Genomic DNA, 72,089 nt, shown 5'->3' with positions numbered 1-72,089 from the left:
AACCCCATCATCTCAAAGCATCTATAGAAGAGTGAGTTTGAAGCAGAGACAATAGTAACTGGCACAGCTTTCCTAAGTTATCTTAAAAATTCCTAGGATGCTTGACTTAAAACTTTGAGACCAAGAATATTTGTCAAAGAAATTGTGTAGGAGTGCCTGGTGGCTCAGTTGGAAAAGCATGTTACAGTTGATCTCAAGGTCAAGTCCAAGCCCTACATTAGGTATAGAGATTACTTAATAAAACTTAAAAAAATATGCATGGTACGTTATGGACAGCTGCACACTTAAAAATATAAATTATGTCATAAGCAGTTGATTTACCTATGGACCTTGTAATAATTGGGTGTTTGACCTTACTCATCTTATTATATTGAATTGAAACTTAAAAGCCCCAAGAATGTGTTTAAAGGTATTTCTGCTTAAAAACATTTATTTTACAACAAAAATACATTATTTAATAAGGACATTTAATAAGTTTGACAAAATAAAGTTACGATTTTAACAAATTAAAACAGCACAGACATCTGCTTTGCCTCCAATGGAGCAGGGATTTAGGTGATAAAACCCCAACAGAGCATAGGCAAGAGCAGATAGTAGACTCCTATAGCCCTGAATTCTAAATGAATCAATCCTTTTTAATTAAAAAGGAAAAGTTGGGGCACCTGGGTGGCTCAGTGGGTTAAAGCCTCTGCTTTCTTTCGGCTCAGGTCATGATCCTAGGGTCCTGGGATCGAGCCCCACATCAGGCTCTCTGCTCAGCAGGAAGCCTGCTTTCCTTCCTCTCTCTCTGCCTGCCTCTCTGCCTACTTGTGATCTCTGTCTGTCAAATAAATTTAAAAAAAAAAAAAAACTAAAAAGGAAAAGTTGCCTTCATTTATATCCCATAGTTGGGCCATTTGTCTTTGTTGCCCATTTGATCTACGGGCACATTAGTTCAAGCCTCTTAACTATGAAATCTATCTAAGCTAGGTAAGGCAAGGAGAATGTGTGCATCTGCTGATTAAGTTTCATAGGATGTTAAAGTAGTTTCAACAGATAGTTATAACTGGTGAGGATCTAAGAATCTGGTAAATAATATTAGATAGAAGTAGAGAAAATTGGTCTAACTACATATGTTTTCCTTTGTGACTTCAGGTTTGAATGAGAACAAAACAAACTGCTGTTGGGACACCTGGGTGGCTCAGTCAATTGAATGTCTGCCTTTGGTTCAGTTCATGATCACAGGGTCCTGGGATCGAGTCCTGCATTGGGCTCCCTGCTCATCCAGGTGTCTGCTTCTCCCTGTGCCTGCTGCTCTCTCTCTCTCTCAAATAAATAAAATCTAAAGCAAACAAACAAAAACAAAACTGCCCTCAGACACATCATCAAGGTTTACTTAAAATGGCCATGGAAGATTCTTCCTTGGTAAGAAGTCTAAAGAGACTTATGTACTTAGACCAATACTAAATATTGAAGTCAGCAACCCAAGAGAAGTGTACTTTTAGATTCATGGAAACATTTCACATACCAGTTATACTCATGAATCTTATTCATATGGAAACAATATAAAGTTTGGGGGGAAATCCATAAATTTTTCTTCCTTTTGGTCTACTTACAATTAAAACAATTATTCTATAGACATATAAGATTTGATAATAAGATACTCAGCTGAGAAGCTTATTCTACCAAGGTATATTGGTATATTCTACTGTGAACATAAGCAGGAACTTTTATATGGTTGAAAAAATAAAAGGAGCGCCTGGGTAGCTCAGTGGGTTAAGCCTCTACCTTAGGCTCAGATCATAATCTCAGGGTCCTGGGATCGAGCCCTGCATCAGGCTCTCTGCTCAGAGGGAAGTTGCTTCCCTCTCTCTCTCTCTGCCTGCCTCTCTGCCTACTGGTGCTCTCTCTGTCAAAATAAATAAAATCTTAAAAAGAGAGAGAGAGAAACATGTTTTTTACATGTTAAAAAGAAACCAGCACATAAGAAGGAAGTCTGGTTGGAGTCCTGAGAGCAGGCATGGTGACTGCATTGTGACTGGGAGGAGCTATGTTAGGTAAGACTACTATAATTCTAATTAAATGAGATGACTTGTAGAACAATGTAATGATTGATAAACTGTGGTCAATGGTACTAGAGTAATCCAATGTCTAATAAAAATTGGTGATTTCATGTCCTCAAGTGTTTCACTAACACAACATGAGGCTTCAACCCTAAGATAACTTTCCACCTGTCATTTTTTGCATTAATTGGATCTGGTCATCTTTTAAAACTTATTTTATGGCAGAGGGGGGCAAGATGGTGGAGGAGTAGGGGACCCTATTTCAAGCAGTTGCCTGAATTGAGCTAGATATCAGCCAGACCACTCAACACCCACAAAATCAACCTGAGATATAAGAAGATATATCAGGATCTATACCAACAGAATCTCTCCAGTGGTTGGTTTCAAGGTATGAAGCGGGGAGCGGTAATTCTATGGACAGATATCAGAAGATAAGTGGAAGGGGGAGGGAGCCTCTGGGATCCTGTGCCCCGGGGATCTTATAGCGCCAGATTGCAAAAGCCTCCTGGGCTGGGGCCAGGCACAGACTCGCAGACCAGTAGTGGTGGTGAAAGGACTTCAGGGCAGCCCCCCAGACTGAAACCTGGAGTTGCCAGGGACTTCACTGTGCAAAAGCTTTTTATCTTGATGAAGTCCCTATGGTTCATTTTTGCTTTTGTTTCCCTTGCCATTAGAGATATGTCTTGTAAGAAGTTGCTATGGCCGAGGTTGAAGAGGTTCCTGCCTGTGTTCTCCTCTAGGATTTTGATGGATTTCCGTCTCACATTGAGGTCTTTCATCCTTTTTGAGTTTATCTTTGTGAATGGTGTAAGAAAATGGCTTAGTTTCATTATTCTATATGTGGCTGTCCAATTTTCCCAGCACCATTTATTGAACAGACTGTCCTTTTTCCATCATCAAGACAGTATGGTACTTTGCTGCTATGTTGAGGATTAATTGACCATAGAGTCGAGGGTCCATTTCTGGGTTCTCTATTCTGTTCCACTGATTTATGTGTCTGTTTTTGTGCCAGTACCGTACTGTCTTGATGATTACAGCTTCATAATAAAGCTTGAGGTCCGGTATTGTGATCCCTCCAGCTTTGCTTTATTTTATCAACATTCCTTTGGCTATTTGGGGTTTTTTCTGGTTCCAGCTCTGTGAAAAATGTCAATGGCATTTTGATAGGGATTGCCTTGGGTAATCTGCTCTGGATGCATAGACATTTTCACAATACTTATTCTTCCAATCAATGAACATGGAATGTTTTCCCATTTCTTTGTGTTGTCTTCAGCTTCTTTCATAAGTGTTCTGTAGTTTTTAGAGTACAGACCCTTTACTCCTTTGGTTATGGTTATTCCTAGGTATCTTGTGATTTTTGATGCAGTAGTAAATGGGATAGATTCCTTAATTTCTCTTTCTTCTGTCTCATTGTTAGTGTATAGAAATGCAACTTATTTCTGTGCATTGACTTTATATCCTGCCATGTTACTGAATTGCTGTATGAGTTCTAGTGATTTTGGGGTGGAGTCTTTTGGGTTTTCCACATAAAGTCATGAGAGAGGCTTGTATTGCCATTTCCTTCCCTCATGACAAGTCCACATGTCATCTGCAAAGAGTGAGAGTTTAGCTTCTTTGCCAGCTTGAATGTCTTTTATTTCTTTTTGTTGTCTGATTGCTGAGGCTAGAACTTGAAATACTATGTGGAAGAGCTGTCAGTTTTTCTGCATTGAGAATGATATTTGCTCTGGGCTTTTTGTAGATGGCTCTTGTGATACTGAGGTATGTTCCCTCTATCTGTACACTGTGGAGAGTTTTAATCACTAAAGGATGCTCTATTTGGGCAAATGCTTTTTCTGCATCAATTGAGAGGATCATATGGTTCTTGTATTTTCTTTTATTAATGTGATGTATCATATTGATTGATTTGCAAATGTTGAACCACCCTTGCAGTCCAGGAATAAATCCCTCTTGGTCATGGTGAATAATCCTTTTAAGGTACTTTTGGATCCTATTGGGTAATATCTTGGTGAGAATTTTGGCATCCATGCTCATCAGGGATATTGGTCTATAATATTCCTCTTTTTAAAAAATATTTATTTATTTATTTATTGGAGAGAGAGAGAAAGGGAGAGAGCATGAGAGGGATAAGGGTCAGAGGGAGAAGCAGACTCCCTGCTGAGCAGGAAGCCCGACGTGGGACTCAATCCCTGGACGCCAGGATCGTGACCTGAGCCGAAGGCAGATGCTCAACCAACTGAGCCACCCAGGTGCCCCTATAATATTCCTCTTGAAGGGGTCTTTGGTTTGGGGATCAAGGTAATGCTGGCCTCATAGAATGAGTTTGGAAGTTTTCCTTCCATTTCTAGTATTTGAGACAGGTTCAAAGTATTAGGTTTTCTTTAAATGTTTGGTAGAATTCCCCTGGGAACTCATCTGGTCCTGGACTCTTGTTTGTTGGGAGATTTTTGATTACTGTTTCAATTTCCTTTTTGGTTATGGGTCTGTTCAGGTTTTCTATTTCTTCCTGTTTCAGTTTTGGTAGTTTATAAGTTTCCAGAAATACATCCATTTCTTCCAGATTGCCTAATTTGTTGGCATATAGTTGCTCATAATATGTTCTTAAAGTTGTTTGTATTTCCTTGGTGTTGGTTGTGACCGCTCCTCTTTCATTCATGGTTTTATTAATTTGGGTCCTTTCTCTTTTCTTTTGGATAAGTCTAGCCTGGTGTTTATTGATCTTATTAATTCTTTCAAAGAACAAGCTTCTAATTTCATGGATCTGCTCTACTGTTCTTTTGATTTTCATATCATTGATTTCTGTTCTAATCTTTATTATTTCTCTTCTCCTGCTTGGTTTAGGCTTTATTTGCTGTTCTTTCTCCAGCTCCTTTAGGTATAAGTTTGGCTTGTGTATTTGACACTTTTCCAATTTTTTTGAGAGAGGCTTGTATTGCTATTTCCTTCCCTCTTAGAACTACCTTTGCTGAATCTCAAAGGTTTTAAACAATTGTGTTTTCATGTTCATTATTTCCATGAATTTTTAAAAATTCTTCTTTAATTTCCTGGTTGACCCACTCATTGTTCAGTAGGACGCTCTTTAACCTCCAAGTGTTTGAGTTTCTTCCAAATTTCCTTTTGTGATTGAGTTCAAATTTTAAAGCATTGTGGTCTGAAAATATTCAGGTCATAATTCCAGTCTTTTGGTATCAGTTAAGACCCAATTTGTGACCCAGTATGTGATCTATTCTGGAGAAAGTTCCATGTGCACTTGAGAAGAATCTGTATTCTGTTGCTTTAGGGTGGAATGCTCTGTATTTATTTGTGAAGTTCATCTGGTCCCCCGTGTCATTCAAAAAGCCCTATTTCCTTGTTGATCTTTTGCTTAGATTATCTGTCCATTGCTGTGAGTGGGGTGTAAAGTCTCCAACTATTATTCTATTATTATCAATGTGTTTCTTTATTTTGGTTATTAATTGGTTTATGTAATTGGCTGCTCCCATGTTGAGGACATATTAATACTGATATTAAAAATTGTTAGAGGTAGGCAGGTGGCTCAGTGGGTTGAAGCCTCTACCTTCGGCTCAGGTCATGGTCCCAGGGTCCTGGGATCGAGGCCCACATCAGGCTCTCTGCTCAGCAGGGAGCCTTCTTCCTCCTCTCTCTGCCTGCCTCTCTGCCTACTTGTGGTCTCTCTGTCAAATAAATAAATAAAATCTTTTTTAAAAAATTAAAAAAATTGTTAGAACTTCTTGTTGTATCAGCCCTTTGTTTAAAATGTAATTTGTCTGATATGAGGCTTTCTACCCCAACTTTCTTTTGACATCCATTAGCATAGTAAATTTTTGTCTACCCCCTCACTTTCAGTCCAGAGGTGTCTTTAGGTCTAAAATGAGTTTCTTGCAGACAGCTTATCAATGGGTTTTGCTTCTTTATTCAGTGTCTTTTGATTGCAGCATTTAGTCTACTTACATTCAGACTAAGTATTGAATGATATGAACTTAGTGCCATCGTATTACCTGTAACATCACTCACTGTTTCTGTAGATTGTCTCTGTTCCTTTCTTGTCATTGTTCCTTTTGGGCTCTCTCTTAGCTTACAGGATCTCCTTTAATATTTCTTGCAGGGCTGGTTTAGTAATCAGAAATTCCTTTAGTTTCTGTTTGTCCTGGAAGCTCTTTATCTCTCCTTCCATTCTGAATGACAGCCTTGCAGGATAAAGTATTCTGGGCTGCATGTTTTTCTCATTTAGCACACTGGATATATCATGCTCACCCTTTCTGGCCTGCCAGGTCTCTGTGGATAGGTCTGCTGCCAGTTTAATGTCCCTATCCCTCTAGGTTAAGGAGTTCTTCTCTTGAGCTGCTTTCAGGATTTTCTCTTTATCTCTGAAAATTGAAAGCTTCACTATTATATGTCAGGGTGTTGATCTATTTTTATTGATTTTGAGGGGGGTTCCCTGTGCCTCATGGACTTGATGACTTTTCTTTTCCAAGATTAGGAAAGTTTTCAGGTATAATTTGTTCAAATATACCTTCTGTCCCTCTCTCTTCTTCCTGTAGGACCCCAATAATTCTAATATTGTTTTGCTTTATGGTATTGCTGATTTCTCAAAGTCTCCCCTCATGGTCCATTAGTTGTTTTTCTCTCTTTTCCTCAACTTCCTTCCTTTCCATCATTTTGTCTTTTATGTCACTGACTCTCTCTTCTGCCTCATTTGTCCTATAAGTAAGAGCCTCCATTGTTGATTGCATCTTAGAAATACCCTTTTATCCCTACCAATTTGTCAATTATTTATTGAGCATTCACTATGTACATACTTTGGAAATAAAATGGGTCCAAGAAGCTAAAAAAAAAAAAAAAAAAAGAAATACCCTTTTAGATTTCAACCTGATTAGATCTTAGTTCTTTTGTTTCTTCAGAAAGAGATTCTCTCATGTCTTATGTGCTTTTTTTCAAGCCCAGCTAGTATCTTTACAATTTTTTTAAAAGATTTTATTTATTCATTTGACAGAGACACAGCGAGAGAGGGAACATAAGCAAGGGAAGTGGGAGAGGGAGAAGCCAAGCAGGGAGCCTGATGCAGGGCTCAATCCCAGGACCCTGGGATTATGACCTGAGCTGAAGGCAGACACTTAATGACTGAGCCACCCAAGCACCCAGGTATCTTTACAATTGTTATTCTGAATTCTAGCTCTGACATTTTACCAATATCCATATTAATTAAGTCTCTGGCATAGAGTATTACTTCTGGTTCTTTCTTTTTTTGTGGATTCCTCCTTCTATTCATTTTGTCTAGAGGAGAATGGATGAAGAAGAGGACAAAATCAAAAATATCAACCACAACCCACGTGAAATACACACTACACAAATCCAACGAGGTTAGGCCAAAAAAGAGAACAAAAAGGAAAAAAAAGAAGCGGGGGGAGTGAAAATACAATCTTCCAGCTGGACAAAACAGGGTGATTCATTTGGTCCTGAGTGTCTTTTGGTCTATTTGTTAGAAGACACTAAGTCCCAAAATTGTAAAGAATGCAAAACTTAAATATATACAAAAATAAAATTGAATACAGTGAAAGGAAGCCAAAAATGAAGAATATATGTATAAAATATAAATATAAAAATGAAAGTTAAAGAAAAAGACTTAAAAACAAAGAGTTGATAAAATAAGAAAATTTGTAGTTGTTGAGGGCTGATTTGTGACCCAAGGTGTGATCTATTCTGGAGAATGTTCCCTGTGCAATTGAAAAGAATGTGTAATCTGCTGCATTAGAACGAAATGTTCTGAATATACTATTAAGTCCATCCAGTTTAATGTGTCATTCAAAGCTATCATTTTGGTGTTGATTTTCTGCTTAGATGATCTGTCTGTTGCTGTATGTGAGTGTTGAAGTCCCCTGCTCTTTTTGTATTATTATCAGTGACTTCATGTGTGTTATTAATTGATTTACATATTTGGGTGTTCCCAAGTTGGGAGCATAAATATTTACAATTATTAGATCTTGATGGATAGATCTCTTAATTATGATGTAGATCCTTCTTCATCTCTTATTACAGTCTTTGGCTTAAAATATAGTTTGTCTGATATTAGTATAGCTACTCTGGCTTTCTTTTGACCTCCCTTAGCATGATAGATGGCTCTCCATCTCTTCACTTTCAATCTGCAAGTGTTTTTAGGCCTAAAATGAGTCTCCTGTAGGCAGCATGTAGATGGGTCTTGTTTTGTTTTGTTTTAAAGCCATTCTAATATCCTGTGTCTTTTGATTGGAAATTTAGTCCATTTACATTCAGAGTGATTATCAAAATATATGAATTTAGTGCCTTTGTGTTCCTTGTAAATTTGGTGTTTCTGTTGATGTTCTTTATTCATTTCTAGTCTTTGTTGTTTTTGGTCTTTCTTTCCCACTCAAAGAGTCTGCTTTAATATTTCTTGCAGGGCTGGTTTAGCAGTCACCAACTCTTTCAGGTTTTGTTTGTCTGGGACAAACTTTATCTGTCCTCCTATTCTGAATGGCAGCCTTGATGGATAACATATTCTTGGCTGCATATTTTCCCCACTCAGCACCTGCCACTGTCTTCTGGCCTGTCACAGTGGACAGATCTGCTGTGAATGTGATATGTCTTCCCTTGTAGGTTAAGGACTTTTTTCCCAGATGCTTTCAGGATTCTTTCCTTGTCTGTGTATTTTGTGAATTTGATAACAATATGTCTTGGTGCGGGCCAGATTTTGTTGAATTAGATAGGAGTTCTCTATGCCTCTTCGATTTTGATGTCTATTTCCTTCCCTAGATTGGGGAAGCTTTCAGCTCTAATTTGCTCAAAGTATCCTGCCCCTTTTTCCCTTTCTTCTTCTGGGACTCATATGATACCAATGTTATTATGCTTTAAGGAGTTGCTGAATTTCCTAAGTCTACTTTCATAACACAATATTTTTCTTTCCCTCTTCTTTTCAACTTCTCTATTTTCCATAATTTTATCTTTTGTATTACTGATTTTTTTTTTTTTTTGCTTAATCCATCCTCGTTGTCATTGCCTTCAGTCAGTTTTGCATCTCAGTTTTAGCATTTTTAATTTTGCCTTGACTAGTTTTTAGTTCTTTTATCTCTGCAGTAAGGGGTTCTCTAGTGTCTGCTACGCTTTTCTCAAGCCAAGCTAGTATCCTTATGATTGTTGTTTTAAATTCTAGTTCAGGCATATTACTTGTTTCTGCTTTGATTAGATACCTGGCTGTGGCCTCTTCCTGTTTTTTTTCTTTTGGGGTGAATTCCTCTGTCTTGTCATTTTGTCTAGGTCACTGTTTTTTGTGTAATTTGGGAGAAAGCCTGTTATATTCCTGCTTCTGATAATAATGGTCATATTAAGAAGAGGTCTCATACTGTCTTGGGCCTGGTGCTTCAGGAAGCGTTTCAGAATGTGCACTCTGCTGTTGCATTTCAGCTGCTCCTTCCACCAGGTCAGTCCTCTGCAGCGTTTCTCCTTGCCTACAGTGGGGGGTGTTTGAAATATGCCCACTGTGTGGTAACTTTTCTAGGTGTATTTTTGTCCGTTTGTTAAAAGAAGGTAGATCTTATGTCCCCTAGAGCTAAAGCTTTGCAGTAGTCTGTGATCAGTAGACTTGGTGCATGCAAGACATCTGGGCTGGTCTTCCAGGGCAGCGGCCTGCTATGCTGATCCTCAGGTGGTCTTGCCCTAGTGGATGGATATGCATCTGCAGGGTGCAAGAAGGTGGGGCTTGGTGTAAACAGATCCAGACTCCAGTGGTGGGTGCTGGTGTGGTGCTGCGATGCTTACTGAGGTCAGTGCTGAAGGGTGGGGGGAAATGGCATCATCCTGCTCTTTCATCTCCAGATCTGGGAATTTGCACTTACCACTTTTCAGAAAGCCTTCACAGAAGTGTGAACAATCTTCCCGCTTGTGTCCCTGGCTTCCATGAGATCCTTGCCTTAATCCTGTTGGTTCCAAGCTGTCCGCCTGCCGGGTGGCCCAGTAATCCTATGTTTTATCTCAGGCATGTGACTGGATTTCAAAACTGCAAATTATAGGGACCTACAAGGTGCAGTCCCATGCTGATCATCTTGGGAAGGGTCTTGCCACTCTGTGGCAGGTGCTGGTTTATTCCAGAAAAGCAGTCGCACGACTGCATAGTGATTTAGAGTCCATGGTAAAGCAGAGCAAAAAGCCAAGGTTTGCTGCTGCACAGCTGTCTCCATTCCTATACTAGTGGAAGGGGCAGCATATTGCTCTATTGTCCCTGGCGAGGCTAAGCTACAACTCCCAAATGCGCTCCAGAAAGGGGAACTGTTTCTCCTGGTGAGACCCAGGAGATCCTCACACCACACTGCCTGCTCCCTGGCCTCTGCACTCCTTCTCCGCAGGAGCACTGCTGAGCCTGCCAGGCATGACCCTGATGATGGCCTGGACTTTTACAACTTCAGACTATGAGCTCTGCTGCTTCTAAAAACTTGTGGTGTTCAGCCCCTATCCTTTCCCCAGCCAGTGGTTTTGGCAAGAGCTTTCTTGTGCAATCCCTTGCTCATGCTTTCTCTCTCTCTCTCTCTCTCTCTCTCGCTCACTCGCTCCTCTCCCCCTGATCAGGGCTCCCTCCCCTCCACAGCACCTGCAGTTCTTTTCTGCCCCAAACCAACTCTCTGCAATAACTACCTTCTATGATGTGTCAGTTTTTCTGGCTCTAGATGTGCAGTGTGCTCTCTCAGTCCTTAGATCAATTTCTTGGGTGTTCTTGGCTGTGTTTGAAGGATGAGGCAAGCTAAGAGTCCCCCTACTCCTCTGCCACCTTAACTCCTCCTCCCTGGAAGCTCCTAAATATGCTTTCTAGAGTCCATAAAAAGAAACATAGTTTAATAATGTTTCTTTCTTTTTCTTATGTAAACAATTTTGGCTTTATCTGAAGTAAATAGTCCTAAAGTATTTGTGTAGCAAATTAATACATTTTTTTTATGAATATCTTTGAAATCTTTGAAGTTTCCAAGGGAGGGAAAAAGTGGGATACAAAAAATAAGAGAAAATTGACCCTAGACATCTTATCACTTTTCTTTGTAAGGAGAACAAATAGTTGAGATGTGCACACATACCAAAGAGAGTGTCATATATTAGATTTTGACATAACTTGGGGTCCTTGACAGTTCAAGTCAAGATTTTTAATACTAGCATTTATTAATAAAGGAAGAAATTGATGCCTCCTATACGAAACAAATAATTTCCTCAAGAGACTTCTGTTTTTTGGTATCTAAAGTCTCCTTAAAATATATGGCCAAATATTGACTATATATTTATACAATCAAATGATTTTCCAGTCAACATTTTTATCTACCTAACATATCTATGATTTCTGACTGAAAGCCTTTAACAAACTGTGGAAAGCGCATTGGATATGTCAATATCAGAAGCTAATCCTGATACTGTCTAAAGGTGCTGATGAGGGAGAAGAGTCTCATATTTTACATTAGTTTTAGCTAAAAAAAATATTTTAGGGAGGCAGTTTTTGAGTTTAAATAGTGTTTGGAATCCTCATACCAATTAAAGCAGATCATTGAACAGTCAGAATTTTGTTTGGCTTTTTTTTCCCCAAGATTTTTAAAAAATTGAATTCAATTTAATTAGCATATAGTGTATTATTAGTTTCAGAGGTAGAATTTAGTGATTCATCAGTTGCATAGAACACCCAGTGCTCATCCCAACAAGTGCCCTCTTTAATCCCCATCCCCCTGCCCACCTCCCCTCCAGCAAACCCCAGTCTGTTTCCTATAGTTAAGAGTGTCTTATGGTTTATCTCCCAATCTGTTTTTGTCTACATCTTCAAAGGCAAGGGAGATCATTTCAGCAGTGCTTATGAACCTTCCTGCATTGGAGAGCAGCCCCAGGCAGAAGGGGAGAGAAGAAAAGCCTGTGGGATGACCTCGGCCCATCTAAAAGGACAGCCACTCCATCTCCTATCAGCATGATGGATCAGCACCCTGAAACACCCAGTAGCTTTTCAACCCACCAAGTTGGGTACCCCCACGTCAAGGTCTGTGTGTCCCCAGGTTGGGTTGGCTCCAGGTTGGAGTGGCCCCAGGTCGCGGTAGCCTCAAGTCAGTGGCTGCTTGGTGAGAATTCAAGGTGGGTCTGGGCTGAAACAGAATCTCAGCAGATGGCAACACAAATCTATTCTTAGGTCTATTCTAAGGTCTGTTCTTAGGGAGATGAGGCCATGGAGAGGATGCGAGGTCTAGGGTGAGCCAAACCCAGCTGAAGATAGTGGATCTATGAGAAATTCCTAACCCAAGGACCCCTGGTGTCCACTGTGCTGAAAATGAACTAACTCAGCCAGAGAAGGACATCCCCCTTGTCTCTAAGTTTATGTTCTAGAAAAAATGAACTGTGCTGTGAAGCTATGCAATATGCCTGACAGAAGTCAGGAGCAGTGGATAGGGGAATGGGGGCTGTCAGAGAGCCCTCCAGGTTGGGGATATGGAACACTATGCAAAGCAGAGCGCCAGAGGGTGAAGTGTATGTTTGTGGCTGCATTGATGAGGCCTGGGGTCACCAGCGGAATCTAGGCTGGAATAGGGTGGAAAACACTTCACACAACAAAGACCATGTTGCTAGGAGCCCCCAGTCTTCTAATGCCCCTTCTCTTTTCTGAGGCTCCCTCCACAGACACTTTCACCCCAGAACATTCCCATAGGTGAGCTTCAAATCCTTCATACCTTTCTAGTCCCACAGTTACTGGTCAGGCCCTAGCTGTTCAGTCCACTACTGTGGGAGTCAGTGTGGGATGTGCTGACTTATCCGTGGCCTTGTGGACACCAAGGGAGGGTGGGGGAAATCCTTTCTGCCTATTGACAAATCACAGCTTCCTAGGATGCAGGTGTTAGGACCTTGAAAGATGGTTAACCTGGTTGATATGCTAGGTAATATACCTTGACACTGCTCAGGGGTGGCAGTCATTGACCATTCTAAAGAAGGAGAAGCAATTACCAAGCTTGACAGAAAGAAAGTAGGGACTGGCTAACAGCCAGACTGGGGGACTGGCTAATAGGCCCATGCCAAAGGTAGGCTTACTCTGAGCTCAGGACACCTCAGTTTTGCAGCCCTTCTCTCCCATTGGTCCTAGAAGAGTGTTAACATAATATATGAGTTCCTGTTGCTGTTATAACAAATGACCACATATCCAGCGACTTGGAACAGGAGCCATTTATTATCTCCCACAGCAGCAGATCCCGAGTCTGGTAGGTGTGGCTCGGTACTCTCTCATAAGATCCACATCAAGGTTCTGTCTAGCCTGGCCCCCATCTGGAGGCTCTGAGGGAAAGTCCACTTCCAGGCTCATTCATTTTGTTGACAGAATTTATTTCCTTCTCATGGTTTCCACTTGGCCTACCATCATTAGGCCACCAATGGTGGGTGAATCTTTCTCATACTTAGAATCTCTCTTACTTCTCCTGCTGCATCTCTTGACCCCAGTCTTTCTGCCTTTTTAAGGATCAAGTGATTAGACTGGGGATCCTGAATTATATAGGATAATCCCTAGTTTAAGATTTGTAATTTTAATTACATCTGCAAATTTCCTTTTGCCATGTAGTGAAACAGTTACAAGTTCCAAGGATTAGGGCATAGCCATTTTGGGGGAACCATTCTGCTGACCACACACGGTCATGTTTCTGAAAAATCTGAAGAGTGATTTTTTTGTGTCCTGTTTTGCAGAAGGCGCAGCATTCTCCATTCTCCTCTTAACATAAGACAGTGTTTTTCAAACTATAGTTCATTAATTTTGATTTCTCAAAAAATGAGTTTAAGGAGTAGCAACTAACATTTTTGTAAGAAATATAGAATTGAATTGCGTAGAAAATATCAAGACGGTTATACATAACCATCCAAGTTCTATGAAATTGCTAGTATCCATACATACACATATACACATGTACTTGACTGTACACACGCACGCACACGTGCACACACACACACACACACACATTTCTGAACTATGTCAGGACTTAAAGTATACTCCTCAGTATACTTGGTTAAGACTTAAAAATTTGAAAAGATGTTTTTTTAAAAAGATACTAGAATTCATCTAGAACCTCCAGCAAGGCTTGCTCCTGGTCCTGGGAAGATTTCTGAAGCATCTGGGAAGGCATCTGTCTCCCTGACAGAATGCTGACACAGGCTATCTAGTGCTAGCCCAGACATCGGTTGCTCCCTTTGACCCTGGCTGTGTAGAGGGAGCCCTCTGCCCCCACTGTGGACAACTGAAGATGCATCTGTGTTTTCTCAATATTTTCCTTTGTAGCTATGTCTAAGAATCTGTTTGGACAGGGGAAGAAACCTCTAGATACATTTTTCTGGGTAAACGAGATAACAGGAGAAATCACCTACCCCCCACTGAAGGCAGATGTACCTAAAGCTCCTCCAGCTTCTCTGGAGAATCCTCAAGAGAGGCCCAAATCTCAGCATGGAAGTGTGCAGGGGGCTCCTCTTGGTGCCCAGGGCCTGTCCAGCACAACGGTACAGAAGGCTGCCCTTCTACCTCCTCCTAAGGCTTTACTGAAAGACACTGGATCAAGGTACTGCCTCCCAATAACACCACCCGATGGCCTGGTTAAGGCTGGAGCAAGGAGTGCCCAGACACTCTCAGCAATTCCTGTCACCATCTCACCACCAGGAGGTGCTCTGCCAACATGTGGACCCCTTGGATCAGTCCCTCTGCCCCCAGCCTCTTCCTTTCCTCCCAGCCCTTCGGCCCCCTGGGCCTTCACCTGCAAGCTGAAAAATGTCCTTACTGGGAATAACCGATTTTCCTTTTGAACTTGAAAGTATTTGCGTGACCACAGCTTCCTGAGTGGCCTGCCAGCTGTACACCTTCATGCTCAAGTCGATGCTTCTGCCCTGCCTGGAAGTGCACAGAACTCTGGGGAGTTCTTAGAAGAACACACCAAGTGCTTTCAAGCCCCATATAAATTAAACTTAGATTCTGACACATAATGTTTTCTAGACCTTCTTTTACCTTCCAAGCCACCTTGGTATTTTTCTCCTAAGTTTTTAGAGTTCAAGAATTTGGTTCTGATGTTGGTAGCAGAGCAGTATGTTTGGTTCCCAGCCAGAGCCAGAAGAATATCTCTTTTTGGCTGAGAGAGGAACAAGCCAGGATGAGTGTGACCTCCAGGCCCTGTGTCCTGCACACAGCCCAGGGGGCAGCACTCAGGGCTGTCCTGAGTCCTGAGCACAAGGGGGCTAGAGCCCTCCCAGGAACTCTCTTTGAGGCAACCTGAGGCTGAGAGAGCCTTTGGGCAGAGCACCCCTTCAAGCTCTGCCTGGTAGATAGACTCCGGATGATGCTTTGGTGGGACAATGGGCAGCAGCGCAACCCTCCAGGAATGGAGTGACTGGTCCAGTCATGCTGGGGGAAGAGGCGGTAGGTAGGGGCTTGGAAACACTGTCTCAGCCTGAGGACCCCAGGAAACCCTCCTGAGCCTTGGGAACAAAGGCCTATGGTCCAGCCTTGATTCTGTGGCCAATTTGTCCAACATGACCCAATCAGAACCCTGTCTCTCTTGGCCTCAGTTCTCTGCCCTGCACAATAAAGGGGTGAGCAGGCCTGTCTGCCAGATCTGATCAACTTTACAGTCTGTAACTATGGTACCAGGAACCAGGAATGGGTGAGGCCCTGTGTACATCAGGTGGCAGGAGGCAGGCGCTCGTAGTGTGGAGAGAGCCACAAGGCCCAGCAGGGGGCATGTGTTCTGGGCCTAAGGCTGGAGCAGGTCTCCACCAGATGCCATCACACTTACACTTCTGACCAACTGTGCAGCCTCCAGAACCAGCAGGAGGGGCCCCTGCCTCCTGCAATGCCCCTGTAGTGCACTCTACTAACCAAGTTTACCATGGTGCTCGCTCTGAAGGCGAGAAGCTTAAAGGATTCTGTCTGGTACTGCAGAGCACGTAAGAAGGGTGGGTTGATGCTGAGCAGCAGCAAGTGGGTAACTGGCACAGAAGGCCTACAACACAGCTCTAACTTGGAACCCAGCAGCCCAAGGAAGAAAGAGAAGCATGTACACAGAAAAGCTCACTGCAGCGAATTAGAAAAATGAGAGGCTGGAACCAATTCAAACAATCAGGGAATAGGGTAGGCTAAGTAGAGGCTGCAATCCCAGGAAACTCTAACCTTGGGAAGGTTAGTGGAAATGAAATAATGCTCAGGTAGGAAGAGAGAGTGTGCACCTTACCAGGGTCTCAGGTGGACTTGGCATGTTGCCCACAGATGGTGGGTTCTTCCCCCTGCAACGTTCAAGGGCAGCCTTCAACAAATGGGGTTTGCAGTGGTGACCCCAAGTCACCAGTATGGTGGACTGAATCATGTCCCTAAGGGATATGTCCAAATCATAACCACAAGGACCTGTGAATATGACCTTCTATAGCAACGAATGTGATTAAGTTCTGGGTCTTGAGAGGAGGGTGTCATCCTAAATGATCCAGTAGGCCCTACGCAGATTCACATGCATTTTCAAACAGGGTGAATTTTGAGACAGACACACAGAAGACACAGAGAACGAGACAGTGATGTGACCACAGACGCAGAGATTGGAGTGATGTGGCCACAAGCCAGGAACATGGCAGTGAGCAGAGCCTGGAAGAGGCAAAGAAAAGAATGACGCTTTGGGCTTCTGGAGGGAGCAGGGTCCCACTGACACCTCAATTTTGGACTTTTGGTTTCAAGACTGCGAGGGAATGCATTTGTGTTAAGCCCCCCAGTTTGTAATTTGTGTCAGTCCTAAGAAACATATACCAAAAGCAGGCTCTTGTCTGCTCCGTCCCTGCTGTGTACCCAGTGCCTAGGATAAGGCCTGCATACAGCTGGTGCCTCCTAAGTGTTTGCTCAATGACTAATAAGAAAAAGATCTTGGGAAATCCCTCAGCAAAGGTTTTACTCCAGAGTTTAAAAGCATGCGTTTGGGCGGGGGTGGAAGTGAGGTACAAGACTGCTATCTATAGAGATGGTACTGTCCCTCCACCGATCACACTGCCTGCCCTGCTGACTTGGAAGTCTCTGACTCATGCATGCTGACACCAGGTCTAGGCCAGTGCTGTGGTATTGACAGAGAAAGTGAAAATGGACCGCCTCCAAAAGATTCTGAGGGTGAAATCTGATGGCCTCCTCTAGTGTGGGCCACACCCTGTGCTGAACCGGTTTCCTCCACATTAGCTGCTGTAATGGACTTTGGGGTAGAACTGTGCAAAAATTGCTCCAAGAATGATGCCCAGAGCCCAGGCTGTTGCCAGGCCTCAGGCAGAGCAGGGCTCCCCACCGCCCCTGTTCTACATAAATCTCCTAGGTGCCAAGATGGCCTTGCTGCCCACTGGCCAGCCTGACATGCCATGCCATCCAAGGTCTCTGTCTCTGCTATGCCCCCCACACCTGCTGGGGCAAGGACTTCTCCAAGGGCACATCTGATCTTGACTTATGATCGGCCTATACCCAGCACTACCCACCAGCCCACCTATACCCACCAGTGGTGGGCCCATGTAGAGCTGGGGGTGCTGCTGCCTGCTCAGATTCCTCAAAGCCCTTGGGAAACCTAGATTCTAATACCACTTCTCTTATCGGCAAGAGGCAGAATGGTCTCGGCCAAGTCTCCTCAGTTTGGGGTGTCAGTTTCCCCATGTGCAACATCTGTCACCTTAGGGGGAAAATTCCCATACTGCTATTAGGTATGTCCCTGTGAGGGTAAGGTTTTAAGTGACCAGTAGACTGAGGTTGCAGTAGCAGGGGACTGGGGATTAAAAGAGGGTCCCACTGCACCAACTCAGGTCTGGTTTGTGTGGCCACTGGCTATTCCACCTCCTCCCCCTTGTCCCAACTGCTAAGGAGTGAGGGGTGCCTGAGCTGGCAGCCAAGGACCATCCAAGAGAGGGCTCTGCATTCCTGGGGAGACTCACTGAGTGTGGGAAGAACTTCTAAGAATGCGACCCACCATCTCCTTTTACAGATGGGGACACTGAGGCCAATGGAGGTCTTGTCCCAGGTCACTCAGTGCAGTGAGCCACTAGGAGTTCTACCAAGGTGCCCTGGGATTGTGTCAGTTCTAACTCATGGGATAGGCACCTGGGTGACCCTGCCAGGTCAGAGGGCTTGTGGTTGGGGTCTGTGGTCAGGCAGCACTGGTCAGAGGCACTCTTGAAATAGGGAGGTGCTTTGTGATCAACCAGCTGCCAGGTCTCACCTAATGCATCAGTGGCTTTTGCACCTGGGTCTGAGTGTTAGCCTCCTGGATGTTTGGGCTCCTAGCCCTGGGGTCTGTGGTAGGAGGCTGCCAGGACCATGGCTCCCTGCAGAACAGCCCAGAGCCTTGGAGCCACCCATCTCCACAAGACTGATGTCTTACTGGCTTGCTTGAGGGACGCTCAGGTCCCCCGCCAACGGCAGGTGGGGTGGGGTGGCAAGGCCAGATTAGTCTAAGGGCAGTAGGAACACCAGGGTACTAGGGACAGTGGCCCGAGCTGGAGGGGTTCACTTAGGGATGTACATACAGTTCTTAGAGGTTCCATAGGTGAGCTGACTCCTGACACAGCCCTGACCCCCCTTACTTCACCTATCCATTTCTCAATGCCCTCTCATTTGCTCAGGTAGGCTGCCTGGACCTGGAGGTCTTTAAGAAATAAAAGAGGAAGTGGGGCCTGGGGGACCTGTCCTGAAGACAGATGTGGCTTTGGACCTATGCCTCCCTGACTAGACAGCCTGGGCTCTGGGCCTGCGTCTTCCTTGGGAGAGGTCTGGCCTGGGTCTGGAGCTCAGGTCCCTTTGGAGACTGTTTCTGATCCACGGCTTTGTAGTTGAAGGGGCCTCATTCTGTGCCAGTTTTCAGTGGTGGGACAGAGTTTTCCTTTTTATGTTAGATTGGGAGAGGAGATCAAAGATGTTATCAATGTCTTGTAACTTCCTATTATGTTGCAATAGTTGTAAAACTATTAATAATTGAATAACAAGAAAGACAATCTGATTAGTGTATTATTTATTATATTAATCAGTTCTGAAACAAAGTCCAATTCAAAACATTACTAAGGATACTATTATTACTTGATTTTAGAAATGGCATAATCCAAACTTATATTTCAATAAATTTTCTTATGTAACCTTTAAGGAAGGAATTTTTCATCCCCATCATTTGGCTCTGGAAAATCTTTATAGGCAACAGAAAAACAAAATTCAGTATAGTTGTTACTGAAGGTTCAAAGAGATGATATGCACAAACTATAAAAATTACAAATCACTATTTCTTTTGAACACACATTTGAATTAGAATTTAAACAGCTTAAATAATAGTGTTTTAGATGAATTTGAAATGTACTTAAGAATGGTTGTTAACAGCTCCTTTTCTTTCAGTGGGGAAAAAACTCCTTTCCTATTTCTTCAGCAGCAGGGGCTACAAAATGGTGTCCCAAATTAGGATTTATCTTATCCTCTTGAGAAACGTGCCAAAGAGGTTTTGGACCTGGTGAAATATATTATCTGAAGGGAAACACCTGTGAAGAGAGAAGCCCTGTGTCTCCAAGCAGGTCCCCCGTGTCCCTGGGGGCTAAGCTGTGCTGTGGCCTCAGAGAGCCCACACAACTGTGCACAAGGGGCAGCTCACAGGGGCCTCACCCCACATGTGAAACACTGGTAGGAACAGGAAGCCAGGGTTGAGGGGATGACAGAAATCCTGAATGGCCTGAGCCATTTTACACTCTCTACTTGCTGGAACTCTTGGGGGAATAAGCAAGGTTTTTCCGGATAGTTTGTCCACAAAAATAAATGAGTTATGTCACTGATTCAAAGACATTTACTGTCTGATAGTGTCATGCTAACCAACAGTTATAATATTTTAATAGGTAAGAAAACTTCTGGATTTAAACCTAAATTTTCTGTCACTAAGATGTTTTAACAAACTGGTATCAGACTACTTATGACAATGTGAATACTATACATTGCTTTGTTTTTCCTTCTACTCTTTCTTTCAGGAAAAATCTGGTTATCTAATTTTTGCTACCCATAAGTCTCCTGTTTTAAACAGTAACTGTCCCCTCCTGGCTGCAAAACACACGTTTATGCTGACACACAAGAGGCAACTATCCAGTTGCATGTTGAACGAGTCCCATTACTTGAGAGCTATGCTGAATGAGACCTGTTTACACGTACCCACGTTAAGTCATATAAAAATAGATATCTTGTACACATTGCTAAAAAATGTTCTTTCATTCTGACATCTTTTTACCCAATCTTGCCAATCAGATAAGAAACACCATAAGACTGGGAGATAAAACCTTTTAAAATGAGTTTTATAGCAGAAATTAATTTTTTAAAAAGTTCCACTTTTAGAGCAGCAGTTAGAAACTTCGTTCTTGTAATATGTAAATAATACTGTTATATCAAATTGTGGATTTAAAGAAGTTTAACAATTTCTTATCTCCTCAAAAATAATACAGATTTTCTGTTATTTAATGGCTTCTCCATCCTTCCAATTCCAAGGAATACAAAGGTCTCCATCTTGCATAACAGAATAAAAATGTGAAATGCAGAGGTGCATCCCTTTTAGGTAAGGCAGTGATTGTTCTAGAAGTCTCTTACAACAATCCACCATTTGTTTACTAGAAACGCTGGGCTCCTTATAAAACTTTTCCAGAGAAAATTTCTTCGTTGAAGCCTGTATCAATTCATTTTCAATAACTTTTAACCTGTTATATTGAAAATAAACATAATATTGCCACAAGCGATCACCAAATAAAACAACATAAAGTGTAGATATAATTTTATATATTGGGCCTCTTTCTTTCAAGATTTTATTTAAATTCAAGTTAGATCACATATACTGTAATATTTCAGAGGCAGAATTTAGTGATTCATCAGTTGCATACAATACCCAGTGCTCATTCCATCACATGCCCTCCTTAATAATGCCCATCGCCCAGTGACCCCATCCCCTCACCCACCTCCCCTCCAGCAACCTTCAGTTTATTTCCTAGAGTTAAGAGTCTCTTACGGTTTGTCTCCCTCTCTGATTTCTTATTTTTCCCTCCCTTCCCCTATGTTCATCTGTTTTGTTTCTTAAATTCCACATATGAGTGGGATCATATGATATTTGTCTCTGACTCACTTACTTTACTTAGCATAATACCCTCTAGTTCCATCCATGTCATTGCAAATGACAAGATTTCGTTCTTTCCCATGCCTAAGTAATATTTCATTGTACGTATATACCACATCTTTATCCATCATCTGTCGATGGACATCTAGGCTCTTTCAATATTTTGGCTACTGTGGGCATTGCTACTATAAACACTGGAGTCTAACTTTCTACTCTCAACACTGAAAATGGGTATCCAGCAAGGGTAAATGACATGTTTAGAAGACATGCCAATAGTTCTTATACATGTATCTTTGAAAGTATTTGTTAAATCTTTTAGCAGTAATGGGTAAAAATAATTAAGACATAATTTTAAAAGTTCTTATCCTGCCTCACTGAGTAGCTGTTAGTAAAAGCAGAAAGCGGAGCGTAAAAGCCCTAGTTTTAGACTGTAGGTGAACAGTCTGACCCTAGGGCAGTTTTGACTTCTAGAGACTCCCAAACACCCACCAGGCTCACAATAAGACCAGGCACCTGGGGAAGAGGTACCTCCCCTCCACTCTCTTCTATGCCCATCAGCTCCCTTTCTGTTCCCTCCCCTTGGCCTATGGGCTACGATGCCTCTTTTGCCATCAAGGTCTTGAGTGAAGACCTACAAAGCAGACAACTCAGGGCAGAACTCAGTGTCTTAAATACAGGTGGCCAATGTTTATGGGTATACGTTGATTAACAGATTCAATCCTCCAAATCTTGGGATGTGTGAAAGAGGCCTCCACCTTGTCACACCCTTGAGGGGTGTGCAGACCAGCATGTACATCTCTTGGGAAGCCCGCACAGTAAGGTGAGTAAACCAAAAGTGCCATGGTCAAGGGTTCCTAAAGAAGTTCAAGTATTGCACTAGTTAAAAATACCCAAGTAACCTCTATTTACCCACTCTTAATCTTTGCATAAAGGAAAAAAAGTACCATGAAATATCCAAAAGCTAGGAAAATATTTGAAAACAGAAATAGTCATTGTAGTCAGCGGCAATGAGTAGCAGGGGTCTGTAATTACTGACTCACTCCCTTCAACAACACCCGAACACTTTCTCAGGTGGTGGTAGTTTTTTTTCCTATAAGATGACTCCTTCTAGACAATGCTGCTTAGAGATTCAAGTTGAACAGCAGTTAGGGCTGAGGGGGTTCTCAGAAAGTTCGAGTTGAACCTGTACCTAATCTTTCTAGACAGGAAGAACCATAGGTACCATCAACTGCAGAGATTGACAAACTTTTTCTGTAAAGGACTTTTCTCACTGGCTCAAAAAAAAAAAAAAGATACTAACAATCTGACTTAGAAATAGAGAGCCTGGCATCTGGTCAAGTTACTGTGTAGTTCTCCAATGACACATCTTTATACACATCTCTGGGCAGGACATGCATTCCCTTTCCTTCTCAGAGAAGCCTCTGGCCTCATTCCTAGGTTGCCCCAACCCCTAGGCCACAACCTTTACAACCACGAGGTCCCATCAGTCCTTCTGGGGTGTAATCTCGCAGGAGAATCGAGCCCAGAGAGGGCAGCCTTCACTGGGGCTCTCTCTGGGGCTGGCCCCTCCAATAAGGAGATGGTGGGGAAGAGCCTTTCCCTTCCGGGGTGTCTCTGGAGTCTGAAGCAGACATATTTAAATTATTTTTTGTCTTTCCTTATCATTTCTTTGCTTTATAATATTCATTTCTCAACAACAACAATGATATAGAGGAAAAAGGGAGGCACAGTACAAACAAGAGAAGCATCATGAGATGGTGAGTGTGGCTGGTGGCAAGTTCTCTTCCTTTTCTTCTAATACTAAGAAATGGACCAGACATTTCCTAGGGGGAAATGACCCTTCTTTCCTCTGACAAAATGCTATCTTTTTTTTTTTTTTTTTTTTTTTTTTTTTTTCCCAATAAAGCTCCTTCTGCCTCTGACACTTAGTTCCACAAGGGTATCTGTTCCCACTGTCTGGCCCTGGTGACTACACAGGGCCGGCTAGGCACCAAAGTCCGTGGTAAATATTAGTGGAGTAAGTGAACACTGTTTTAAATGGTTTCTCCTACTCTAGGTGAGTATCAGAATTATTTAAACATTCTTCTATTATTGTACATTTCTACTGTGTCCAGTTTGTCTAAGTGATAATAAAATTTATAGTATGTGATATAGGGGGTAGGAGGAAACATGAGTGAGTTACCACAGAAGAAATGAGTGAGGACAGTTCGTGTAAGAAAAGCTAGGTTATGCCTGCCCTACGGAAGAGCTGTACATGGGTCATTACCAGCCTCCAAAGGAGGGTGGGTATTCCACAATTCACATATTCCCCCAGTAGCCTGGACATGCTCAGAGGTGGGGGCCACAAGTCATGCAGTCTTGAGAAGGCCATGTAGGATCTACTTGGGACCCAGATATTAGCTTAGAATACTGGTTTTAAACTGTCCATCAAGCCGAGGGTTCTGCAGAGGTACCCAGAGACTCCCATGGGTATGAGCAGCTTCTAGTTCCCTTCCTCTTTAGAAAGAACAGCTGCAAGCTTTTATCTCTTTCATAAACTGGGTTTCCGCAATCTAGGAACTAAAGCACAGTCTAAGAACAAACTTCATCTACGGACAGACAATAGTCTTAACCACCCCTTAATGATTACGAGGAAGGCAACCTTAATAGGGTCGGGAGAACAGAAAGAAGGGAGGGAGAAGGCAAAGTGGAGGGAAAACTCTGGGCCTAGAGTCAGAGGTATAAGGAGGGAGGAAGGTGATGAGTAAGAGGGAGGTATATTGGCACCAGTGACAAAGTGGCTTCCTCTCCATGGGGAATGAAACAGGTATGAGGGCTCCAGAGCCACAAAGGTGCTCAGGAAACATGCCAGTTAATGGATTCAGCCAATGGATGCTTCCTGAAGGCCACCTGTGTGCCAGGCACTGATCTTGGGATGGGAGGAAACAAAAGAGACAAAAAAGTCTCTGCCCCTGATGCTTACATTCTGTCTGGTGACGGGAGGGCAAATAAATGAGGGAAAACAGCTTGTAGAGACTAGTGGTGTGGAGTGCGAGGGGAAAAGGCAGACCAGGGGCGGTGGAGGGGTGCCACGGTGGGGGGGGCGGTGGGCACTGTTTCCTGCTGATGTTCAGGGAAGACCTCAGTGAGAAGGTGGACATGGGCTGAGACCTGAGGGAGGTGAAAGGCAAACCAGGAGGACACCAAGAAGAGACGCTCCAGGGTGCTGGAGGAAGATAGAAAGGCCATTAAAAAAAAAAAAAAAAAAAAAAAGGCCATCTGGTTGGAACAAAATGAGTGAGGGGAAAGTCAAGGGGACCCTAGCCTGCAGGCCAGTTCAGTGGAGTGACAGGCCCCAACCCGACTTCTCACAGGGCGACTCACTCTGTGTCACTGTGAGTCACTGTGTTGACCTCACAGGTAGGATGGAACTTTCAAAAAATAACCTATGTGAACTGCATTTCTTTTTATTTTACTTCCTCAAAATCTAGTAGCAGTACACCAAAGCTACAAAATGGAAAATTTTCCATTTTCCATAGCCATGGAAAAACCAGAAGCAGCAACTATAGTATAGCCACTGAAACCATCAGCCCTCACAGTGACAGGTGGGCCAGAGCTGCTTCCAAGGGTTAAAACTGACTTACAATGGTGAGAAATCACATGGCAACATGAAGGCTTACTAACCAGTCAAGAAATGGGACATCCGTGCCACTGGAGCTGGCCAACAGAGCTGTCACCAAGTCCACAAACAAAACAAAGAGACGTAGCTCTTTCACTTATTTTATACACAAAACAATCCTGTTATCTTTTGTCTTCTATGGCTCTCCTCCACCACCACCCTTTCTTTCAGATGAGCAGCTGGTGGTGATGCGGAACCAGGGGCTCCCCAGCACACTGCTGAACAGTTACCTCAGATCCTCTACCTTCCAGGTTCTGGTCTCTGTCCTTCTTACCCTCCTCCCTGGACTTGTGCAGCCACGTTCTCTGGGCCACTGCGTTCCCTTCAGTGCCCCTATGGTCTTCTGGGAGCGCTAGCCTTGGTGCTTCTCACTCGGCCCCTCTCTTGGCCAGCTACCGCAGACGCATGCAGAACCTGCACCTCCTACCAGAAACACAGTCCAGGAGGGCAAGGACCTGGGCCCATCATTCTCTTGGTGGCACCTGTCAGTCTTGGGCACACAACAGTCATGGCAAAAGACTGCTAAATGAATGAACAAGTGAGTAAATTCTCAGTATCCAAACCTCCTTTGCCAATGTCCTTAGAAAAACCTCTTTTGAATGTAATATCCTCCTTTCTTCATAGGAGATACATAAAACATTATCAAGCAGTATCCAATGCCCACAAATCAGGGAACTGTCGGCTACGAGGCTTTCCAAGATACAAACAACAACAGAGACAGGACTGCTTATGAACTGAAACAATTTTTTACTTTAAAACTTCTTCTCATTTACTTAAAATCCATAGTTCTCAAAGTTTTAAACCATCAAGATTCCTGTTATTTAAGCAGTAACTGAATTTTTCCTTGTTGCCACCTTTTTCCATCTGGAGAATTTCTTTCTGATATCCTTACCATTTGTTCTGCCCCTGAGTTGATTTTTATACTAACAAGCTTGCTTCTCAAATGGAGGCACATGGTGGTAATGTCATTGAGGCTGTCATAATCAGAAACACCACATGCAATTCCTGGCAGACCAAGGTGGGGGATAAATAAACGTGGAATATGCACAAATCAGTCCACTTCCTAAGTTTCATGCAGTTCTTATGTCCCATCTTTATGAATTCTGAATACCTGAATTTTGACAGACTGACTGACAGGCAGGACATTACAAAGGGCTCGTGGCACTTACTCTTCTTTTCTTTTCATGTTGTCTCTTGCCTGCTGGGCTTTGGTAAGGATAAACCACTGGAGGTTTGCTGGGTCACAGAGGCTTGGGATGTTAAAGTGCCCGAGTTCATGCAAGCTTGGAGCATATCTGTCACTGGAACAAAACACACGTGAAAGGAAGAATCACTCATCCCTTGTTTCCCATTCCACCCCCAAAGAAAATATTTTAGTAGTCTGATGAGTGATAAAGGAATTCATCAAGAAAATCTACTTTACTTTGAAAGTATATAGCAAAATTAGGCTTTAAGTTTTGCTGTTCCTCAAAGACACACACCCTTGGGATGACCACATTCCTCCTCACCCCGTGGCCACCCTCATCTGTGAGACAGAGGCTATAGCCCACTTCACTCTCAGGTGTGAGGGGAGGTGTGTATTTAGCACCAAGCACAGGTTGTGAAAACTGTATGTGCACAAAAATGTGGGTTACTGATGCAATATTAGTTTAATCCTAGACAGTTTTTCATAGGACTGACTTTGCCCTGTAAGTGGCAATGTATTTCAAGACTGTTTGCAGAGTAAATCCTTCATCCTCTCCAAGTTGGCTTTTTTAATGTGTAAAAAAGAGTGTTGCTAATGAGAGTGACATTCTTTAGTTCCTAAGAAAAACACAAAACAATTTAAACTACTTACACACACAACACATCTAAGTGAAAGAATAAAAGTCATTCTTGTTTTAGATATTTACCTGTTAAGGATCATCTGTAAACCACGCAGACTTCGAGGGTGAAAGGGTATTCTGTTTTTCAACAGTCTATTATAGAACACATCAAGAAGAGAGTAATATTCTTCAAGCGTCAATACTGGTTGCAATTCCTCGATATAAACCACTTGTATGCCTCCGAGAAGGTAGCTTATTTGGTCTTCTAAAAGCATCAGCCTCCTCTGAAGGTCAAAATAACTTGGTAACCTTTCAAAAAGCTACAGAATTTAAAAAAAAAAAAAAGTGAAAGAAATATTTAGTTTTATGTTATTGTAATAGCTCAATTTTAGGATTCCAATAAATGGGATTGAGAAATTTTAACAAGAAAAACTGTTTTCCGAGAAGGAAAGTTCTAATAAGTGAAAGAAAAAGACTTAGTGTAATGCTAGAAACATTAATATTCAAAACAAACCACTATAATCTTAGGGATTTTTGGATAGGACTGAAGTGACTACAGAAAGAAAGAAATAGGTTCCAAATGAAAATAAGTCTTAAGTACTGTTATTTAAATCTCATATTGGTTTAGAATGATTACATGGTCTAATAGAGAAGGGTTTGAGAAATAAAGAACATGGATTTTTTTTTTTTTAAGATTTTATTTATTTGACAGAGATCACAAGTAGGCAGAGAGGCAGGCAGAGACAGAGAGGAAGGGAAGCAGACTCCCTGCTGAGCAGAGAGCCTGATGTGGGGCTCGATCTCAGGACCCTGGGATCATGACCTGAGCTGAAGGCAGAGGCTTTAACCCACTGAGCCACCCAGGCCCCCCAAGTACATGGATTTCAATACCAAGTGTACTTCTTCAGAATTTACTTTAATTCAACAAAACTCAATTCCATGCAATAAACATCACTGAGCACCTACCATATACTTAAGCATGAAATTAAGCACCTGTAGTGTATAGATTATAGGCGCTCGGCCCTGATTCTCAGTCGGGGTGCAAGTGAACAAAACAAGAATTAGGATTCTTTGTACTAAGTGCCACGTCAGCATGAGTGGATACAGAGAAGACATGCAAGTAAAGCTTTCTAAGAAAGTCTAATGTGACCGTCTGAAAAGACTGGATTTTGTGGGAGTTAGATGCACATGGAAGTGTGTCGGGGAAGAGAGACCAGAGTCTGGTCCGCTGAAGTGGGAAGGCCTTGGTGTGCTGTGCTGAGGACTCAGACTTTACCTAGAGAGCTAGGGATGCACAACTTACACAGGCGTGGAAAAGCATCAAAACCTCTGTTCTAATAAAAGAAAAAACAGTATACTAATTCTACAAATTATTTATAATAGACTTCTAACACTCTGAAAATCATTTCCCTACCCACTTACTCCACTTTTCTCTTAATGATTTATCTATGTATAAATGGTAAGTACCTTTAAAAAACTGTTCATTTTCAGATAACTGTAGATTCATACATCTTTCACCCTTTCCCTAACGGTAACGTGTTACAAAACCACAGTATAACATCACAACAGGCAAACTGACATTGATACAATCCACTGGCCTGATTCAGACTTCATCAGTTCTACTTACACTTAGTTATGTGTATGTAAGTGTGTATTTAACTACATGCAGTTTTATCCCATGTGTAGATTCACATCCCATGACCACATGATACAGAACAGTTCCACCATAGGGATCCTGGGTGCTCAGCGATCCCCCATGGACCACGGGGGAGAGCCCCCTACTCCCCAACCCCTGGCAACCACTAATCTGTTTTTTTCCACCATTTTGTTATTTTAAGGATGTTATAAAAGTGGAATTACACAGTATGTAATCTTTTGATACTGACTTTTTGCACTCAGCACAATGCCCTTGAGATCCATCCAGGTTGTTGCTGGTATGAGTAGTTCATCCCTTCTTTCTGTTGGGTAATATTCTGTTGTATGGATGTGCCACAGTTTAATCATTCACAGCCTGAAGGACATTAGAGTTGTTCTACTTGTTGGCTATTATGCACATTCATGTATAGGTTTTTGTGTGGACATAATTTTTCACTTCTTTAGTACAAACGCCCAAGGGCGCAACTACTGGGTCACATAGTAAACATGTTTAGTTTTGTGCTGTCATTTTCTTTTCCAGAGCCCTTGTACCATTCTACCCATTCCTCCCAGTGACAGATGAGTGATCCTGTGTTTCTGCACCCTTACCAGAATTTGGTGTCATTATTTTTCATTTTAGCCTTTCAAAAAATGTGTCATCTGTAGGTCTTCTGTGCTGTAGCTGTTCAAGACTTTTGTTTTTTTGGATGGTTTGGTTTTTTGATTATTGAGTTTTGAGTGTTCTTTTATGCACTCGGTACACGGACTTTGTCACCGTCAGATATGGTTTGCAAGTATCTTCTACTGAATATTTGATTTGAACAGACAGTTCACAAAAGTATATGGACAGCAAATAAGCCCATGAAAAGATACTCTCCATCATCTGGAAATGCAAATTAAATCCAAATGAGATAGCACCACACATCTATTAGAATGGCTAAAATTTTAAAAAACCACCACTGTAAGCATTAGCAGTTTCTCAAAAGGTAAAATACCCTACTTATGATCCGACTATTCCACTTTAGGAGAAAAGGAAATATATGTGCATCTGGACATAATGTTTCTTTCTTTTTTTTTTTTTTTGGACATAATGTTTCTAACAGCTTTATTTCCCATTGCCAAAACTGACATAACTCAACATCCATTAATAGGTAAATGGATAAACAGATAGTATATTTATATGATGGAATACTACATGGAAATAAAAAGGAATTAATTCTTGATACATGCAACAGCAAGGATGAATCTGAAATTATGTCAATGAAAGAAAACAAAACCCCCCCAAAAAGAAGTATATACTTTATGATTCCACTTATATGAAACTCTAGTAATATAAACTGATTTATAGTGACAGAGAGCAGGCCACTGGTTGCTTGGGGAGAGGGTGGCAGATGGAGGAGAGAGTTTACAAGGGGACATGAGCATACGTTTGTGGGTGATGGATATGTTCACTACCTTGATTGTGTTAATGGCTTCATGGGCATTTACACATGCTAAATCTCATCAAATTATACACACTAAATATGTGTAGTTTATTGTATGTCTATTATAACACTGTAAATCTGTTAAAACCAAAACAATAGAATGCAGGCCTTTTAGGCTACGCTTCAGGAAAGACTATAAAATTTCCAAATAAAAACTGACTTAAAAATCAGGCCTCTAAGTATTTTAACTACATGATAATAAACATCTATTCTGAAAATAGCTGAAACTATGATTCGAGATTTTTAGTTCACTGACAAAATAGCATAGTTTAAAACAAAAGTAGGTCTATGATAAGTCAAGATTTTTTGCTTTGAAACTTTTCCTTACTTTTGTCCAGTGATGATGGACATCCATTGTTCCTAGCATCACATGGCCCACTGCACTCATCCCGGATCGGTCTGTAAATATTATTGTACATCCTGATAATAAAACACAAACCCTTTGGTCACCCAGAGATGCTTCATTTTTTTAGCATTATGCAAATAATGACTTAAATTTAGTATACAAATTCAGGGTGAATTTCAGCAGACTCTTAAAGGCTAATTTTTTATTTTTTAAAGATTTTATTTATTTATTTGAAAGAGAGAGAGAGAGCACTAGCAGGGGAACAGCAAGCAGAGGGAGAAGCAGGTTCCCCGCTGGGCAGGGAGCCCCATGCGGGAATTGATCCCAGGACCCCGGGATCTTGATCTGAGCCGAAGGCAGACACTTAACTGACTTAACCATCCAGGTACCCAAGGCTGATTTAAAAAAAAAAATTTTTTAAAGATTTATTTTAGAGAGAGGGAGAGAAAGAGAGAAAGCACGAGCATGCACATCTGAGGGAGGGTGGGGGGGAAGGGCAGAGGAGGTGGAAGAGAATCCCAAGCAGACTGTGCTGAGCTCAGAATCTGCCACCTGGCTTCACCTCAAGACCATGAGGAGATCATGACCTGAGCTGAAATCAAGTCAGTCGCTTAACAGACTGAGCCACCCTGGCATCCCTTAAAGGCTGATTTCATGTCATTGTTTTATTCAAAGGAACAGATTTTAAAATTCAGCTGTGATAAAGTTCCATCTGTAAGGGCTTTTAATACTTTGTTTACTTCCACAATTTACAGATGTGTATAGCAGCTGAGTGATATTTTAAAAGAAAATGGAAATTGTTTACCTTTTGCATTTTTCAGTGTTTCCAAGTTCTGCTGTGCTAAGCGGCCTAAACTATGCAGCTGGCTACAGCGATGGGCGATGCCCCAGCTCCTCTGCCACCTGGTACAACAGAGCACACAGGTGCATTAACACCAGGCAGCCCTGAGGGAGGAGGCCTGCTCTCACCCCCAGCTGCCTGATTCCTGTGAAAACCAGGGAGTTTCTCAAGTAGGCATATGTTTTCCAACTAGCTAATTTTTTTATGAAGCAACCAAATAGAAAATGAATGGTTTGCCAGAGAGTAAAAATATTACTACTATGTTCAGATACCCAAACATTTAAAACAAGCAAATGCACTATGCTGTTATTTTAAAATAAAGGAATGAAATGGGGAACACTTAAGGAAACCTTTCTCATCTCCACATCATTCAGTGATGACGATTTTGTTTTTGATTTAAGTTCTAATTAGGAACTCTAGGTCTAGATCAGATCCTTTTTATCTTATTCTAGAGAAAGTGATTTTTTAAAATGACATGGAATCCACTTATTTTCTAAATGAACACTGAATCTTAGTGACAAAACGGAACCTGACATCCACATGGTGTCACAGAGGCACTGGTGTACAAATGTAAAGACCAACTGATCTTTAGAAGCATCAGAACATCCCTCTTTGAATTCTAATTCTGTGATTTACTGGCTCTGTGACCTTGAATAAGTCCCTTCTAGGCTTCCTGCTGCTTCCATTTCATACATACAAAGTGGGATCACTTCCCCCAGCACAGGCAGCATAAATCTAAGGGATAACATATGTGGAGGAGTAAGGCACCCAAAACAAGCTCTCAAAAAACAGGTTCCTCCTTCATCCTATCACTAATTCTGATGAATGTCATCGCTAGTAAAGTGGATTTTCAATTAACCCACAGATGAAACAGATGTAATTTCAAAGAATTAATACTGTGATAAAGCTATTAAATACAGTTCTTATTAATAACTGGTCTTTCACACAGGTGGCTCAGAGTTAGAAACAATCCTTGGTCACAATGTTTCCATCTTTTGGAGGCGTGGCTGATTTTCCAATAGTGGAAAGCCATCATACCCATGATCCTCAGATGTTTGGTCTCAGAAAGCTTTTGCACTCCTAAAAATGGGGAACCCAAAGAGCTTTTGTTTATATGTTTCATATTTATTGACATTTACTATGGCAAAAATCAAAGCTGAGAAACTTCTACACCATATTGTAATATAATGCTTATTTCTTTTTATGTTAAGAAATCCTTAAAAAAAAATCCTTTAACTTTCCTAATTCCAGTCTCTTTGATAGTTCATTTAGAATTTATACTAGAAAAAGGTACTTTTGTGTACATTAATTTATTTATTTTACAAACTTTTAAAAAGGATCTTGTTGTTAGGTTTTGGTTTAGAGAAGTCCATGCTACTAAACTGGGATTCAAAGAATCTGCATAATCAAAGCAGGGCCAAAAAATACTGACGTGATGATAAAAAAGCAGCCATCAGCACAAATCCAAACATCCCACATACCCCAAGTCTACACAATTCCCTTGAAATCCAAATTATCTTATAAAACTATGATTTAAAAGAAGCCCCCAAAATCCATTATGATTTGAATATACAAGAACAAAACATGTATTATCAGTACTCCATAGGCACTAGAAAAAGGTGTTATTATGATAACCAAATAGTCATTTAGTTCAAAAGAAAGAAAAAAAATCCTGATAGTGAAGGTTGAAAAAAAACAAAACAGGTTACAACAAACAGTAATAGAAACGTTCAAGCACAAAACTGGGCAATAGTTTCTCAGTTCCTGTAACGGGTGGTTCCCCTCATGCCCGAATCACACTAGGGCCCCCTTTTACCTTCCTTACTGTTTTAATAGCTGTTAAATCTGTTTTTATAATAAATGCCTATCATCTTTATATAACTGATTTCCAGGTTAGTGAAAACGTCTTTAAAGTCATGCTATAAAACACAGAACCAAGAATACGACACCCATATTTTCTGTCTCCCTTACTCATTTTAAACTTGAATACTGATCTCACAGGATGGAGGAATAATTACTTTTTATATATTATTGCATATGGAAAAGGATATTTTTCTTATAAACCTTAAAAAATTAAACTCTTGTGCTAAAAACTTCAGTATCTAAACCTTATTTCACAATTGTAAATGAGAGATTGATAGTTTTCTTACATAGATGAACATTTGACTACTTTCAGAAAAAGATAACTGAAGGTTATTTATAGTTATCAGAATAATTACAGTGAAAGATGCAAATATTTGCTGGAATATTTTCTGCTGGAAAGCTTGTGACCTGCAGATAATACATGCTTATTTTAGTCTCTCCATTAGGTTCTGTCAGTGTTACCTGATGTCTGAGAGCTGCAGCTGATGAGACAGATCATCCTTTAAACGGTCTAGCTCTTTTCTAAGGGGCAAACTGTTCTTCAGTTTTTTAACTGCGCTTTTCCCATTGTTATCTAACCAGGATCTAGAGGAAAAAAAAAAAAAGAGAGAGAGAGAGAAAGATACACTTTAAATACTGACTCTAAGGCAAACATTTCTAGTTCTAAAAGATATAGGCACTGCAGTAAAGCAGCTCCAGTGTTAAACTAAGTTTCCAATCAAACCTCTACCAAATTATAGGCAAAACACAAGGTGGGGAGAGTTGAGTAGAGCCTGAAGTAACAGAGTTAACTACCACTGGGTGTGTGGGAGGGAAGCAGTGAGCATTGGGGGAATAAACAGACCTACCTGAAAGGACAGGTGTTTTGGGAGACTCTGTGGTAAAAAGAGACTGGGCTGGTAAGGTCTGGCCACTGGAGGGACTTGCATAGAAATATGGAGGAGTAAGCATGGAAGGCTCAGGGCACTAATGATTAAGATTAAACTAATGGAAGAAATTGGAATCTACCCAGCTAGAACCCCCAAAGTAATCTTTCAAGTTCCTTCATTAGGACATATTCACTGCCCTTTAAGTGTGTCACCAGCACCATTAGATGTCTTTTCAGTTTGACTTTTCATCTTATTAGTTGTACCGTAACATTATTTCCACATTTGTTCTGGTAGAAGTGGTAGTTCCACCTTCCCTGGGGAGAATATGAGTGAATGACGGATGTATATGAGTGAAGATCTAGCACAGCCCACTGAACCCTGTGATACACATAAGGGAGAGGTTTTGGAGTATCTTGAATTTTTAAACCTTTATCCCATCTCTAGAAATCTAAGAACAGGTTTAGCATAGTTAAAATTTAATTTTTTATATATACAAAGGAAGTCATCATAACTAGAATATGACTTAACAGGTGCTGGCAGAATAGACTTTTAAAAAATTATCAAGTTGATAATCTTGAAACCAATAAAATCCTTATGCATCTATCGAATATTTATTTGAAATGCTTGATACTGTGTTGTGTTGGGATGTAAGGAAGATAAAATTGTTCTGCAAAGGAAGACACATCTACTAAGCGATATAGAGATAAGAAATTAGGATAATATGAAGGGCACCTGGGTGGCTCAGTCAATTACACATCTGACTTCAGCTCAAGTCATGAGCCCAGAGTCCTGAATCGAGTCCTACCTTGGGCTCCCTAAAAATTTTGACAGAGAAAGAGAGAGAACTCACAAGCAGGGAGGCCAGCAGGCAGAGGGAGAGGGAGAAGCAAGTTCCCCACTGAGCAGGGAGCCTGATGTGGGACTCCCTCCCAGGACCCTGGGATCACAGCCCAAACTGAAGGCAGACGCTTAACCAACTGAGGCACCCAGGCATTCCTCAATAATATATTTTTAAAAAGAGTAGTAATAGTTTTTTTAAAGCTTTACTGATGCACCCAAAACCATAAGTTACCTAGAAATAAACCTAACCAAAGAGGTGAAAGACCTGTACTCTGAAAATTATAAAACATGGATGAAAGAAATGGAAGATGACACAAAGAAATGGAAAAACATTCCATGCTCATGGATTATAAGAACAAATGTTGTTAAAATGTCTACACAACCCAAAGCAATCTACAGATTTAATGCAATCCCTATCAAAATACCAACAGTGTTTTTCATAGAACTAGAACAAACAATCCTACAATTTGTATGGAACCACAAAAGACCCCAAATATCCAAAGCAATCTGGAAAAAGAAAAACAATGTGGGAGACATCAAAATTCCAGACTTCAAGTTAGATTACAAAGCTGTAGTGATCAAAACAGTATGGTACTGGCACAAAAATAGACATCGCTCAATGGAACATAATGGAAACCCCAAAAATGGACCTACAACTATATGGTCAATTAATCTTGAGTAAAGCAGGAAGGATTGACTATGCAATGGGAAAGAGACGGTCTCTTAAACAAATGGTGTTGGGAAAACTGGACAGCAATATGCACAAGAATGAAATTGGACCACCTTCTTGCATCCTAAACAAATATAAATTCAAAATGGAGAAACCCAAATATGAGACAGGAAACCATTAAAGTCTTAGAGGAGAACACAGGTAACAATCACTCTGACATTGGCCATAGCAAAGTCTTACTAGATAAGTCTTCTGAGGCAAGGGAAACAAAAGCAAAAATGAACTATTGGGACTTCATCAAGATAAAAAGCTTCTGCACAGTGAAGGAATCAATCAACAAAACTAAAAGGCAGCCTACAGAATGGAAGATATTTGCAAATGACATATCTGATAAAGGGTCAGTATCCAAAATACATAAAGAGCTAATCAAATTCAACACCTAAAAAACAAATAATCCAGTTAAAACATGGGCAGAAGACACAAATAGACATTTTTCCAAATAAGACATCCAAATGGCCAATAGACACATGAAAAAATGCTCCACATCACTCATGGTTGGGGAACTGCAAATCAAAACCACAACGAGATATCACCTCACATCTGTCAGAATGGCTAAAACTAACACCACATGAAACAACAGGTGTTGGTGAGGATAGAGAGAAAGGGGAACTCTCTCGTACCATTGGTGGGCATGCACCTGACACAGACACTCTGGAAAAGAGTATGGAGGTGCCTCAAAAAGTTAAAAATAGAATTAACCTATGATTCAGCAATTGCACTACTAGATATTTATCTAAAGGATACAAAAATACTGATCCGAAGGGATACATGCACCCCAATGTTTATAGCAGCATTATCAACGATTGCCAAGTTATAGGACGAGCCCAAATGCCCGTCAACTGATGAATGGATAAAGAAGATGTGGTATATATATTATATACCTGACAATATTATTCAGCCACCAAAAAGGAATGAAATCTTGCCATTTGCAACAACATGGATGGAGCTAGAGAGTTATCATGCTAAGTGAAATAAGTAACTCAGAGAAAGACAAATACCACGTGGTATTATTCAAATGCAGAATGTAAGAAACAAAACAAATGATTATAGGGGAAAAAAGAGAGCAATGAAAACCAAGAAACAGACTCCTAACTACAGAGAACAAACTGATGGTTAAAGAGGGGAGGTGGGTGGGGGGATGGGTGAAATAGGTGATGGGAATTAAGGGGTGCACTTGTGATGAGCACCGGGTGTTGTAAGGAAGTGCTAAATCACCAAATTCTACACCTGAAACTAATATTACACTGTATGTAACTGGAATTTAAATTAAAAATAAATAAAAAGAAAAGCTTTAATGAAATGTAATATATATATACCAAACAAGTCATCTATTGTTAGTATGTTCTCAGTGTTGTGCAATCACCAGCACAATCAATTTTAGGACTCTTGCATCACCCTAATAAGAAATCATGTACCCATGAGCAGTTACTTCAATACTCCCCTCCAGCTCTTAGCAACCACTAATCTACTTCCTGTCTCACAGATTTGCCAACTCTGATTGTAGATGGACTCATGCAATATGTGGTCCGCTGTGGCTGCTTCTTTCTCTTAGCATAATGTTCTCAAAGTGGGGCACCTGGGTGGCTCAGTGTTGGTTAAGCCGCTGCCTTTGGCTCAGGTCATGATCTCAGGGTCCTGGGATCGAGCCCCGCATCAGGCTCTCTGCTCAGCAGGGAACCTGCTTTCCCCTCTCTCTCTGCCTGCCTCTCTGCCTACTTGTGATCTCTGTCAAATAAATAAAAAAACAAAAACAAAAAAAAATAATGTTCTCAAAGTCCATCCATGCTATAGTATGTATAGTACTTCATTTGTATTTATGACCAAATACTACTTCATCCTATAAACAGACCACATTTTGTTTATCCACTCATCAGCTGATAGGACACTTTTGGCTATTATGAGACTGACGTGCTGCCTACTACGCTAAGAAGGTACTACTTTTGGCTATTATGAATAATGCTGCTATGAGCAAGTTTTTATGTAGACATCTGTTTTTCCCACATCTTTCCCAATACTTGCTATTCTCTTTTTGATTATAACCATATTAGGCTATGAAGTGGTTACTTCATGGTGGTTAATTTGTTAGACCTCGCTTTGGTTTCAAAAATGATTTCATTATACCTACAGTGATAAATACAGTACATGTATTTTTTTAGAGCATTTTTTAAAAAGATTTTATTTATTTATTTGAGACAGAGAGAGTGAGCATGAACCAGGACAAGGAGCAGATGGAGATGAAGAAGCAGGCTCCCCACCAAGCCACCCAGGCGTCCTAGTACATGTACTGTTAATAAGAGGCAGGCAAAGAGAAGAAAACAAACAAAAAAAAAGCTGATAATGAAATGAAGTCAAAGCAAAGTGGTATATAAAAATGAATACAGGGGCGCCTGGGTGGCTCAGTGGGTTGGGCCTCTGTCTCCGGCTTGGGTCATGGTTTCAGGATCCTGGGATCAAGCCCCGCATCGGGCTCTCTGCTCAGCAGGGAGCCTGCTTCCCTCTCTGTCTCTGCCTATTTCTCTGCCTGCTTATGATCTCTCTCTCTCTCTCTGTGTCAAATAAATAAATAAAATCTTTTTTTTTTAAATTTTTTAAAAATGAATACAGGAATATCATGTACAAGGTATAAAGTTAGATGCAAATTGAAGACATTTAGTTTAGTTCCTAGGTTCATGATTCTTTTTAGATAAAAATATTTCAATAATGCTGGGGCACCTGGGTGGCTCAGTTGGTTAAGTGTCTGCTTTCAGCTCAGGTCATGAGGGATCAAGCCCCAGGTCGGACTCCCTGCTCAGTGGGGAGTCTGCTGTTCCCTCTCCCTCTCCCTCTGCCTGCTGCTCCCCCTGCTTGTGTTCCCAGTCTCTCTTTCTCTAACTCGCTCTCTCTCAAATAAATACAATCTTAAAAAAAAAAATTTCAGTAACTCCCCAAAAGTTCAGTTTTTCATGGATTTAAAAGGATGAAAAAGAGAGCCATGATCCAAATCACAATAAAATTAAGATGGCATAAATTTCAAACTCCTAGGCTTCAAACTGCGTGGAACAAGTAAGGCATTTACACAAATAGCTTTTCAAACTTCTTGGATGGCAATCCATACAAAGAAATTTTTTTTCACAGTAAGAACATGTATATACACACATGCACACACATATATGTTTCTACATAACTAAAACAAGTATTTTGAGAAACACTACTTAAACTTACTGAAAACATATATTTTTAAAAATGTAAAAAAAGACAAAATCAAAAGCAAAACCACTTTGCTGATCCCAAATCACTAAGTTGCATCATACTTGCAATGTGAAAAACACTGACTTAGCCTACAGAAAAGGAAAGAATAAATAAATGCATGATACCAGTTAAATCATGACTAAAATTTCCAAATGTTCTACAGAAATAGTTCCAAGGTTGTAGTTGTACAATGTGGCATTTTGTGAACACTAAGATTGATTTAGAACTTCTACACTGAAAGTGAAATATAACTCCTTGAACAAAATTCAAATGCAAAAAATGGAAGTCTGACATTTACTGGATTTCAGTGTATGATAGAATAGCATTTCAATGGCCTTTCTATAGTTCCATGACATGTTTTTTCCTTTGGAAAGGTATTTCATATGGGATTATTTGTTTAGACAGAAATGGATCCCACTGGCTCCTTCCAAGCACAAATTAAAATTCATTTTGTTATAATATTATTCAGAAATTAGAGAATATACCCAAAATATGGACATATTAAAACCTACAACATGTCCATGGAGTGGATTTTCCCAATTTTTTTGAGACTGGCAAAATTCTATTACAGTACAGAAAAAAACTCTTGGGGTATTAAAAATTTCATTTTATCCATTTTATATGATTATACAGTAAAGTGATTTTGAATTAAGATAAAGCACAGCTTGCCAAGAAATTCAGAATTACATAGAATGTCCTAAACATGGATTGAAATGTAACTACCACTTTAAAAAAAATGTAATTACCAGATGTAATATGAAAACAGATTGAACGGAGCTTTATAATGTGGTAATTCTTCTATTTTTAAAGAAAATCCTGACTGATTTATTTTCACAATTTCTAGGTTTTATTTCACAACAGTAAGAGACGATTTCAGTTTACACTAAAAAACACTGCTATTATATTATCTTTTTAAAATACTGTATCTTGGGGACGCCTGGGTAGCTCAGCGGGTTAAGCCTCGCCTTCAGCTCAGGTCATGATCTCTGGGTCCTGGGATCCAGCCCCGCATTGGGTTCTCTGCTCAGCAGGGAGCCTGCTTCCCCCTCTCTGCCTACTTGTGATCTCTGTCAAATAAATAAATAAAATCTTTAAAAAAAATTGTATCTTGAAATATTAGAAGAAATTATTAGAAATCCTAGAGGAAAGCTTAACATGCTTTCAAGAATAACTTTTGATCAGGTGAATACAATTTATAAATCCAGTAAAGACCAGTTTGATGTAAATTTGAAGAATTATCATTTTTATGCTCTTTGTGACCATTATAATTATGTGCGCCTTCTGATTCTTCTTCTGCAACCTAAATATACAAGATGAAATTAAACAATACAAGAATCAAAATAAAAACATGAACTGCATATGGCCAAAATGACCATGGTGGCTAACAAGTTTTGGCTGTCACAGGTACCCTAAATCTTACAAGGCAGCATCACTCAATTCATGAGTTGAAAGCTCTCCAATGATTTGATGATTTTATAATTATTTTAAAATAATTACAAATTTAAGAAATTAATAATTGAAACAAGAAATTGATACAGATACCATTCTTTTGTGATAAAAGCTCTTGGAATCCTTACTGGGAAAAACTCACCTAAAACAAACTGTTGAGTAAGTCCTCAGTAGGGTACCTTCAAAGTGGGCAGTATCTGTGTTTGGGAGAAGGTCAAGACTGGCTCGAAAGGGTCTGGAGCTGCTCATACTCACAGCAACCTACTTAACTTCCACTGTAGCCTCTGCATGTAATTACCTTCAATCATCTCTTCTGTTTTTCTAAACCATTTTTTAAAATAATCAATTTCTACCTTATCATGACTATTCCTTTTTTTTATACACATCAATTTCTTTTCTTTTTTTTTTAAGATTTTATTTATTTATTTGACAGACAGAGATCACAAGTAGGCAGAGAGGCAGGCCAAGAGAGAGGGGGGGGGGGGAAGCAGACACCCCGCTGAGCAGAAAGCCCAATGCAGGGCTCGATCCCAGGACTCTGAGATCATGACCCAAACCGAAGGCAGAGGCTTAACCAACTGAGCCACCCAGGTGCCCCTATACATCAATTTCTATCTTCATTACTTCATTACTTCTGGTCTGTCATTATCATTCCCAAAGTCACATTTTCATTCTGGTTTTGTTTACAAAGAGAATTAGAACAATTAAAAATTGAACAATTAAAATCCACATATTTAGGGAGGTGATTTATCCCCTAGTTACACACATACACAGATCAGAGACAGATCATTATAGACATGTACACACATGCCTTCAGACAGGTCATTTGTCTCCCTTTCTGTACTAGACTACTACTTTCTTGTCTCTGCAGCTTTATTTGGGATCTACCTAGATAACAAGGGCAGGGATTCCTGAGTTAGTATAGGTAGTTCACAAAGTAGATGTTCTGCCAGTAGATAATTAAAGATAATTTATGATATAATAAATGAGAATCCTCTGGTAAGCCATGAACTCTTTAGGTACAACTATAGGAACAGAATATGGGTGGTGTTTATGGAGTCCAAAAAGGACTTATTCAAAAAAACATTAATGATGACTTTAAAAACAGGACAAGTAAAAGGGAAATATTTCATACATGGTTTTTATAATTAAAAATTATTCTTTCTCAATATGTTCCAGATGATATTTTTAAATTTAGATATAATTGACATATAACATTAGTTCCATGTATAAAACATAATGATTTAATATTGGTATATATTACAAAATGATCACCATAGTAAGTCTAGCAAACAGCCATCACCATACATGGTAACACATTTTTTTCTTGTGATGAAAACTGAGAAGATCTTTTCTCTCAGCAACTTCCAAATATACAATACAGTATTATTAACCACAGTCCCCACACTATACATTATTATATCGCTAGGACTAATTTATTTTATAGCTGATAGCTTATACTTTATAACCCCCCACATGATATTTTCAAATGTTGTCTCCATGCACTTCTATCATGTATGGATTATTACATTAAAGGACATTACTGCTGAGCTATCCGGACAAACTGGAAATGTTTAACACATGAAAAAAACTAACTTTTTTTTTTATAGTCTTAGGTGTATATCTTTTCTCTGCTTCCCAGGGGTGACTTGAAGAGCAGAATTTTTTTATACTTAAAACAATCCCTGTATGCATGTTTGGTATCAAAAGACTACAAATTAAATATAGTTGGAAGTACTTGGGCAACTTTAAGAAACATGAAATCTTTTTCATAATGGTTACTGGATAACTATATTGATAGAAATTACTTTTCTTGGAAGATTAGACTTTTATTCTAAATATGAACTACAAATAAGTTTAGTAAAATAAGAACTTTTACATACGTTAGGGTTGTTTCCATTCTTGAGACTTGTTCGAGGTCTTCATGAGGGTCCTTAAATCCAGTAAAGTAGTAATAAGATTTGTCCCACTTGATGGGCCTGTCAGACATCCTTTTAGCCTCCTTGAGAGGCTGGGAATGCACATTAGTATTCAAGCTTTGGATATGTTCAACAGATAAACTGCAGGAGTTGAGAATATATAATACTGTGCTTAGCAGATCTCTGGTGTGCAAAGTAAATTTGACTGCTCGAAATCCTAGAGAATATAATTCCGCCAAACAATTAATACAGATGATTATTCACTTATTTAAAAACACCTTTTCAAACAACAAAAATAAAATAAAAATCTTTTAAAAACATTTGATTACTGATTAAAAACTATCCTACTGGCAAATAATCTGTAAACAGAAAACTACTTCCCTTGTCCAAAACTACACTGCAGTATCTTTACCTTCATGAATTCCTCAGTCAGTTCTCTGTCTAGTTTGGCACTAGAGACCTCCAGCCCATGGAGGGGATTCAAAATATTTTCAGTGCTGCCCATAAATTTGGTCTTGACAGTCTAAGAGATGGAAAAGCTCTCTTATGAGCAAGTGTCCATGAAAGACAGTTTCTGGCACTAAGGCAAAGGGGGAGAGGAGGGGATGGGGAGGGTGTACTGTGACAGTGGTTCAGATGGGAGCAGCCAGAGAGTCTAATCTCAGGGGTGACACAAACCCATCTCGAATTTTCTCTGTGATTACAGGAGATTATCTTCACACTTGTCCACACAACTACTTAATAATTCAACATTTTTTGGAAGGGATGTGAAATTCCCTAATTGTTTAAAAGTTAACACTTTACAATCTTAGTTTGATTATGGGTAGTCAGTGGGCTGAGATTAGTAATCTTAACTTGTTACAACCTCAACAGGAAACTGTTTTCTCCTTTTTTTCTCTTCATTACTGGGGGTTAGGCATGATTCTAGCTGAACTTATGTAACTTCTCAACACCCCACCAACCGTGTGATTATTATCTCTCTGCATATGTGAAGAAATAGGAAGAATGCAGAGCAAGAGCTTAAATCTGAGTTGCTCCAAGCCCAGTACTTTCTCCATAACAGCATGCTGATTCTTTCTTCATTTTTAAAAAGTACTTTTAATTGGTTTTGAAAATTATAACATATAAGTACTGTGAAATTAGAGATACATATAATAAAAATAAAAGTCTCCTTTTAAAAAGGATAAAACCTCACATCTTTATTAGATTTATATTTAGAAATATATATATTTAAATATATATAATAGATTTATTAGTCACATCTATAACATACCTGCACTATTTCATATGATAGCTACTAGCCCTATGTGGCAGTTTAGAATTAAATTAATGCAAATTAAACAAAATTAAAATTCAGTTTCTGGTCATGCTAACATTTCAAGTGCTCAACAGTCACATGGCACTTGTGCCCTCTATATTAGTGTGAATGCAGAACATTTATATCATCACAGAAAGTTCTCTTGGACATTCAGATTGCTCTAGACCTTTTCTGTGTGCCTTTGTATGTTCATTACATACAATATATGCTATTCATTTACACAAACACACACCTACAGTTGGGATTGTTTCCTTTTAATATATAAACACTATCACTCTAGACATATTACTTTGAACTTGCTTTTGTTCCTTAAACTTGGTGACTCTTCCATGTCTGTGTGTATGGATCAATCCATTTTTTATTAGCAGTTATATATATCAGTCCACATAATGAAGGAAACGAAGCATAATTTCTTTGACATTTCTGAAACTGATGGACATAAAAGCTTTTATTTTTCACTTTTTATATAAGGCTGAAATGTATTTTCTTTCCTTTTTTTTTTAAGATTTTATTTATTTATTTGACGGACAGAGATCACAAGTAGACAGAGAGGCAGGCAGGGGGTGGGGGAGGCAGGCTCCCCGCTGAGCAGAGAACCCGATGTGGGGCTCGATCTCAGGACCCTGGGATCATGACATGAACTGAAGGCAGAGGCTTTAACCCACTGAGCCAACCCAGGCGTCCCTGAAATGTATTTCCTTATCTTTGGCACTGATGACAGATTTCACAATTTAAATCATTCTCAGGAGATACATATTCTGCTTGCCACACAGAGTTAAGGAATCTAGAACATGCAAACTAAGAAAGCTTTTTTTAGCTGAATTCCTTGAATCATTTTATGGTAAAGTGAGAAATACTAGTAGGGGAGTTGTTCTAGTTGGTGAAAGAAGAAAGTAAAGTCCTAATTCCTGTGTTTGAGGGTAGGAAGAGCTCAGTCAAGGATAAATCTGTTTCTACCTTATCAATCCCATTAATTACTTAATTGAATGTAAGGGCTAAGGAATGTGCATATGCTTTATTGGAAAACAGTACATCATTAGTTTAGTTTGGATTTGATTACTAAAGCTAAACATTTTAATTTTTTTGGCTATTTGTATATATTGTTTCCTGAACTGTCTTGCCATTGTCTTTGCCCATTTTTGTAATGGAGCTACTTTGTGTTTTCCTTTTGGTTTCTAAGAGCTCTTTATACATTATCTTTTTGTCATATATGCTGTATTATCTCCCACTTTGAATTCATTTTTTTCTATAATCCATTTTTGTTTAATGAATATCTCAAAGTTTACCATTAATGAAAGTAGAGGATTTCTGTCTTTATTCAATCACAGCTGCCTACAGTTACTTATTTTAGTATTAATCACAGAAAGCTCCCAGTGAATCTTCTACTTATTTGAAGCAAGTTTATTTTCTCATAGGCCATCAAAAGTGAAGAAGTGATTTAAGCCTTTAATTTTAGTAATGAAAATCAGTAGTAACCATTTTACCTTATTGCCATCTGAATTAGGAATGATCTTAATTTTATAATCAGATCAAGAGGTTAACGACATTAAATACTTGTCAGAGTGCCAATCTCTGTCATACAGGCAAAGGTAAAAATGATTACTAACAATATTTTTAAGGAAGGATAGATGATGTAGCATATAAATCACCTTAGACTAGGATTAAGGAGACATTTGTTCTAGTACCAGCTCTGTCCTTAATTTGCTGTGTGAAACTTCTTAAGTTTCTGAGTTACCCTCTGTTTGCTCCTTCCCTAACAAATAGACCTGGTTTATTCTTTAACTCCACATGTAGTCAACATTCAAGACAAACCCAATAGATGGTGGTCGTGAAAGTGGCAACTGTAGCTACTAGAAATGAGCCTGACTCTCCCAAATACAGACAAATAAAAATAGACTGGTGATAACATTCTTGTTTTAAAAACTGTAAAGGATGTAATTTGCTCTCATACATTCCATCTGTTATGGAGAGAGAAATCATGAGATCTAAGTAGACCACTATGCCTAAGTATATGATATTTTTCAATTCATGGCCTAATCTTGACTGTGTATTTATTAAAGAGTATTTATGAATATTTGGTCTTACACAGCATATTTGTTATTGTTTACAATTTCACATAGAATTATGTCATTTAGAGTGATAAACATAATTACTTATTATTACTACTATCATTTAAGCATTCTTCAGTAGAGCAGTTCCTTCACAACAGGGCTATGGGTTGACTTTTTGTCTTGGATAATGAGAATAGTGTCTATTTTTAATAAAACTCCCAAATCAGAGGTAGATGGAGAACAGTTAAGGAAAGGAATTTCTGATTCCTGAACTCCCACATACAAACATGAGAGAGTAAGAAAACAGAGAAAATGTATTATCAAATGCTCATTCCTAGAGAGACTGGGTGGGAAGTTGTTTTCAACATAAAGATCCTGTTTTAGTACTTTTTAGATCAAGCTCTTCCTTACTCCATGTAAGTACCCAAGAGCCCTGTGAGCCCGAAGTATAGGCAGGGGTCTTCACTGTGAGTGCTTCAGTACTTAACACAGTACTTAACCTCTTCCATGCTTTAGTACTTAAACTTTCTCATTTTAATAATGAAGAACCAGAAGTTAAGCTCTCACAGCTAGTCACTGGCAGAGCTAGAAATAGATTCTAGGTTCCAAAAACCTATCAGATTTTGAGTTGTCTAACAGTTTGCTTCAGAAAAAAATTATAGCGCATTTTGTACTTGTTTTAATCTTAACTCAGAGAAAGCTCTTGGTAAACCTTTAAATTATTTTAAAGTTCATTCTAAAAATAAAGTCATTTCCTCAAGGATCACCAAAAGGATGATCCCTTTATTTAGATATTTAGAGAAATGATAGACCTGTATCTACCTATCTACCCTTAATTTTAAATATTTTTGGATCAGGGCTAAAACAGTAACAAAGGGCCAAAAAGAAGGCTATCTATTAAGACTGACTAAAAAGAGCCTACAGCTGGAGTTGAAAGGCCTGGCTGGGTTCAAGACCCACATTCCATCTCCAGTCCTGGGAAAAATCCCTGCATATAATTTACTTGGGCAAATACTACCTACTTCATGGGGTACTTTGATGGCTAAATAAGGTTATATAGGCTGTACTTTTTAAAAAACGTAAATTGTTATATACATGGTTAACACTTAAAATATGAAATAGGAGGTGAACAAACAGGAACATTCAGTTTTACAGACAAAAAGTTTAAACTCAAAAAAATGGCTTTTTCAAACACAGGTAGCCAGGAACAGAATCTAATTCTGAGAAAACAATCAAATTTTATATACATACATACACACATATATATACACACACATACATACTTATTTATTTATTTATTTATTTACTTATGGCCAAGGCTTCAATCCAAAGGTATTCTGGCAACAGCAGACTTAATAAACATATTTATCACATAGCTTGCAAGGGAAACACTAGAAATAAGAAAACATACCGGAAGTGCTAAAGGGTTCCTGGCCTTCAGAGGAATTTTGCTCTGTTTCTCTTACATAAAATGTAAGCTGAGTTGGTTTCAAAGACCTGAAGCCTGGTTTCTGGAGGTTTTCTAAGTAGACACTTAATCTCTTAAGAGAATTTTCATTGACTTCCTGGAAAAAAAAAATACCAAGGAGCATTTACATACAAAACAGAACAAGAAACAACAGAATTTATATCCTGAACTTTAAACACGTTATTGAGGGTACTAAATAATTTAGTATTAAAAATGTTGGGATCTCATAGCTCTTCGATGAAGAATAAAATTTGATCCACATTCTTACAACATGTAACAGAACAAACTCTTTATGGCTAAGATGTGAAAAAAAGTAACTAAGTACTAGAAGAAAACATGTTGAACTCTTTTATAACTTTGGTGTGGAAAAAGCCTAACTATATTAAATATCTCTAATACATGATTGATAATATGTGATTGATAAGTCCACTTACATAAAGAAACTAAAAACTAAAAAAAGAAAAAAAAAGCACACAAAAAACCACACATACACACACACAATAAGCAGTTTACTGACAAATAAGCTACTGACAGAAAATATCTGCAAGTCATTTCTCTCTATAAAGAGCTCTTAAAATGACCATCCTGAGACTGGTTGAATTATGGTACATTCATTCAATGGAATACTATACAACCAAAAACAAAGGGGAAAAAAGAATGTGATATAGATATCTAGGAACTGACATGGAGTTATTTCCAAGGTTGTTAAGTGAAAAGAAGAAACATCCTTTAGTGAAGGAATAGCTCTAGAGAATGGCATGAATAGTAACCATGTTTCCTATCACTGTAGGTTTCTTTTCAGATACACTGTATGATCTGAAATTAGGAACAATCAGTTTATTTTTGTCTGTTTAACTGATTGTAATATGCTGTTCTTAGCTACCATAGTTCAGTGGGCTGCTGAGGTACCTTTCCTGCTAGTGTTAAGACTAAATCTTTGTAATTCTGTTTTGCTACAAGTTTCTATGTTTACCAAAAAGAAATATGCAGAACCACCCAGAAACCAATAAAAATGGTTATCTCCAGAAGTTATACGAATGGGGTAAAAGAAATGGGGATAGGAGTGAGACTTCTGAGTAAACTTTGTATTTAGTTTTGATTTTTGAAACCTAGAAATGTTTTCTGTATTTTAAAACTGAGTTAAAATGAAGAGGATTAAGAGTAGCTGTGCTTCACTTTGAGACCCTATTCTGTTGCTGCTTAGATAGCACTTTCAGTCTGTTTTTCTAGAAAAGAGACAAGGGTGTTCCATACAAATGCAGAGAAGACTGTACTGAGTGAACATGAGGGGCCAGGAAGGGTGAACTGCCTTCCCAGAGCTTGCATTTTGGTGACAGTATGTCTAATATGGCAGGTAAACAGAAACAGTACCACAGGATATGGGAACAGAGAGTGCTGGGAAAGAAGGCAGGGTGACAGTTTCACATAGGGCAATCTGGGAAAGCCTCATGAATGTGACACTTAAACAAGAAAGGAAAGGACAAACCACATCTACGTGACTGACCCCCCAGGAAAAACCCAGAAACCAAACCAAACAAAGTAGGCACTCAAATACAAGTCAAAAGAGTAAATGAAAATATAGCTGACTCTTCAACAACATGGGTTTGAACTTCATGGGACCACTTATACATGGATTTTTTTTTTATTCATTATGATTTCTTAATAACATTTTATATTCTCTACCTTATTTTACTGTAAGAATATAGAATACAATACACATATCACGCAGAATATGTGTTAACTATATTGTTGGTAAGACTTCTGGTCAATAGTAGGCTATTAGTATTTAAGTTCTGGGAGAAGTCAAAGGTTATATACAGATCTTCAAATGTGCAGGGGGTTAGTGTCCCAACCCCTGCACTATTCAAGGGTCAGCTATATTAATTTACTAGGATAATTACATTTTAGCCATATTGTGTTAAAGCTCTCCATGACCACTCTCAGGTTCAATTTGATAGGGGGATTTACAGAAATCAGAAAAATTGTTACACTCACAGTTATGGTTTATTACAGCAAAAGGATAGAGATTAAAATCAGCAAAGGGATACAGATTAAAATCAGGAAAAGGCATGTAGAATAGAGTCCAGAAGAGGCCAGTTTCAAGGTTCTAGTTGTTCTCTCCCAGTGGATTTGTAGAGCTAGCACTTAATTCCCCAGGAACAATGTGTGACAATGCATGAAAAGTGTTGCCAACTAAGGAAGCTCATTCAAGCCCTGGTGTCCAGCATTTTACTGGGCTCAATCAAGCAGGCATGTAGTGGCCTTGTGACTGACCTTAGCTGTTCAAATAGTCTCCAGCACACCCAGAGGGACCCCAACATATGAAAACAGGCATTCACCAAAAAAAAAAATCACATTTTTAGCGTAAAATATCTGGCATGGCCTGATAGCTCACACATACAAAAGATTCCCATCAGGCAGGATATTCTAAGGGCTCAGAGCTTCTCTCCCAGGAGGCAGTCAAGGGCGAATACCAAAGCCAGGCATTTCTTTGGAATGTAGAGTTTAAGTAACACATGCCTGCTGAGCTCACCTTTTGGAGCACACAGTAGTTTTAATAAAAAAACAAAAGATACACTGGTAGAGGAGGGAAAACATTCACCTACGACTAGGCATAATTTTTCCACATATGTTGGGTTTAAAAACTTTAAATAATTAACATCCTCAAAGTAATGGATATTTTTCTGTTGATTCATTTTACTAATTAAATTTTTTTCCACTGCAAGTAGAAAAAAACTATATAAAAATGTTCTAAATTTTTAAGAGTTCTAAATTCCTTTTAACATTAAACCAGGTGTTAATGTTAAAGAAAATAAAGAGAACAAATGAAATAATATTGACCATCCTCACTAAGTTTATTATAAGTTACTTCTCATCTCCATCTGCATTCCTTGAGCACACAGTAAGTGAGGCTGTAGGGAAGAGAACCAGCAGCATGCAACAGAAGGGAAAACCACTTAGGGCACTGAAAAACTTTCCTTGTAAACATCCTTAAAAAACAGACTGACCATGGTGACAGAAGCCTGAAATTTTCTTTCAAACACTCAATTTTACTCCAAACACTGGTTCAGAAAACATTACTAATACTTAGTAATACTAAGTATTACTTAGTATTACTAATACTAATAGTAAAAAGACTCTCCATGATAGCTTTATTGCCCTCATAAAAAATGACAGCCTTCATATATAGGGAAAAAACCCAGTCTATCTCCTGTGTGCCTTCTGTATATTCACACAAAATACTTGACACACAAAAAACATGACTTCCGACATGTTTGGTCACCAAATGAGTGGAGGTTTTCCCCCACAATAAGCAATTCTCTTTGACACCAGTTGGAAGTCCTACAATTTAACTCAATTCTGACATTATATATCCAGAGACAGCATCAGATCCCACAAGTTAAGGGCTCAGTTCCCCAAGACCGTCCTCTCCCTCTGCCGCCACACCCCCATATACACACTTCAGATGTCTGTCACACCTGTTATCACTTGTGTTTTTGACCAACCAGCAATTTGCAGCAACCCCCTCGTTAGATTCTATTAATTCACTAGAGCAGCTCACAGAACTCAGTGAAAAACTCATGTTTACCATATTACATGATATAATAAAGGACACAGATAAACAATCAGCTGAAGAGAGACACAGGGTCCCAAGTGCAGAAGCTTTTGTCTCCATGGAGTTTGGGAGTACTACCCTCCAGGGTAGATATGTTTGCCCACCTGGAAGCTGTCTGAACCCCATACTACTGGAATTTTATTCCTCATGTAGGCATGATCCTCATGTAGGCATGACCAATTATTATGTCTATTTCCAGCCCTTTTCTCCTCTCTGGAGGTTGACGGTTGGGGCTGAAAATTCCAAGCTTCTAATCATGCCTTGGTCCTTCTGGTGACCAGCTCCCATGTACGAGCCACCCAGGGTCACCACACTGGAACAAAAGGTGCTCCTGGTGCTCCTATCATATAGGGATTTACAAGGCCTTTAGGAGTCAGGTGTCAGGGATGGGGCCAAAGACCAAAGAGCAGAACAAGAGATGCTTCTAGTGCTCTTCTCACTTAGGCAGTTACAAGAGTATCAGGAGCTCTGTGCCAGGAACTGGGAGCAGAGCCCAATGTATGGATTTTCCATTCTCTCAGATTTCATAAAACATCAATAATCAGATTTTCAATTTTCAATATGTATATTTTCAAAGCAAGTCAAAACACTAACTTTATTACTATAACAGAACAATCCAAATTTGTACAACAGTGTATTATATTGTGTCAAAAATTAGCAAAACTTCAAGTTATGAAATGGGGACTAAAGGTTAAATAAATAAATAAATGTTTACCCTTTCTCTGGGGTGCTGTCCAAAGAAATCTGGATGTACTGCAAAGTAGAATGGCCTCAAGGCATTGACGGCTTCAGCTCCTGATAAAGTTCTTGAGGAAAGAAACCAGTGTGGAAATATCTTCTCTAGACATAACCTTTTAAAAAGATGTGGATTTATTATTCACCAAGGCACTGACACACACACAGACACACACACAGATCCCTGATATATAAAGTGACAATAACATTAAAATTATTACATATGGAAACTACCATAGAAACAAGACAGAAATAAAAACTGTGGTTAAGTTGTGGGGATATATGTATAGCATAGGGAATACACTCCATAATATTGTAAAAACTTTGTATGGTGACAGATGGTAACTAAACTTATCATGGATATCTGTTAATAATGTATAAAAATATTGAATCATTATGATGTATACTTGAAACTAATAGGGCACTGTATGTCAATTATACTTCAATTAAAAAGAATTTAACAAATAAATAAGAAATATATTAGAGTTTTAACAAGCAGAGAGTGCCACATGGTTTCTAAAAACAGTGGTTATAAATTCCTCTGATGCAATATGAGAAAATAATATTAATTAATAATAATAAAATTTCCCCTCAAACACTACTTTGAAATGTTAAGTGGCTTTATTGCAGATGGTGACAATTTCCTGTATCATTTTTTTCTTCAGAGAAAAAAACCCTCAATATCCATAGTGTAATCTTTTTTTCTAGTGAAAAATATTTTGAGTACAATGCTTAAAAAGAAATACAAGATGCCCCTTAGTTTACCTCCTCATAGCTGGCATGCTAAAATTATCCTAGTTGGGTAACTCGACACTCTCATTCTTAAATTTTGGCAAAACATACCTAGGAGTATTTTTTAAAGTACAGTTTTAAATCCAGATGAAATTATTTGCAATTTTTGGGAAGCACTTCTGTGACATCTATTTTTGAACATTATAATTTTACCTTTTCCATTCTATAACAGTCTATAAAGAAGTCTAAATATGAGGCACCCTTTTGTCTCATATATGACCTCATACAATACTGAGTAGAAGTGTGTCTCAAACATTATTGAGTGAATGGAAGGCTATTATATTTTTAAAATGATAGAGATTACAGGATCATTTACAGAGATTTTTTGGCAATCTGGAGACCAGCCATATTTTCAGATTACCTCTTTTTTTCCTTTTTTTGGGGGGCACATATTCAAACAGGAGTCTAAACAATAAAGTAAGCAATAAGCCAAGTACTGATGGCCTCAATATCAGGCCATGTAAGCAAACAGTGACAGCTCCACTGATTCCCCGTTTGAGCTTCATTTCTCATTCCCAAATGTCTCACAGACACTTAAGCTATCCTGCCAGCCTCTCAAATTTTATGTGTCTAATAAAAGGAGTAGAGGTCACTGTTTTTCTTCTAATCTCAGCCTGGGTACAGAAAGCAAGGAAGCAGTTCAACCCAAGATTATCTTCCTTATTTCTGTCACTGCGGTACCCCTTTTCTCTGTGTTGCCAGAGTACAAATCCACAGCCAGTACCACTGCTCAATTTTGGGTACTCTGGAAATTGGTTGTTTCTTCTCACTTTACAATGTCCCCGGAAACCATTCCTTCTTTCCATTTCTCTGCCGCCCACTAACACCAAAAAGTTTAAACTGTACAATTCATCTACCCCCTAGTGTCTTTTCCAATTTTCTATACAGGTTAATTTTCCTAAAATCCCACTACCACAGTATTCCCTACTATAACACCTTTGCTGGTGTTTCAACTCCTGCGAATAAAATCCACTTCTTAGTCTGGTATTTCCAATCCTCTGTAATCATTTCCAATCTGTCTTTCTACAGTGATTTCCTACCATTCTTAGACAACTTTGGGCCAAAGTAATCTTTCTCATTCCTCCTTCATTTCTGCATGATTTCTCAGCCCTAAACATGCTCCCAGTGCCCCCGTCCCACCTACCCAAGCTGTTCCCACTCACTGAACAATTACTGTGTAAGTACTATACACCAGGAGACAAGGTGCCCACTTCCCCCACAATCTTCCCTTTTGTATCCTCACTATAGTTCTTTCCCTCTTCTAAACCCTAAAAACAGAAACTGCTTACCCACCATATTTGCAACAATACCATAAAGTATAAATGATGTTTCCATTTGTTTCTCTCTTCCTCTATCCACCCATACACATCAGCTACCATGGGCCCTTGAAGGCAGTAACCATATTACACATACAAGCTGAGGTTGGCTATGTTGGTTGGCAACCGCTGAAAAGCAGAGGTCAAGACACACTTAGATGTGTAGAGAACCGGGAAAGGGAGAAGATGGGGAGATCTTTCAGACCACAATGTAGGTCTGAGAGGGACGGAGGACTGGGTAGGAAGTCTTGGACTGCAGCACAAGTTCCAAGAAGGGTCAGCCAGGCCAATGAGGAGTTGGACCAAAGGCACCCACTGGCAGAGTCCCATGTCTTGCTAGAATGAACCTGACTTCATGTTCCTGCTCTGCTTGGGCACTGACAGCTGGTAAAGTGGGGCTTTGAGGCAAATCCACTGAACCGCAGAGACAAGAGAACTCAGCGGGTACCTTATAGCTGCACAGCGGAGGGTATGGCACAAATATTATTGTTAATGTAGGTTAAATGAATGTCTAGTAGGTATTTAATGAAAGGAAACTTAACAGAATCAAGGAAAATTATATCAAAAGCAATATTATGTTACTTGAAATTGAGCAAATTTAGCACATGGAAATCTGGATTTATAAAACATTAGGAAAGGATTAAATTTTTTGAAAGACGAATCACTAGAAAAGGGATCAGCAAACTTTTTCTAAAAAAGGGTCATAGAGTCAACATTTTAGGCTTTGTGGGCCCCATGGCCTGTGTTACAACTATTCTACTTTGCTGCTGTAGTGGGAAAGCAGCCACAATAAAGCACATGAATGAGTGTGGCTGTGGTCAAACAAAACTGTACTTAAATAAACAGGCAGTGGGGCCATCTGACCATGGACTATACCTTGCTGACTTTTACACTAGAGGATTTAAATATAAGTATCTCAAGTACATTTAAAAATACATGCACAATTTACTTCTAGTTTTTGTAGAACACAGACTACGTAAAGAAGAAATTTGTTAACTCACATGGATTTAAAAAAAAAAAAAAAGAAAGTTATCCTACTGATTAGAGCAAAATTGCCTTGAGTTAAATCAAAAGGAGAGCCATTAACACTTTAGGAGATAGGGAATTTACAGACTAAAGTAACAGAAGGTCACTACTGGTATCTATTTCATACTTAAAGCATATGACTTGATTTCTAATTAACAACTAAGAATTTGCACTGCAATTAGTTTTCATGATCCACAGTGCTATAAAATAAGCTTATGGGGCCATGACTAACATTAAAAAAAGAGAAGACATGCAACAGAAAATATCACTGGATACTGTGTGTGCCAAGGGTAACTATTGTTATGAAACTGGTATTTTATGCATTACAATTAAAATACAGTTTTCTGAAGGCTAGAATAAAACAAGCTGGAAGCATGGCTCTATTATGCAACCACTACTATTCACTGCTTGTCAATGACACAGAGTGAGGAGGCAAGCATTCCTCCAGGCTCCAATGAGCTCTCCTCATATTAGAGAATGAAAATAACAATACATTAGCCTGGTTTTCTGTGGTTGAACAGTATTAGGATATCACAACATGAAGAAGGTCTACACAACTGCAGAACAGTTTTTCAGGGCGCACTCTATCTCAGATTCTTTGTTTCCCTGCCTCTCCCCCTCTTCCCTCCATGTCCTAAGAACTGTGTCATAAATTCAATCAGAGAAAGTCTCCCTTTCTTTGAGAATCCTTGTCATATACAAGTTGGTGGAAAAACTCTGTTTCCCCAAAATAACTCCCTTTTGTCAGTGACTATTTACTTGAACAGGATAGTTATTTTATATTTTGCCAAATATATTTTAGAAGGTTAAAACTTCACATATCATTTTTATGTAATGTTTTATTTAGTTACATATTTGGAGCCAAATGCACTCGACTTTTCCCTTTTTTGGCTTGGCTACCAAGAAGCCAGAACTAAATTTGACGTCTGAGTAATTGTTTAATCAGTTCTGCTTTTTAACACAATAATCTTTTTCTCTACAGGGCTCCTGCAATTATCCTATATATGCCTATTATAAAATGCCAATCAAATTTTATAGCTGAACTCCTTAAATCCTTTCTTGAAGTAGGATTTAGATTATCATAAATAGCAAATACAGTAGTCAAATGACCTTACTATACAATTTAAATGTAAAGTGGTTTTCTACACAATAGCAATAGACTTGAGGGCAACATAACAGAAACTGTGCTAAGGACAAACTTTACCTTTTTTCCTCTTAATGTTTTCACACTGAACTATTCTGGAAGATGGTATTCTATTCACCTGCTGCCCTGAATGAACTCTTGGTGGACCTGGATGGTCACATGAATTTTCTTTTTCTTTTCTTGTTCTTGCCCTCCACTACCATAATATAATTTTAGAATTTGAAAAATAATAATAAATTAAAATTAGTCAAATACATAACAGAATCCCTCCCCATACTAATTACACAATGGGCCACAAAGCTTACCTTCTCACAGGTCTCAGGTGGCAAAACATTTCTGAATGTATATGAACATCAATTCCCAGGCATCCATTAATCACTTAAAAAGTTAAGCAGATACAAGTGATGAACAAGTGGAATTTGAATTAAAAAATTTCCATTTATATTAGCAAATCCCCAAAAATGAAATGTTTACCTATAAATCTAACAAAATATGCACAAAATCTAAATGAGTAAAACTACAAAAATGAAGAATGAAATGAAAGAATTAAATAAATTGAGAGATATCCCATGTCCATGGATAGGAAGACTCAATATTGTCAAGAAGTACTTTCCAATTTAATCTATAGGACAATAGATTGGATCTATAGATTCTGTGCAATCCCAATAAAAACTCCAAAAAGTTATTTTATGGATACTATCTAACTCAGGTAAAAGACTAAGAACAGCCAACTCAATATTGAAGAAGAACAAAGTTGGAAGAATGACATTACCTGACTTTAAGACTTACTATCAAGCTATAACAATCAACTCTGTGGTACTGGTACAAGAACAAACAGATCAATGGAATGGAACAGACAACCCAGAAATAGATCCACATAAGTACAGTCAACTGATCTTTAGAGCAAAGATAGTCTTTTCAACAAATGGTACTAGAACAACTAGACATTGACATGCAAATAAATTAATGTAGTCATAGACTTATACCCTTCACAAAAATTAACTCAAAATCGATCACAGACTTAAATGTAAATCACAAAACTATAAAACTTCTAGAAGATAACACTTGAAAAAACCTAGATGACTTTGGGTATGTTGATGCCTTTTTAGATTCAAGACCAAAGGCATGATCTGTGAAAAAAAGAAATGATAAAGTGAACTTCATTAAAATTAAAATCTTGTGCTCTGCAAAAGACAATGAGAAGACAAACCACACACTGAGAGGAAATATTTGCAAAAAATACACATTACTGAAGAAGGGCTGTTATCCAAAATACACACAAATTTTTTTTTAAAATTCAACAAGAAAATGAACAACCTGATTCAAGAAAGGGCCAAATTAAATGCGTCCTTTGTTATTTTAAATATATCAAGATATTTTAACTAAAAATTTTACCCAACTGAACCAATTTTATATTATTTATACCTATTTTGGTGTTTTGTCTTTATAGTAAACAAGGTTTTTGAACAAAGAAAAAAAAAAAACAACGAACCAAAGACCTGAACAGATACCTTATAAACTAAGATATACAGATGACAAATAATCATATGAAAAGATGTTCAACATGATATATCATTAGCGAACTGCAAATTAAAACAATGAAACACTACTACACATCTATTAGAATGGCCGAAATCCAGAACACTGGCAACCCCAAATGCTGATGAGACTGTGGAACAACAGGAACTCTTACTCACTGCTGGCAGGAATGCCAGGACAGTAGGGCAGTTTCTTACAAAACTAAACATGCTTTTGCCATATGATCCAGCAATCACACTCCTTGGTATTTACCCAAAGGAACTGAAAACTATCCTTATATAAAAAACTGCACACAGATGCTTAGTTTTTTAAATATTTTTTTAAAAATTTTATTTAGTTGTTCAGTAGGGGGTGGGTGGTGCACAAGCAGGGGGAGTGGCAGGCAGAGGAAGAAGCAGATCCCCCCTGAGCAGGGAGCTTGATGCAGAACTTGACCCCAAGACCCCGGGATCATGACCTGAGCTGAAGGCAGAAGCTTGACCAATTTAGCCACATAGACACCCCCACACAGATGTTTATAAAAGCTTTATTCATAATTGCCAAAACTTGGGAGCAACCAAGATGTTCTTCAGTAGATGAATGGATAAACTGTGGTATATCTAAACAATGGATTATTATTTAGGGCTAAAAAACAAAAGAGCCATCAAGCCATGAAAAGACATGGAAGAATCTTCAAAAGCTACAGTAATTAAAACAGTATGATACTGACATAAAAAGAGACATTTGGATTAATGGGACAGAATACAGAGCCCCAAAATAAATCTATGCATGTTATGGTTAATTAATATATGACAAAGGAGTCAAGAATATACCATGGGGAAAAGACAGTCTCTTCAAGAAATAATGCTGGGGGGCGCCTGGGTGGCTCAGTGGGTTAAAGCCTCTGCCTTCAGCTCAGGTCATGATCCCGGGGTCCTGGGTTAGAGCCCCGCATCGGGCTCTCTGCCCAGCAGGGAGCCTGCTTCCTTTCCTCTCTCTCTGCCTGCCTCTCAGCCTACTTGTGATCTGTCTGTCAAATAAATAAATAAAATATTAGAAAAGAAAAAAGAAAGAAAGAATGCTGGGAAGGGGCGCCTGGGTGGATCAGTGGGTTAAAGCCTCTGCCTTCGGCTCAGGTCATGATCTCGGGGTCCTGGGATCGAGTTCCGCATCAGGCTCTCTGCTCGGCAAGAAGCCTGCTTCCTCCTCTCTCTCTCTCTGCCTGCATCTCTGCCTACTTGTGATCTCTCTGTCAAATAAATAAATAAATAAAGATTCTCTCTCCCTCTCCTCTGCCCCTCCTTCCCACTCACTCACACTCTCTCTGTCTCGAAAACAAAAATTTAAAAAAATTAAAAAAAAAAGAAATAATGCTGGGAAAATTGGACAGCCATATACAAAAGAAGTAAACTGGACACAAAAATTAATTCCAAATGGATTACAGACTTCAACATAAGACCTAAAAGCATAAAACTCCTAGAAGAAAACAAAGGTGGCCAGCTCTTTAAAATAGGTCTTGGCAATGGTTTTTTTGAAATCTGATACCAAAAGCAAAAGTAACTAAAGCAAAAATAAACAATTAGGCCTACATCAAACTGAAAAGCTTTTGCACAGCAAAGGAAACCATCAATAAAATGAAAAGGCAACCTACTGAATGGGAGAAAATAATTGCAAATAATTATGTATCCAATAAGGGACTAATATTCAAAATATATAAAGAACTCAACTCAATAGCAAACAAACAAACAATCAGACTACAAAATGGGCAGAAGATCTGAATGGACATATTTCCAAAAAAGACATACAGAATGGCCAAGAGACATATGAAGATGCTCAACCTCACTAACTATCAGGAAAAAAATGAAAACTACAATGAGATATCACTTCATACTCTTTAGAATATTATCAAAAACACAAAAGAAATAACAAGAGTTGGTGAGAATGTGGAGAAAAGGAAACCCTTGTATAGTATTGTGGGAATGTAAGTCAGTGTGACCACTATGGAGTTTCCTCAAAAAATTAAGGATTAAACCATCCTATGACCCAACAATTCCTTCTGGGTATTTATCCAAAGAAAACAAAACCACTAATTCGAAAAGATATATGCGTCCCCATGTTCTTGCATCATTACTTACAATAGCCAAGATATGGACACAACCACATCACACCGGTAGATGAATAGATAAAGATGATGTGGTATATTTATATAATCAAATATTACTCGGTCATAAAAAAGAATGAAATCTTGCCATTTGCAACAACATAGATGGATATCAGGGACAATACGCTAAGTGAAATAAGTTAGGAAAAGGAAGATAAATACTGTATGATCTCTCTTATATGCGGGACCTAAAAAATAAACAAGAACAAAATTAAGAAACCCACCAAGCTCATAAATACAAGAGAACAGATTGGTGGCTGCAAAAGTAGGGGTGGGGGTAGAGGGGAAGAAATGGATGAACTATTTTTTTTTTAAGATTTATTTATTTATTTTTATTTGAGAGGCAGAGAGAGAGAACATGGAGGGAGAGAGTGAAGGAGAAGCAGACTCTCTGCTGAGCAGGGAGCTGAGGCTGGGCTTGATCCCAGAACCCTGAGATCATGATCTGAGCCGAAGGCAGGTACTTAAACGACTGAGCCACCCAGGCGCCCCAAGAACTGTCCTTTTTCAGTTTAATTAAATTCAATGTAAATTTTTAAAAGTTTAAAAATGATAAAGAAATGAGCCTTCAAGCCACAAAAAGACATGGAGTAAACTTAAATGCAAATTACTAAGTGACAAAAGCCAATGTGCAAAGATTATATACTATATGATTCCAACTATATAATATTCTGGAAAAGGCAAATGATAGAGACAGTAAAAAGTTCAGTGGTTGTGAGGGATTGCAGGAAGAGAGAAAAAATAGATGGAGCACAGAGGATTTTTGGAGCCGTGGGTACATATCATTCTACTTTTGTCAAAACCCATGGAACACACACCACCAAGAGTGAACACTAATGTAAGCTATGGACTTTGGGTAATAATGATGTGTCATTGTAAGTTCATGAATTGTAACAAATGTCCCATGCAGATGTGGAAGACTGTGTGTATCAGGGACAGGGAGTATATGAGAATTTTATACTTTATTTTGCTGTGAACCTAAAACCGCTCTAAAAAAGTTTTTGTTTTTTTGTTTTTTGTTTTTTTTAAGTTAGGCAGAGAAAAGAGGGAAGAGATTGTAATTACATGAACTTTTCCAATAATTTTGATTTTAGGAAGGTCTTCTACTACAATATGGTATCCATGTCAACTGACATAGTGATAAAAAAAAAAATATCCTATGAGGAAAAAAAAAACCTAAAAGTATTCCCTAAAAAGTCTCGAAATGCCACATTATTCACACAATAACCACTAGGTAAAACATTATTTTTCCTTCTATTATCAAGCTCTTAGCTTTCTCACTCTCCGTTATTCCACTCTTCTAGAGATCTGTTGAGCAGCATATTCTCTCCAAACAAACCAACTGATGTCTAAAATCATACTCCATCAAATCTTGAGCATTAAGTATGCTTAAAAAATATTCTCATGAGGGGCACCTGAATGGCTCCGATGGTTAATGTCCAGATCGTGATTTCAGCTCAGGTCATGATCTCAGGCTCATGAGATACAGCCCCATGTCAGGCTCCCGCTGGGTGTGGAGCGTGCTTAAGATTCTCTCTCCATCTCCCTCTGTCTGTTCCCTCCTCTCCACCTTCAAAAAAATATATTTTCATGATGTAGTTAATATACCCGAACCAAGATAATGTAACGAAGCATAACTGCCATTAACAGAATGATAGAAATGTGTATTTTAAAGACAAAGAATTACCTTTAAAATTGTACATATTCAAACAACAATGGATTCTTTATATTCTGGCTGACTGGTATGGCAAGTCTCTAGGATATATAATGTGTTTAGAGGTATTCATTTAAATGTTTATAAAAAGGTGATTTTACTTAACCATTTACCTTTATATATTGTTTGAGACGAATACACAGATACAGGAAATACTCCTACCATTTTGAAGATTTCTGAGATCAAGTGGAAATGCAATGAGGAAAGAAAACCATTTGGACTATCTAAAGGTTGAGTGCAATCTGTGATGGACTGAATTCTCACCAAATTTCTTCAAGAAATAACCAGGATAATATAATCTTAGTTAAGATAGCACAGATACAAGGCTCAAAGCTTGCAAAGAAAAGACTAGATGGAAATACATATGCAATTTCTAGCTGGCTATCTCTAGGTAGTAGGATATTAAGTGCTTTAATTTTTTTAATTTCCTAGTTTATTTATAATGAACGTGTGACATGTTTTTAAATTTTTTTAAATCAATGCTTTTAGCATTCAAATTAAATGAAGAAAATGTATATAGTAGGAAAGGGTGTTGTTCACTTGGTATTTAAGACAGGACCCTACCCCTCTGGGAGATCTGTCCAAAGACAGTCTTAGACTGTAGTCCCAATTTAGCTCAAGAAGAAACAGCTCACCACACTCACACATAATGAAATTTCATTTTTTATGTTTTTAAAGGTTTTTTCTCTTTTTTTTTTTTTTTTTGTAATTTCTACACCCAGAGTGGGGCTCACATTTACAACCCTGAGATCAAGAGTCACATACTCTTTTGATTGAGCCAGCCAGGCGCCCCTAATTTTTTATATTATTAAGAAAATTTATGCCATTTAAATGCAAAGATACTAATAAATGAGCTAAAACTGTGGATAAGAAATGAGGAGTAGTACTTGAAAGGCACATGATCATCCAAGAATACAGATGGGAAAGGAATGAAATATGCAGCCATGTTCTAACCAACATCCATTATTCAGCATACACTGATCCTAAAAGCACCCTTGAAAAGGCAGAATTACTGAACAATGCAAGGCAGCTTGGCATACAATACAACAATGCAACCTGTTTTGCCTTTTGCAGCAGTATCTTAGAAAGTCATAAAATCAAAATGTCTCCATCCAATGAGTAAGGTAGGTGGTCCAAACAACATGCTCTACTATACACATTTTCAAAAGCAAGATATCAAAACAAACACAACACTGAAAAGAAACTTATAACTGGTATGAAAAACTTTTGAAGTTTGAAAATTAAATCACACTATAAAGACAAAAATTCTGAAATGAATTCAGGAAAGACTAGCTGCTTCAAATCTGATTCATAAAGAGTTTTCAAGGCAGACAGCCAAGTTACACTAAATACATATCTAAACACTTATGAATAAGATTTGTTAGGAAAAGCAGCTCATTTACCATAGAAAGTAGCTCTACAACTTCTGAGTTAGCTCAGAATTAGTCTCCAAAGAATCACCAACAGCAAAATTGCTAAAATTATAGAGAATGCATCCTTAATGATTTTCAATCATGGAGCACAGCAGTATGTTGTGTAGAGAAATTTTTTTTTGTGCAGACTTTATGTAGCAAGTTTTAGAAGCATTTCTAAAAAAAAAAAAAAAGGCAAAAAAAAAAAAAGCTTTTGTACTAACTTGAATTTAAACAAGTTTTTATACTTCAAGTACTGGTTTTCAGTTGTACAGAAAAACTATACATTCACTGTCCACTTTGTAATCATAGGGTAAAATTACTACTGAGCAATGACTAATAAAGGGCATTGAATACTTAGAAATGGGACCACAGATTCTCCCAATGAAAATAAAATGTTCCTAAATACAAGTCTTAACATTAAATCATGGTTTCTAGATTTAGAGAGAACTTAAAAAGAAAAACGCTACTACAGGTTAAGAGTTAGGTGTTTCCTGCCTGCTTTTTGGATGAGTAGGTGACTTCCTAAAAAGGTGGTGGGCAGTACCTGGGTGGCTAGTGGGTAAAGTGTAGGACTCTTGGTTTAGGCTGAAGTCTTGATCTCGGGGTCCTGGGATCAATCCCAGCATAGGGCTCTATGCTCAGCGCTGAGTCAGCTGGTCCCTCTCTTTCTACTCCTCCTCCAGCTCCCCCTTTCCCTCTCAAATAAATAAAATCTTTAAAAAAAAGTTAAAAAAATGTTCACATGGCAGTAAAAAGAATTAGCATGTAGGCCTATGCCACATGTGACTACTCCAAATTGAGACACATTTTAAGTGTAAAGTATGCATTGGATTTTAAAGATTTGGTACAAAGATAGAATGCAAAGTACCTCATTAATACTTTTCTGTATCGATTAGAAGTTGAAATAATTTATTAAAATTAATCTTATTTTATTTTTTTGCTTTTTAAAAAGTAAAACACAACCTGATTTTGTCTTCGGCAGTTTACTACCAGAAAAATGTAAAATTACATCCGTGGTTCATATTATATTTCTATTGGATTGTGCTGATCTAAGCCAGTGCAAGGCAAAAATGCTTTAGTTAACATGACACTGTCAGAGAAGGCAGTCTGCACAATGGTTAGGAAAGGGAGGATGTCCTGTCTGAAATCTCTATTCAATTCTTGATCTTGATGCTGACTACCTGTGTGAGCATGGGCAAGTTATTTTACCATCCTGAGTCTGTTTTCTCACCTCATAAATAATACGGATGGTTCAAGAGCTGCCTTTTCTATGAAGAAAGTTAAATGTGAATTAGCTTATGTGCAATTGGTGAATAGGGGAAAGATGTTATATCCTATACAGTTTTTTCCCAGAACATTAAAGGTTTGGAGAGATCAGAGGTGATCTTTCTACAATTACAAAGGCTTTAGCCGTAAGTAAAGACCTTAATGACAAAACATGAAAATCCCCCAGGAGTTCCTTTGGTTTAAGAAGCGGATGGTTAGCAGCTTCAAGTCTCCCTGCATTTTTCATCAAGCAACCTGGAAAGCTGTTAGTACAGAAGAAAAAGCTGGAGACTTTCACGTCTTGTTTTGAGTGGTGTGTATTTTTTTCTTTATAAACCCTGTTATTTTAGTGTATTATTCTGTAGAATGTCTGGATTTCCAGGAACGTGTTTACGTCATTACAGCAGAAACACCTGTAAATAAATACTGTCACCCCAAACTGCCCTTTAATTAAAAATTTAAAAATTTTCATGAGCTGAGAGAATACTTGGAGTTAACACTATGCTATAGTCTGCTAGACAGAAGTAGTTTAGTCAGAAACCTTGTTGTAGAAAATGTCAATTCAGTAAGTATTTTATTGACATTTGTCTTTATCAAAAGGGAAGAATTACAATTCTAATACTGGTAATGAAGACTAACAAATTTAATACCAATGAAACAATATAGCTGTTATCATCTGTCTAGTCACTGGACCAAAGTTATCTGCACTGTATGTTTTTGAGAAAATGTTGAAAGATATGTATAAAATGCTGGAAATATTCATTACAGTCTATCTCTAAAAGCTGAAATGTAATCTAAAATATTATTTTTTAGCTCTCTGGATATGGAATCCCACATTAGACTTTTTTCAAAAAATATTTTATTTATTTTAAAGAGAGAGAGAGCACGCCAGCAAGAGCAGGGTGAGGCGCCAAGGGAGAAGGAGACTCCCCAGTGAGCAGTGAGCCCCACATGGGACTCAATTCCAAAACCCCAGGACTCTAGGACCTCAGAACCATAACCTCAGCCCAAGGTAGACACATAACTGAGCCACCCAGGCGCCCCCCACCCCTGCATTAGACTTTTGTACATGTTCTAAGGAGTATATTATGCTTAAAAGTAGGGGCTGTCTCAGTACTTTTGTGAAACTTAAATATAATAATGTGCATAAAGGATTTAGCAACATCTAGCAAATAGAAAATTCATGTAAGTGACAACTATTATTATTACATAATTCAGGGTGAATAAAATTCTGCAGAATTCCTTTTCCTCCTCCTAATAAGGGCTTACATATAGGTAGAACATGTATTTAAACAAAACATTTTATCCAAAAACAAATTTCTTAATTGGAAAACTCAGAATTATCACAATAAGGGTGTGTGAAAGTCTTAAAAAATACAGAGCAAGACTACATACAAGTAAAAAAATTACAAATGTATGATTTAATTTCATAAACTTTAGGGAAAAAACTAAATCTATTTGAACAAATAAATATGACTGCTTATTTTTATTATTCAAAGACAAAGTTAGCACTTGCTAAGTAATAAAAAGTTTCACAGTAGTACTTCTCTTAAAAAAAAAACAAAACCTAACTGGGTGTAATAAAATTGTATTGTGCTATAGGAACTGCCTTTTTAATGAATTAATAAAGCGGTTTTCTCAGCTGGGAGGAAGAGAGACAACATGAGAAGAAATAGAACTTTTACTTTTGCCAACAATCTCCCCTTCCCCCACCAATGATGGCCAACTTATATTTCTATAGGAAAATGACTATATACATAAAAAATATTCATTTAATTCTGATATACACTCAACAAAATTATTATTTTAAGATAATTGTTTCCTATTTAAATCATTGGAAAAAATGAAAAATATTTTTTTCTGGTTCTGCTGAAGAATCAGACAGGAAATGCATAGTTTCCCTTGGAGTCCTGAGTTTTTCTTAAGTATTTCCCATAAGATCTTCTCGAAGAGTGGACTCAGACAACTAAGTGAAAGGGAAAGCATGATGGGATCAAGATCCTTTTGGAAAGACGAATTAGTGAAGAAACAAGAGAAAAAGAAACAGGAAACAACCTTTAGGGCAGTGGTTGTCAAAGCTGGAAACAGAATCTCTGAGAACTTGTTAGAAATAAAAATGACCAGGCCCCACCCCAGTCCTGCAGAATCAGAAACTGGATGGGGCCCAGCAATCTGTTTTAACATGCCTTTGGGATTCTGATGCACACTTCAGTTTAGGGAACCCTTATTTCACCAGGACTGTTTTTCACCAGGACTATTTTTACAGGACTGATGTATCAGAAAACTTTTAAGTTTTAAGAATTAAAAATACTTCTTTAACAAACTTAGGGAAATATCCCTAGATATTCAATTGTATGTGAAAAATCAAATAATCTTAAGTGTTCCTTGAACTAGTTCTTTGTTTTCTGTATAGTTTACCCTGTTTTTGCGCTTAAAAAAATTTTAAGTGGAAACAAGGTTAAACCTCAGCCCTCTGGCAGACATGGCCGGTTGCCTTTTCATGTGGTACAGATCTTGGGTCAGTCTCATCTCTGCTAGACCAAGAACCCAACTTCAACACTCTAGTTAGAAATAAACAGGCCCCAGAAAAAACAAAATCGTAAGGGGCCTGACTGATAACTGCAATGTTAACTTTTAAATTTACTATAAGAAATGTGATTGCTAAAAAGACAAGATTTCTTTCCCTTGTAGGACTTAGCTATCCAGAAAGTTAAAATGACTTTTAGCAGATTGAAAATCCACTGCTTCAGAGCAGAGTTGGGTGTTCCCACTTGCTAGTGAAAAACAGTTTGAAATCCCGGGGCACAGAGGTCAACTTCTTGTGTCCAAATTTTTACATGGGTGGTTTTTAAGCAGATTCCATGTAGCCTACTATTCTTCCATTTGGAAAAGGCCTCAGGCATGCTATAAAATAATTAACTCTTCAGGCTTGGAAGCACTCTGGGTCCTTAATTCACCTAATTTATCAACAGGCATTTACCAAGTTCTTATAAGCCAGGCTCTGTGCAAAGTACTGGGAATAAAAAAACATTAAGCCAATCCCACTTGTCCAGAAATTTAGTTTAGGAAAGACGGAGGGAGTGGCAAAATAAAGATAATTATAAAATATAATTAATGAAATAACAGTCATGCATTGAGTATTACAGGGGAAATCTCTGGTACAATATTTAGAAGGGGGAGTGGATTTGGAAGGTATTTTCCAAGGAGACAGAGAACTCTGGATTGAGGCTGGAAGATGAGGAAAGTCACAATTCATTTACAAAGCATCTTAAATAGTCACGATCATCCACTTAATAGTAATGTTAGCTTGTATTTCATAAAATGAAAATTTCTGATTTTAACCTAAATTCTGTGCTAGGGCAATAAATCTATGCAGTTACAGATCAAACCTAGGGGAAAGAGGTATCTAATTTAGTGGAAAAGCCAAATTATGGGTTGTTTAGAGAAAAAGGGTTTTGCTTACCTCTGACAGATACACAAATAGTTAACAATGTTTGTTAAATAAAGGTCCTAGGATTGGTCTTTGGCCATTTGGCACAGTTTTTATTCGAAAGTAATTTATTTTAACAAAGGCTAATATCCTCAGGCTACTCTCACTGTGAATTTATCTCAGTAACTATACTGCAAGTTTTTAAAAGGAGTTTGTTTCGTCAAGGAGAAACAAAAGCAGGCATTTTTCATTGCTTTTCAGTTGACTACTTCTCAGGGAAGCGAAAAGGGCCAAGACAAAGCAAAGCAGCAAGTCCTAGTAAATAATAAGTTATAGCAAAAACAAAGTACCTAGGTTCTTTAGCTTCCTTCTAAATCTTTTGCTAGGAGGTTTGAATCACAACATTTCTATGGTAAGTGGACTACGGGGAAACATTGTCGGAAACAAACGTAAACAGTCTTTGGTTTCTCATTTCTAAAGCTAAAACAGATGCGGTGCGCACACTCCGGGCCCTGGCATCGCCTCAGTTCAGAAGTTATCACGTGGACCTAAGGTGACTGCACGCTGCCTCCCCAAACCCCTTTTACTGCGCTGAGCAGCCCGAAAGCACCACTGGAGGCCCTCCCCTCGTGCTCCTTACAGCTCTAGCCAGAGTCCGCCGCGTGGGATCCCTCCGACCTGCTCCACCTCCCACCCCGTAACAGGAGGAAGGAGCGTCGCTCCCGCGGGCCTGTGCGGAGACGCATGCGCACCGGTGCGCCAGCGCTACTAACGGGCGCGCGCCGCAGGGTCCGGCGTTCCCACCGGCCTTCGTCCCACGGGACCCGCTGACAGGTTCCTACCGACAGTAATCGCTGAGCCCCCGCCCTGAAATCCCAGTCGGGCGCGCACCGCTCGCGCGTCCTTCCGGCGCCGGCCGCGGCGGGTCGCTCGAGGCGAGTTCAGCGGCCTGCCGGGGCCGAGCTTGCGCTCTCATTGGCCGACGCCCGCCCGGCCTTCTTCCCTGAGCGCCTGCGCGCAGCGGGCTGTGGGGAGGAGGAACCCCTAGCAAACCGCAGGCCTTCGCTGACAACAGTGCCCAGGTGACCCTGTTGTCGTTCCCGCTCTCCTGAATCCCTTGTCTCTCCGCCTTCTTACCGACCGGCTGGGAGGGGGCTCCGCGGAAAGCTTTGAGAGACGAATGAGCCCTCCCGAGACGTAACGGGCTAGGCCGGCGGGCGTCGGAAAATGAGTAGACTGCAGGTGGCGGGGCCTGACCGGAACGGGGTGGACAGGATGGGGAGCAGAGGGTAACCGAGCACGCGCTGGAGCCTGGAAAAAAGGGGGGGGGGCGCGCATGCGCCGGACCGCCTAGCGCCCTCCCGCCCGGGCACCCAGGGAGGGGGCGAGGCTGGCCTTGGGAATCGCCCGTGTCGTTTTCGGAGCTGAATCCTTAGGTCGGCTCTCTTGAAAGCTTTTTTAAAAGGTCTTACTTAAGTATGCTCTTTGGCATACCTTACAGAAACATAGCTAATTCCTAAACATTTTCTCCAGTTTACATTTTTTTACGTTGGTCCCTTCGAGATCTTGCTATTTTCAAACCTTAAGCATTCCCTCCGCCCCCCTTTTTAGAACTATTCATTTTGGGATTTAGCTTTACTTTGGTCGGTGGCTTTATCCCCAGGAATGGCCACAAGTGAAATTAGGCAAATGCAACAACCGCTCTTTTCTCTACCTTTTGGCACTGTTCAGAGAGGGAAAAAAGAAAGACGCCTCCATTTGTTTCATCCCTAACGGCTCTTGCTCTGGACAATTTGGTCACTTGTGATCCATTCCATTCAACCCCCCCCCTTTTCTTTTTCTAAAAGCTTAATTTATCATCTTGCGCATTTTAATCTTTTCAGATGCATCCTGGTCACCGACATCTAAATGGTCTCATATTTCTCTCCTTTCTTTGGTTTTCAGTTTCCATCTATAGGAAGGACTAATTTATTAAGTGTCCACTTACCATTCTCTTCGCTTGTCCTCAAAAGTGCCTCAAACTGAGGGTATTAATCTCCAAACCTATTTTCTAGGTGCCGCATTTAAGTAATGGCAGTTACTCTCACCGGGTTTCTTCATACTAGAGAAGTGAGCATTTTTCTGTACTTCTCCTCTGCCTCACTTCCATATCCTGTTCTAGTATTCATTTCACATTTCATATGATAATAGGCATTTTGTTAAGTGCTAGGACTTAACTTTTTTTAGTCTTGGGAGGGTATAGACTTACTCCAGTGATGCTATTACCATATTTTGAAAACTTTAGGAAATACCTTCAATCCCCTCAGTCACGACTTACTCTTTATTACTCACTTTATTCAGACTTTCTCTCTAAATGATTTTAAATTCTGTTTTTAAGTGTTAAATCAAGATTGAGAATGATCACCTTGGAGAATGTGCTACAGATCCAGAGGACTTGAGAAAAGGAGTTTAAACTTCCTAAGGTGATCAGGAACAGTCCTTAGGGTATTTATGTTGTGATATATGTTTAAAATACTGTTTTCTTTAGTCATATCTAATGCAACAAATGACAAATTTTCAAAATACAAACACTGTAAGATACACTAAAGGAAAATTATTCAGATAGTAATTTAAAAATTTTTTGGTATAACTCAGAACGTGCCCTAGAATTTTAGCATTTGAATCATTTTTCGTTAGTATTTACTATTCTAGATTACAGATGTAGAATTGGATTTAGACTCTGTACTGTTTATAAACTTATTTCATGTCCCTAAAGATTTATCTGGAAACTCCAGTTACCTGCTCACCTTTCCCTTTTATGTCTCCCTCTTATTAAATGCTACACAATATTCAGTTTGTGATCTCCCACTGTTTAGATTTCAGAATAAATAGGGGTTTACCTAAGTTAAAGAGAAGTCAAAAAGTAATTTGAAAAATCACTTTTCAGTGTGGATAAAATCATCTTGCATACTTCAAACTTTTAGTGTTTGGAAACTATTAACTTACTATATAAACCAATAAAGGGCAAAAGGTGAATATAGTGAAAACTGTATTTTTACTGCCTTTTATTTTCAACAATGATTACTTGAACTTAAAAAAAAAAAAAAAAAAAAAAAGCCTTTATTAACTAATGGTTACTGAAAAGCCAGACCTTTCCAGCCCACTTCATATTCTCTTTCAACCATTTCAGGGCAGAACAGTGTTCCAAACTATAAACCTGTTCCTTATTAACATTGACGGTCATGTGCTTAATGAAGAGCTTTGGATCTGATATACGAGCAGCCATAATTAATCTTTCCACTGCAGCTTGATATTCATCCTTGCTCCGAGATTTGTTTTCTTCACATCTACAAAGTGAACAACTCACAAAGTCAGAAACTATAGTTTCTTTAAAAACAGTCATCTACATTTACTGGTACTAAGCTATGAGTCTTTTTTACTGTATTCTTCTGATAGTGGCTTTCAAATTTTTCAAACAAGACACATAGTAAAAGACATTTTATACTGTGACCCGGTATATACCCTCATACATAAAGATGGAAGTTTCACAAGACTTACCCTTAAGGCAATGTACTCTATTTTCTACTCTCTCCTATTTTTTGGAAAGATTTTATTTATTTGACAGAGAAAGACAGAGAGAGAGCACATGCAGGGGAAGAAGCAGGCAGAGGGAGAGGCAGGCTCCCCGCTGAGCAAGGAGCCTGATGTGGGACTCAACCCCAGAACTGTGGGATCATGACCTGAGCTGAAAGCAGATGCTTAACCAACTGAGCCACCCAGCCTCCCTTTTATTTTTTTAATAATGTGGTTGCAGGGCTGCCTGGGTGGCACAGTTGGTTAAGCTTCTGACTTTTGATTTCAGGCCTTGATATCAGGGTCATGAAATCGGGCCCTGCCCTGAGTCCCACTCTGCACTCAGCAGAGTCTGCTTACGACTTTCTCTCCTTCTCCCTTTGCCCCTCCCCCATATGTGCTTTCTCTCAAATAAATAAATCTTTAAAAAAAAAATAATGTGGTTACAATACCCAAAATTGATTTTACCACACAAATGCGCTACAACCCACAGTTTGAAAAACACTTACCTAGAACACAGCTAATAACCTCTCTGTATTGTGAAAGTTGATAATGGCATAACTATTCACTGTAATGTGTACAAAAATAGTGAATTTAATGAAACTTGGAGTTATTAGCAGTCACATATTTTACCTTGATATTAGCTATTTTTAATTCTAAGCATATACTTAACAGGTAGCTAACATTTGGTAACAGAATTGAATTGTAGCTATAGGTCTTTACTAAATTTCCAGTTACTTTTTTTAGTCTTGATTTAAGAGTCTTCACTAAGTGCTACAGTTTACTTTTCTAATAATTTTTCTACCAGTCTCCAAATTTCATAAAATTTTTATGACTGTTTACCTTAAGAGATAGGGAGTGGGAAGTGTTTAAAATAGAGATGTGGCTGTTACATTAGGCATCAGTTGTTTGTGTTCACTGTATCCTGCTCTTGGCACCTGCAGGGCCCAACAACAAGGTGCAAAAATGAGTCTCCTTGCATTAACACCTTAGTGTGGGGCACAGAATGGTGCGATTGAGGACTTCAGCTTGGTCACCAAGTTGAACCAGTCATCACAGAGAGGAAGGATTGGCAGGTGCCTTCTACTACTGAATGTAGTAAGTGTCCTAAGTGGTGCCTAAAATCTGGTGGACTAGGCATATGCCAACTAGATGTAGTTTTTGAAAGCCTAAAGATAAAGAACATTCTCCCTGAGAGAGGTTAGCGTAACAAGGCAGGTCTCAGGATGATAATAATAATAGAGAAAATAATATTGTTTGGGACAAAGTTAAAGATTTAGGCATGTCACTAGTTTCGCACTGTGGTCACAAATACCCCCCAAATTCAACAATGAATAAAAAGGCTGCATATATGTGGGGAATGGAAAGCTATGAGAAAATCAAACCCTCAAGTTGGGGAGCCCAAATGCCTCATGCCACTTATAGTGCACAGAAGTACTGAAGGAGGCCCTCAGAAAAAAATAAAGCTATAACCAAAAAAAAAAAAAAAGGCTAATTGTAGTGGGTTTTTAAAAAAATGTGGACCTGAAATTATTTTCTCGGGTGCCTGGGTGGCACAGTCAGCTAAGTGTCCAACCCTTGATCTCAGCTCAGGTCAATCTCAGCGTTGTGAGTTCAAGCCCAGTGTGGAACCTACTTGAAAAAAAATTATTTTCTAATTTTCTTCCCCTTAAGTATGGCCTAGGTTAAATGACTCACTATCACACATGGAATTAAGCAAAAATGACAGTGTGTACCTTTGGACACTGGTTATTAGAT

The 72,089-nt window shown here is 39.0% G+C and overlaps 2 protein-coding genes across 4 annotated transcripts in view; both read right to left on the bottom strand.

Annotated features, from left to right (window-relative positions):
• Positions 1 to 19,013: 19,013 nt before the first annotated feature.
• On the bottom strand, positions 19,014 to 67,936 carry TCAIM (T cell activation inhibitor, mitochondrial). Of its 3 annotated transcripts, none has more exons than XM_032861387.1 (11): positions 67,917 to 67,936; positions 55,581 to 55,653; positions 50,978 to 51,113; positions 46,590 to 46,743; positions 41,774 to 42,026; positions 33,237 to 33,359; positions 30,876 to 30,973; positions 30,053 to 30,144; positions 26,693 to 26,925; positions 25,970 to 26,101; positions 19,014 to 20,732 (listed from the first exon to the last, which is right to left on the bottom strand). In XM_032861387.1, the coding sequence occupies exons 2-11, from the start codon at positions 55,607 to 55,609 to the stop codon at positions 20,492 to 20,494; spliced, it is 1,491 nt and encodes a 496-aa protein (XP_032717278.1). In that variant the 5' UTR covers positions 55,610 to 55,653; positions 67,917 to 67,936; the 3' UTR covers positions 19,014 to 20,491. The 3 variants fall into 3 exon arrangements, 2 of the variants coding, with proteins under 2 accessions (XP_032717278.1, XP_032717277.1); XM_032861386.1 differs by lacking the exon at positions 67,917 to 67,936 and adding an exon at positions 67,622 to 67,694; XR_004383104.1 differs by lacking the exon at positions 67,917 to 67,936 and adding an exon at positions 25,031 to 25,491 and having other exon boundaries at positions 20,648 to 20,732; positions 55,581 to 55,743.
• A 1,826-nt stretch (positions 67,937 to 69,762) lies between these two features.
• Positions 69,763 to 72,089, bottom strand: part of TOPAZ1 (testis and ovary specific PAZ domain containing 1) — a 114,910-nt gene continuing 112,583 nt past the window's right edge. Inside the window, 1 exon segment of the mRNA XM_032860914.1 lies at positions 69,763 to 70,105. Within this exon segment, the coding sequence (XP_032716805.1) occupies positions 69,886 to 70,105 (220 nt within the window). The 3' untranslated portion in view covers positions 69,763 to 69,885.

The sequence above is a fragment of the Lontra canadensis genome, unplaced genomic scaffold (genome assembly GCF_010015895.1).
Source record: "Lontra canadensis isolate GAN:19392208 unplaced genomic scaffold, GSC_riverotter_1.0 scaffold20, whole genome shotgun sequence".
In the NCBI taxonomy this organism is placed as follows: Eukaryota; Metazoa; Chordata; class Mammalia; order Carnivora; family Mustelidae; genus Lontra; species Lontra canadensis.
Note: the sequence above shows the minus strand (reverse complement) of the source record. Positions and strands in the feature narration are given on the sequence as shown.

Excerpts from the sequence above, each read along its gene's own strand:
- TCAIM (XM_032861387.1), bottom strand. The coding sequence starts at position 55,609 with ATGTTTTGCCACCTGAGACCTGTGAGAAG. Across the intron at positions 26,102-26,692 it reads TTACAGATGATCCTTAACAG|TGACAGATATGCTCCAAGCT; the intron begins GTAAATATCTAA and ends GTTTTGTTCCAG. Across the intron at positions 20,733-25,969 it reads AACATGAAAAGAAAAGAAGA|GTTAAAAGTTATTGAAAATG; the intron begins GTAAGTGCCACG and ends TCAATATAACAG.